Raw genomic sequence first — 69,796 nt, 5'->3', positions numbered from 1 at the left:
TGCGTGTGTTTGTGTGTGTGTGTCTTTGTGTGTGTGCGTTTGGGGATTTCTTTCCCTCTAAAACATCTGGAGAAACAATCTGCTGTAAATAAGCAGCACCGATTCGCTGCCACCCGATAAATAAAAAGAGAAGAAGAAGAGGCAGCAGCCAGTTTGTGCTGAATCTACAAACACACACACACACACACACACACACACACACACAGGCATACATTGTTTTCCTCATGTGCTGACAGACATGATGGATACAGACCAACACACACACATGCAGTGCTGCTGTTAGTCATGTAGTGTGTGTGCAGGCAGCAGTTTATCCACACAGAAAACACATTTCTGCCTCAGTGTTTTCCAGACGATTCTCTGTACGAACACGACATCATGTTCGTGTCTGTGTGCGTGAAGCTGAATTAAACTCGCTGGTGTGGATCCATTTCACACTGAAGCGGTGTGTGAGAGGGATGCAGGGAAAAACACCAGCAGAAACATGGAGCTGTGTCTGCTTTCAGTCACGATTCAAACATGTAGTATTTTGTCCCAGCTGTATATGAGTGCTGATCATATTAGATTTTTTTTTTAAAGATAAAATATATGAAAATCTTTGAATTCACAATATAAAGCACCACCAAAAAATCTGATTGAGGAACGTTTGTTAATATTTTGATTTCAGAATATTCTGGTTAACATAGTGGTCTGTGTAAATTATAAGCTTCGTATAAAAGATGGAGGTATCCACTAGAGATGGACCGATCCGATATTACGTATCGGTATCGGTCCGATACTGACCTAAATTACTGGATCGGATATCGGAGAAAAATAAAAAGTGTAATCCGATCCATTAAATATCACGAAAGCACCTCACAAAACTTGCAACACGCCGTAACTCACCTCAGAACGTTAGCACGTCGGAGCAGTATGCATCACGTGATAGAGCGGCTGTGGCATGCGGGACCTGTCGGTGGTCTGGATAGCATTTGGAGCTTCGCTAGCAACCCGGCATTTCATCTCCGACAAAGTTATCCCCGAGAGAAGTAAAGCAAGTGTGTAAGTCCACCTCTGAATGTTTGTAAAGCATTCCTGCGTTAAGCTTAACAAGCGACTGCCTCTCGCTCTCCTGCTGCTACTTCAATCGTGAAACTGCTTAACGATCAGCTGATCGGCTTTTCTGTCGTGAGTCCGTGTCTCTAGTTTGCTTTTGGCCCACTTTGCACCAGAAAGAGGAAACCAGCGGCTGAACAACAGCAGCACGTTTAAGCTTGATAAGCTGTTGTTAGAATGTATTTAATATTACTTTCTACTCCAGGATCTTTTTCTACGTAGCTGACGCTGGTAACTGTGCAGGGGTGGATCTAGCAAAGTTTAGCCAGGGGGGCCGATAGGGCATGAACAGGGAAAAGGGGGCACAAAGACATACTTTTCTTTCTTATTCTCATTTAAAATGTCGAGCTTTTAATAAATAATTATCTGACACCCAAAGTTTTAATTTGATGTAAAATGAATAGAAGTCAATTACTGTATATAGTCACTATTAAGTCTAATATATATACCCTAGTAAGCTATAGTACTTTTTACTTTGGGAAGGTACCATCTGTGCAGTCTGCAATTTTGTTGAAGAAAGATGTTGAATCTATTTAATATTTCTTGAAAAATAATTGATTTCTGTGCATTTTTTTCACACTTCATCAAATTAAGGTTGATTACGTCGATTAAGCATCATGAGGTGGAGCGTGAGGGGTGGTTCCCTATTTTTTATTTATTTATTTTTGTTGTTGCTGGGAGTTGGAACCCTATTAGTTAGGTTGCTTAATATTTACGCTAAGTACTCTTTAAAATACCAGAATAGTGAGGATGGTGTAGGTTTAAGTTTATTAGATTGATCAGTATTGCTGAACTATGAAATATTTTTTTTGTATACAGGTATAACAGAATAGCTTTAGTGTAGTTGTTGTTTTAAACTTGAGTATGAACTTGCAGACTTGCAAAATGCAGCAAGATATTTTAAAAAACAGTTTTGTTGATTAAAAAACACTATATCGGATTCATATCGGTATCGGCAGATGTCCAAATTTATGATATCGGTATCGGTATCGGACATAAAAAAGTGGTATCGTGCCATCTCTAGTATCCACCATCATGTCCCCTGTAGATTTGTGAAGCCTAGTTTTGAACCCTCCCCCTTTGCTTTAAGGCTGCTGTAATCTTGGTTTTCAGGAGCAGGAAGACAGTTTGATTAGCAAGCTCCATCCATAAACTGTGTGCTGATACATGCTAATTAATGCAAAGTAACATCCAAAAACAGTGCTCAGACTTGGACTTTGTGTTAGTACGATTAAAAGGACATGTTATTGATCAGATAACTGCATTAAAAATGCTCCAACAGCACAAACACAATCCAGAGGTCCAGTTCAGGGACTCCAGTGATGTTAGGATAAGCCTAGCAAACAGCTAGCAGCTACAGCCGCCAGTCAGTCAAAGAGGCCACACCCCTAATAATGCAAACTTTAAGCCTTAATAAATTGAAACAGTTATAAACACGTTTTCCACCTGTACAGGTGTTATGAAGGAGGAAGTTATCTAGACCAAAATCAGGCTGCAAACGTGTAGTTCTACTGTGACATTTTAACATGGGAATCTCTGGGGGCTGACTCACTGCTGGCGCCTCTTCTGGACATTAGAGGAACTGCAGCTTTTGGACCTGGATGTAAACTTTTCCAACATTAGCACATTTGGAGCACAACTTTAAATTCTTTATTGCAAATAAAGAAGTAAAAGCTCATGTGCTGTCATGTTTTAAATTCTTGTGACTTATTTTTGTTGTACTTTTTTGGAACCTTTTTTATATTGTATTGTTCTCAGATCTTCCTTTATTAAAACAGATGTGCATTTCATGCAGGTTTTGTGTAGTCGTTGTAATTTGAGGCTTTTTTGCTTTTTATAGCAGATCTTTTTCTATTTATGCATCTCTTTTGTCCAAATGTAGAAAACTAACCTTGTGGTTATTAAAGTTATACAGAAACTTTGAATATTACTTTATTTTTTTGTTTCACACGAACTCGCCTTCTTTCTAATAAGGTGATGGAGTTAGTATGTGGAAATGGTTCCAATGAGAACTGCTCAGTTCATGATGTGAGGCTGGACATCACACTTGCACATGTATGAAAGCACGCGTGTTCACGTCCACACTCAGTCTCTTAATTCACTCCAACAGCCAGCGTGCACATTTGTGTTTCTGATTCACTGATAATCTTCAGTGTTTTTTTAAAGAGGCTGAATTAACAACACACACACACATCCATCCTCCCCCCCTCGGGCCTTTCTTGGCGCGCTTTCCCATAATTCCTCTTGTCCACACCACAAAGCGCCATCCCTCAGCAGCCTGCAGTCCATCAGAGAGAAGAGCGCCGAGCCGCCGCCGCCACCATTATGGTGAATGGTGGTTTTCTCGCGGGACGCTGAGCCGGCGCTCTGAACCCGAAAACACGGAGCTGCTTGTGTTGTTGTTGTTGCGTTTGCTTTGCTGCGTTCAGATCGACGATGCGCTGCACACACAGCGTGTTGGCTGCTTAGTTTGGCAGAGACGCAGGTTGTTAATTATGTTTTCCATGCCAAGCATACAATCACACGTTAATTGGAGTTGGAGCAGAGGATTGTGGGAGTGAAGTGAATGATAATGACTGCGTGGTCATCTGCATCATCATCATCATCATTGGTATGATCAGCACCCGAAAGAGCTGCCGCTGAACACTGAGAGAGGAAAGAACAACCAGACTCAGACGCTTTATTCAAGACCCTGAACATACAACATACTCACACTACACTAAATACACAACACGCTGAATCTACAATACACAACATAAAACACACTGAGGGCCAGCTTAGGACCACATCTGTGTGATACCACCATTGTGAAAATGTGCCTATTAGAGCAGAAAGTTCTGCTAACCATGAGCTCATTTATAAACAAAGTATATACGAGTATCACTGAGGACCTGAAATACACGGCGTTCAACTCTAACATGCAAAGTGAGAACTCACTGAACAGCTACAGGACAAAGTTTTGGCATCACGCTCACAGCTTTGAGCCATCCACCCGTGCCAATTACGCAACCAAACTAATAACATCTCCCCCGTCGTTCCAAATAGATCGGCACCCCAGCCACATCGGGTACAAAGCAAGGCAAGCCTTCTGTCTATAATAAATTGAGCACAATTTGCAGTAAATTTAATGCTGCAAAACTCATAAATTCATGTCTCTGTGATTCTTTTAAAGAGGCTTCTCCAAAATATCACACACTGAAAGGGAAACTTGTACAAATACATACATTGTAAATAAGAGCTAGCCAGATAAATACTCATGTCCACTCTTTTCAGCTGTAAAGTCGACAAAGTAAATCCCAACAGTAGCTTTTAACGCCTAAATAGGCTTTCTGGGTTAGTACACACTATTAGTAAATATGTCACAATACATCTGTAACTGTGTTTCTGCTCTTTAGCGTCTCTTAGCTTAGAAAACTATTTTTTACGATCTTCCCAGTGGGCCCTGAATGCAGCAGCAGGTCTTCCTCCCATCATCACCTCGGTGTGGCGTCTGCATCAAGAGTCACCGGGCTCTGTGGCGGCGGCTGCGGTGAGGTGTGTGGCGGCAGATGGCCGACGGCCCCACAGGGAACCAAACGGCCACTTCGAGTGCCAGCCCCCGCTGAGAGGTGAGGGGTTTCCGGCACTGAGCAACAGGGGCGAGAATGAGGGTGAGCCCGGCCTCGCCTCGACATCCGTCAGGGCTCGCCGTTAATGAGGAGATGAGGGCGAGTGAGGGAGTGAGGTGAGGCTCAAGGGGGCGTCGAGGGGGAGCAAGGTGAGAGATAATAGTGATGGTGATAAATAAGAAAACAACAGGAGGCAGAGAGAAGGGATGATGCAGCAAGACGAGCAAGAGAAGAAAGTAAGAAGACGAGAGAGACTGAACCATGCAGACCTCCACCAGGCTGCACAATCCTCCCAACATGTATTTAATAAAAACCAATAAAACCTTCAAATTTTTATGATCTGTATTTCTCACCAAACCCCCAGGAACATTTTTATTTTCTCCTCCTGGACATCTCTCCTGCTTTGTTTTGTTCAGTTTGTTTGCATGTGCACCCAAACTTCCTCATTAAACACCACCTGTACACGAACAATTATAAGAGAGTGCTAGTGCTTAATTATCATACTCTCACCTTCCTTTTCATTTATTGGTATTTCTCTTCTGTGGATTTTATTGCCCCCAAAGTTCTGCTAATCTGCCCATAAAAAGCCAAAACCTAACGAATTCTCATCCCATAATGCCGTTTTGTCAGACTCTGCATTAAACACAAGGTGTCTTTGCTGTATCTGTGGGAGTATCATGCTCTTGTCCAACATAATCAATGCTAGTAGGCAGGTTAAAGGGGTGGTGGAAGTTACCGAATTATTGCGGCTTCCATGGCCTTTGGACCTTCATGTTTTTCCTTTGTTTGGCTTCATTACACCTAATTTAGCCATTTAGGTTTTTTTCTTTTTCGTTTTCACACTAACAAACCCACAAAATCAGGTTTAGGAATTAGAAATTACTTGGTTATTTTTACACAATGAAATCAAATATTGGTTATGTTTGGACTCCACATAGTACACAGTTGGGTTTTATCACGAAAAACTGCTCAGATTTAGGTACTAAAAACTAGCGTTCTTTTGGTTGAGGCTATCAATGCTACTCGATTAGCTGTAGGCACTGAAAGCCAATGTTAGGTTTAGGTGCTAAAAACAAATTGGTTAATTTTAGGCACTAACAAATATTTAATTAGGTTTTGGTGCTAAAAACTTCCAAGTTAGGTCTGTGTTCTAAAAAATGCTCAAAAGGTTTACATGGTAAAACTTGCTTGGTTAGCTTTACACGCTAAAAACAGTTGTTAACTTGACGTACTGATATCTAGCCTACTTTGTTACTACACAGCTTTAGGTGCTTAAAACTTCTCCATTAAGTTTACATATTAAGGCATGGATGGTTTTAAACTTCCTTAACCTAACCTTTACTCTGGTGTTAGTCTGTCATCAGTTAGCCGCCTGCAGCCGGTCCAAAATACTGCAGCACGGTTACTAACTGGCACACGCAGGCAAGACCACATATCCCCCATACTGGCATCATTACACTGGCTGCCAGTTAGTTTTAGAATTAATTTTAAGATTTTATTATTTGTTTTTAAGGCATTGCACGGGTTAGCACCCTCATACCTTTCTGATCTTTTAAATTGGTAGACTCCTGCAAGATCACTGAGGTCTACAGATCAAATGCTCCTGGCTGTCCCGAGGTCCAGAGGAGATCGGGCCTTTGATGTAACTGCTCCTAAAGTGTGGAATGAACTTCCCCTTCACATCAGGACCTCCCCAACATTGGACACTTTTAAAACCTGTCTGAAAACCCACTTTTATTCCTTGGCTTTAAATCAAAATGAGTTTGAATTACTTTTATTTGTCTTATATCTCACTCAAATCTTCTAATTTTATGATTCTTTTTGTTAACTCTTGTCATATCTCCCTATGTTTTCATTTCTTTCAATTATCTTAATTGTACAGCACCTTGGTCAACGGTTGTTGTTTTAAATGTGCTATATAAATAAATTTGGCTAAAAACTACTTGTGGAAATTTACATGCAACGATCTACGAGTTAGCTTTAGTTGATATAAACTACTTGGAAAGGTTTTGGTGTTTAAAATCTACTCGGTTAGCTTTGGGCGCTAAAAACGTATCAGTTAGGATTATGTTCAGATTAAGATTATGTACTTAAAGCTACACAGAATTAGATGCTATAAACTATTCTGAAAGTTTTAGGCAATAAATACTACTTGATTAGTTTAGGTCCTGAAAAGAGCACCTAAACCACTCATGTTTAGGTGCTAACAACTACTCATTATGGTTTTGGTGCTAAAGATTCATTAGTTGAACTAATACATTTGGAATTGCGAAAAACACAAAACAGGATTTGTTCCTGATTAAAATTCTGACTGGGAATTCAGAATTTCCAAGTATGAAGTGCCAACATTTAATTTCAGCGTGAACATGTTTCCAAACAAATCATTACCAACCTTTCCTCATCTGGTCACAGTTAGGTTTCCTCCCATTGGTGGTTCTGAGAGATGACAGCAGATGAAAAATGTTTTTTGTTTTTTGTTTTTTTTTTCAGAAAGCCCAAGCTGGAGAGGCAGAAAGAAAGAGTGAGACGGCGATTAAAACCAGAGACAGAGAAATGGAGATAAAAGAATAAAAAGAAGCTCAGAGTTCCTCTGGGTTCAACATCGAGCTCCTCAAACTTCTGCAATTTTAAACTGAGAGAAGAAAAGACAGAAAAAACTGCCTGTGATCAGGAATTAGCCTCCTCCATCCCTCCAGGATCTCTGCTCCATCATCCTTTCTCCCATCATGCCTCACCTGACAGAACATTACAGATGCATTATGGGGTCTGAGGGAGGAGGGCGAGGGGACGCAGAGCTTCATGAATATTTGATAAAACATGAGACGACCAAACAGAGGTCGTCAGGAGAGGAGGAGGGTCATCAATATTACATCAGAGCGCCACATTGACTGCCTCGCTTCACTCTTTTATTTCTGCTCTTTGTTTCATGGAAATTTAGGAAAGTTTGAAGAGAAGAAAGAGTTTATCCTCAGTACACCTCTCCGCTGCTGGAAAAAGAAAAAAAAAGACAAAACTTTCCTCTGCAGGACTTCAGACTCCAGTACAGTTTTCCTGCATGGCTGTTTTTGCATGCAGGGTTTTGTGTTGTAGCTCCAAAAGTCATCAAATTAGAGTCAATTGTTTACTATAGTGTATAAAATTATCCTTTATTTGATCTATCATTTTTTTTAATTTTCCATGATGGTGGATTTTTTTTCTCTGTAAATGCAGATGGACTCAGCAGACAACACTGAAGTTATGAGCTGCAAAGATAATCAATAAGCAGAAGATGAGGGATGAAGCCTGTAGGGTTCAGATCTGTCACATAATTAAAGCTAACTAAGAATCAAAAGTGGGTTGCTATGGAAGCCCGTTTCCGCCACTAAAAAAAAAAAAAGGATCCATAACTCGAAATTTCGAGTTATTATCTCGAAATTTCGAGTTATTATCTCGAAATTTCGACATATTAACTCGAAATTTTGAGAAAAGCAACTCAAAATTTCGAGTTAGCGCTGCCAATCAGTAATCTACGTGAATGACATAATTTCCATGTTACCCGGAAGCTGAAGCCCTCAGCTACAAATGCTACAGCTAAGCTACCGGTATTACATCCAGTCGTGAATGCACAGATTGCTGAGTGTTTTCAGCCTGGCTTCACAAATGATGAAATCCCTGTGTTATTAGCTGAATCGCATGGTGTTACTATCAGCAAACATACTTTAATTTGTTGGGATCCGTTTTTGAGTGCGCGGTCCTGCGCCATATGCTTCCGGGTAACAAGAAAGCGACCTCATTCACGTATATTTTTGATTGGCAGAGCTAACTCGAAATTTCGAGAAAATAACTCGAAATTTCGAGTTATGGATACTAGCTTTTTTTTTTTTTTTAGTGGCGGAAACGGGCTTCCATAGGTTTCACTCATACAACCATGAATGTTTAGAAGACCTGCTATGAAGACTGAGATGGAGGTGGAAGAGTTGAAGATCATCCGTCAGAGAGAGCTCAGAGTCAAAGAAAGTGGAGATGGTTTGGATATGTGCAGAGGAGGAAGAGTGGATATACCGGAGCTGCCAGGCAGGAGGAGAGGAGGAAGACCTTAGAGGAGGTTCATGGATGTAGTGAAGGAGGTGTGACAAAGGAGGATGCCGGGATAAGAGGAGATGGCAGAAGATGACCCTGAAGGGAGCAGCTGAAAGAAGAAGAAAGATTTCCTGTTTGACGTGTAGAAGCTCAGCTCCTTAACTTTTAATACTCCATGTAAAAGTTCTGTTCTGTATGAAGATATATTTATTTTTTAAATCTGTGTGTTTTTATGTGCACTCGTTTCCCCTGATAAAATCCAACTGAAGATAAAGAAACCACTGCACTTCACAGTTGCTACAGTTCATTTTGTACCTGTTTGCAGTGTCGCTACCTTATTAAAAAGGTAAAAACCCACGACAGACTGACTATAAGAGTTGGACAGAGTACTGTGCTGTCAGCTATGTGTTTTTAAACAGGATGTGATGAACAGTTTCTCTGACTGAGAAACTGAGCATGGCAGTGACCTTTTATTGACACTGTAGCTCGTCCCCGGCTTTATCGTCTTTTTTTACTCTAGTGATGTCAAAATTTACAAAATGAAAACTATTTTTTATTTAATAAGAGTTAAAAACAGCAACTGAGACCATAAAGTCATCACTAAAACATTCACTGAAAACATTAATCAAGTGAGCAGTAGGGTCATTTTCTCATAGACTTCTATAGAATCAGACTTCTTTGATCAGCGGGTGTGTCGCCCCCTGCTGGCCATTAAAAAAGTGCAGGTTCAGGACATTTTATTAATTTTGTGCTCGTTTTGTTGGTTACGTCTCGCTTTGACATGTTCTCCAGGCCTTTAAAATCAGCTGTAGTCTGAAGTATGTTTATACCTGTATTTTCCTTTGTAAATATTATGAGTTAAATGACACTGATATAAGAGCAGGTGGCATTTTTTGATGCCTCTCATTATAAAATTATTAATAACCTTCCTGTCAGGTCAGCGCTGGCTCACCCTTGAGACTCACTGTGATTACAGTCGTCTTTGTGTTCGGAGCGTCTGTGGTCCTGCGGGACGAGCGGTGACGCTGGCGGATCTGCCGCCGTCCCGCAGAGTGTCACACTGCAAAGGGGATGATGCTGAGCTTGTTTCACGCCGGCTCAAAGTGATGAAGACGTGACTTTGATCGCGGCCCTGTTGATGAAGATCAGACTAAATAATCAGGTTGTCGAACATGGAGGAAACATGAAGCCGTGAAGGAGATCGGAGAACGCAACTTTGAACCGTGAAAGCATAGAACTCACATCATTCATGAGGTGCAGCGACCTTCGACCTCCACCCAAGTGCAGCGTCTTTAACTTTTTGAGTATGAGATGTACATTTTTTTGAGAGTTTAAAAAATTTGTTATTGGGTTTGTTATAAGAAGCTCATGACAAACACTTTAAATCCAGAAAGTCCACCTTAATCCGTGTTAAGGTGGACTGATTGTTAAAAGTTGAAGCTTTTTTATGATGCAAGTTTTCATAGGGCTCATTCATTCTGTTATCTGGTATTAAAATAAAACTAACTACACTTATCAAACAGAGGGATAAGGAAACAGCTCCATCAGTCCTTTGTGACCTCCTGGAGGGCTGCAGACCTCAGTTTGGACCCCTTTGGCCTGATGGGTCCCAGAGGATGGATTCAGTGTAATAGTCCTCCTGAATGTAGCAGGGTTATTTAAATTGCTAATTATGATGGAACAAATAAATAAAACATGACCTTAGCGTGTTTTTATGTCGCACTGTAAAAACTTTGGGCGACAGTAAATCTGTTCGCTGATGACTCGCCTGTTGTCGGGTAGAAGCTGCTGCTGCTGGGTAAATGTCACAGTGTTTAAACAGCAGAGAATCCACTTACATTTGTATTTAATTCTGCTTTTATGTTTTGATGCAATATCATTTTTGTCATGTTACACTTTACATATCAGCACTGTTGTTCAGTATAGCGCCTCAGTGCTTAATAGCTGACATTTCAACTATGATTTTCAGTTCTTTCTTTGCCTTACATCAGGTTTTGGTTCATTATCTATATGAAAAATGCTGTTTTAGCTCCTCCCTCCTCTCAGTCAACTTCCTTCTGATTGGTTGCCCTTCTGAAACAGATTGTTTAAACATCAGGTGGGTGGGGCTTCTGTGCCTGACATCACTGATGGCATCATACAGATCCAACAGTTGAAAGCTCAGCCTTCAGACTTCACTGTTTCACTGTTTGTTTATTTTGGCTCTGTGTGACGTCATAGAGGGATTGTTTACTAAATATTGAGCTAGAAACGAGCCCTGTTCTGACTCCATTAACTGCTTGTGAACAGCTTCTTTAGTGGTTTTGCTGAACACAGTGGGATTGGAGATTCTTCTGTAGCAGCTAATAAGAGACCTCTCTAAGAGGGCCTCCTTCGATGGTGGTTTAAAGCTAGCAGATTAAAGTGAGGTATGACATTTAACAAAGTGTAGAGAGGCAGTTACAATCGTTAAAATCTTCTTAGATTAACAGTTAGAAGTGCTTTTAAAAAAGGATGGAAAGGTGGGGTCAAGGGAGGTGTGGGAGGAGCATGACTTTGCCTTGATAGTCATATTTTTGTTGCAAAATCATCGCACCTGCCAAGTTGAAATAAAATCACCTGGTCCTGCATTTACAAACTTTCAGAGAACTTGTAGCTTACCCTAAAAATATCAACAAGCACTCCCAGCTCAAAGCTCTGCCCACATGGGAAGCATTCAGCAGACATGTCAGTGACTCTCTGTGGTCTCTGGTCATCACCTCGCTGCTGGTTGCTTCTTGTGTGGACGCCCCTTCACAGTGGTTTAAAAAGACTAGAATCCAGTGTGGCTGAACCTGTCATTGAGTATGATATGACATTAAAATCAGCGGAGACCTGCATGCACAATCCGACTCCTTTCTACAGTAATGGAATCAATGAAAACAGAAAACAATCAAAGTTAGGCTGCAAATGTAGTTACTGCAGTCAAGAAACAGTCGCCATCTCTCCATTGTTTCTTAACCCACCTTGAATATCTCCGCCTTGTTCAGTCAGTTTGTTTTTATTGGTTCTCTTGGATGTCATGATTGGATCCCCTGGAGCTTAAAGGTGAAGATTAACAGGATGTTATGTCATGTAATTTCAGGTCTCTGCTCCTTACGAAGCTCATAAACGACCTTTAAGCGATAAGAACTCCTCAGATGACTTCTGATTAACATTTATTTTTACCGTGATTTAACTTTCAGGGTGAGTTCTTAGAGCACAAGGGTTGTTTGTAAGTTTGTCTAAAGTCTATTATGGTTAATTAAATTTCTTAAATCAGCTTTCTGAGGAAACCCGGTTGAACTAGCAGCGTAATCTCGTGCGGTATAACAGCGCAAACTACACTGGACAGATGCTGATGTTTTAACATGTAGTAGAGGTCCAAACATTAACGAGATTATTGCAAAAACGAGATGAATGCATGTGTCTTTGTTTTAACACGGGTCACAGTGCAGCATGATTTTTAAATTAGTTTCAGGCCATTTATTTTTATTTATTGTGAATTCTGACTCATGTGTTGCATGGTGAACCTAAATATGGGCCTGAAAGTTGTAGGTTGGGGGGGGGGGGGGGGGGGGGGGGGGTTTCTTCCAATTAGTTAGAAGCTCGTATAAAACAATTCTTAAACTCTTAACAAGGATGTCCAGGCAAAGTTATTGAAGTAGCACTTTCATTTTGTTTGCTGGCTTGCTTTTGTAATAGCTAAACTAAACTAATTTATTTTTATAAAATATGGATCATTGAACAGTGTTTTATGGTTTTCGGAGCAGTTTAAAAACTCGCCTCGATGTTCAGGAGCCACTTTAGCTCGAGCTGTTGTTACACAAATGCAGATTAACTTCACTGATGAATATTTTACTTTAATTTCACTTAGCAGGATTGTGTTTGAGAGAAGTGATGTGAGCTGCTCCTCCATTTTAATGACAAAACACTTGATTTAAACATTAATGCCGCTGCAGATGTATATCCAGAGGAGGGAAATGGGGCAGAAACCTGAAGGAGAGGATCTCATCAGGTTTGGACAGTAAGTGCTCCGACGAACAAAACAGCCATGCATAATGTAGAAACATCCATTTGTCATCTCTGAGTGTGACAGGGAGCAGAAACAAAGATCACCTCATTACTGTCATATCACAGAATAAAAATCTAAAGGGAGGTTTGGAGAGGGCACAACATGGTCCCACAGTCAGCTTTAATTTTGGAGGGATTGTTCCTTTAAAAGCACCTGCTGTCAGATATGACTCCCACTAACAGAGAAGCAGGATCTTAATTATCCCCTCAGGACCAAATGTTGGACCCCATCAGCTGATTAAAGACACAAACTTCTTGTAATCAGTCAATGGACGAGTGTCTACTGGATATTTTTATCTCTTTCCATGCATGAGGCTGACTGTGGAGATTTTTCAGCTTCTTTTCTTTTACATTATAAATAAATTAAACTTCAAGTAAGCGTAAGCCTTCACTGTGGGCTCCAACATTTTCCCCTTGAATAACAGCTGAATACATCATTACACACCAAAAATAACATAAAACACTTAGAAAAGCTAAACGCTGTAATAATCACTTTATTTCAGTCGGAAAAAACAGCTTCAAGCTTTAATTAAAACACATTAGGCTGGCAAACACCAAGCAGATGTAGCTTTAGCTCGGTAAGCTGCCTACACTGGCTAACAGCTCATTTAAGCACAACTGTTTACCTCCAGTTAGCGTTCAGTTGAAGAGAAGGACAAATATATACTTAGCTGCTGTATAATTAGAAAAAAAAAAGTTTTATCCCTGTTTACTTTATTTAAAGAATGCAAGAATATTACATAAAAAACTACTAACTATTATATTATATTATATTATATTATATTATATTATATTATATTATATTATATTATATTATATTATATTATATTATATTATATTATATTATATTCTTTAAAAAAATACTTTCATTTGCTGAAACCGATAATGACTTAAGAAGACGAGGCTCCTGTAGAAAGGTACCTCAGAGTACTTTGCTATCAAAATTGGAATTAAAGTTCATTACAGTGTGTACTTAATTAAAGCTCTTTGTATAAATTTCCAGCAGCTGAAGGATGGCTGTTTGTCATGCTTCCACCTGGTGACAATAAACAGTTACAACATGTAACTGATGGGCTGACGGCTCTGCATGGAACCAACACACAACTAAACTACACCCGCAGCACTGCTGCACAGTGATATATATATACACAGGAAAGGATTTGTATCAAAGGAAGAATTTTTATAATAATAATAATAATAATCGTTGAAATTGTATGTGCTATCATTAAAATTATTACAGCTATTATGACTAGTATCAATACTGTTTATATCATCACCATTTCCATGAATGAAGAATTTCTTGATGTATCATTTATGTATAAATGCATATGTAGACTGGTATTAATTTAGCAGTAATGCATCCTGAAAACCTGAATATATTAAAGACAGATTTTTCCCTTTGTTTGAATGTTTGAATGCAAAGTTTTGTGACTGAAATGTTTTAAATACTGCATGTTTTATGTTACATTTACAAATTGTTACAAATTTTACAAATTACAAATTGTTCCGATTTTGTCGATTTTATCAGCAGCGCTGATAAATGAACTGATTGTGAAATTTATTGAGGTTGTGTATGAATTTATTGCGTAGTTCAGACACAAAAAGAAGAGTATTTTACTGAGTTATTTGAAACAGTACAAATACTTATGGTACTTGCAGTACACATTCTGCTGTACTCACAGCTCTGATAGCGGCCTCAGTGATGTACAACATGTGGTCTGTGGCTCCACCTGCTGTATGACTCCTACTAATAATAACAAGTTTACTTTTATTTCAGCAATTTTTCAGTGAGATGTTTTTGTTTTTATTGTGTTTCACATATGTTGCTGAATAAAGTGTCCTTATTCTTATGATATTTGTGTCTTTAACAGTAAATTTTCTATTTTTGATTTTAAGGCAACAAAAATGAGACAGGCTCAGTTTCTTCTTTCTTTCTCTCCTTTTTACGATTCTTCCTTTTTTTTGTAAGTGTTATAATTTTCATGTATTTCTTCTCCTGGTTTGAAATCTTGAAGTGAAAGTGAAGTGAAATCTAGATTTGTCTTGGATCATTACAATACACACACATATATATATTATTATATATTATATAGTTTATTAATTCAATGTATTTAAACCAGTTATGTTATTCTGCTGTTACTATATTTATTGTATTACGTTTTTGTTTATATTTTATTTTCATTTTGATTTTTTATCATGTTAACCTTTTATTAAAATATTTTACTGTTTTATCAAAAATGTATAGATCCTTGTTTTGTTCCTTTTTAACTTGTAAAACATGTAACGTGTTTTAATATTTAAATATTTATTTATATTAATTTACCCAGTGATCATTTTATTTTTAATTGCAGTATTTTGCAATTATTTATATTTTGTAACTGTCATATATTTACTGCATTAAAACAAATTTCCTTTATTATTATTATTATTATTTTATTATTTATTTATGGTTTATTTCTTGATTTCTTTTTTAATTTAGCTTTTAAAAATGATTTTAAATTTTTGGTGTGTTTCGTTAGAGACCGCCTGGTTATCAGTATATTAGTATACATTTATTAACATCACTTTGGTTTTTTTTAATCCTTTTTGTGAATAAATGTTTTTGTTATTAGTTAAATTTGTTATATTTAGTGCGAGCGTCATATGTAAAGTATATCGTGTTTTTATTTTTTTTACTGTCTGCTCTGAATCTGAATGTTGTCTTCTTCATCTGCCTCAGCTTTCCAATCCACACAGGGAGGAGGAGGAGAGGTAAACGTTTAACAAGCACACCGAAGTCTTAGATCGCCACCTTGTGGTTACACACAACAACACAACAAAAAAATTACTGCAAATGAACTTCTCTAACATAATTCCACAAATTTATCCCAAAACATTTCATTTATCTATCAGATGAGCACCAGTAGGAGAAAAAACAAGTTAAGATTTTAAGTTTGGAGGACAGAAATTGAAACTAAACAAATTAATTAAATAAACTAAAAAACAAAACAAAAACAAAGTACATTAAAAGTACTTAAAAGCAAAATGCTGAATCACTTTGGGTAGATTTGATAATATACATCATATATGATCATATACACTTTTACTGTATATAAACAGTAAACACAAGCCATAAGAATATAAAAGAATAAGTCCCTCTAACAAATAAAGTATCTCAACACATAAAATTACAACAAATTAAGCGTTCACTTTAGTAAAATATAGCAGGTCAGTAAAACACTGAGTGAAAAGGTCAGTAAAATACAATAAATATATTTCTATAGACCAGTGCTTCTCAAACAGAGGCCAAGTGGGGCAATCAAAACATGATTTGCGTCCACTAAAATTAGTTTTCTGATACAATTCAGCTTCCTTGTTTTTCATTATTTTTTAAAATAGTTAATTCAGACATTATGTGTGACGTGTGAAAATGTTGATAAGCTATAAAGTAACTTTAGTTATTTTGATTAATTAGCATTTATTTACATCCATATTCTCTAATATTTTTATTATATACATTTTATTTAATTTCCATTAATTTTATCTCAAATGATTGTTTTGTTATTTTTATTATTACTTTATTATTTTAGTACATACATTTTTGAATGGACTGTATTTTATTACTTACATTTTTTACATCATGTCATTTTACATTTAATCTATAAATATGTCTTAATTTTATTCATTATTTATAAATTTTAGTGTTTGTTACTTTTATCTCTGAAAATATTGTATTGTATTAATTTAGATTGTACTTTAAATTAATATAATATTCAATATATATATAATATATTACTAACCTAATATATTTTTTATGAATTTTAAATTTATGTATATATTATGCATTATTTTCATGTTTATTAATGTTTTCTTTAATAAATAATTTCAAGTGTAATATATTAATATATTAGCTTATTTTATATTTTAATAATAAATGTGTTTTCCTCCAAATTATTTTTATTTTGGTTTAATTTAATTTGACAAAATTTTTAATTGATCTATTTTGTTTCAACTTGTTTTTCCCCACCAGCAGACGGCGAGAATGCGTCGATGTACAGACCCCTGTAAACCGAAGAAGAAGAAGAAGAAGAAGAAGAAGAAGAAGAAGAAGAAGACGAAACAGCTAGGTTGCTTGCGGCTTTCAATCGTCGACTTTCTGCATCTGTTTTCGTGGAAAACGAAGCCAGCGGCAGGTCCAAGGTCCACGAGTTGTTTTTTTTGCCTGGAGCTGCGTGAATCACCTGAGAGGGTGCAGCGGTGATTTGAGGTGAGCCGCTGATTTTATTTCCTCCTCTATGTTTAGCCGCTAGCTAACTGTTAGCGGAGTTGTTTTCTACACAGGTTAGAAATTAGACGGGTTTTTTGGTTCGGTTTTGTTCGACGATGTTTCTGATTGAAACTCGGCATTTTCTTAGATCACACTTTCAGTTCGACCACAATGAAACCACTGCGCGCTGAATTTCCTAGAAGCCTCTTTCTCTGAACGTTCAACACATCTCTGATCAGAGAGGATTAATTCGGGTTACACCAATCCTGCACAAACCCTGCTCTACATTAATGAAAATTACATGCATTTTTCCCGCTCTATGGCCAACATTTTCTGTTTCTGTGTCGCGTTATAGTTCCACCTGTAAAACACAGTCTACCTGCGTCAGTGTCTCTATATTTAAACAGCTGGTTAAACTGATACTCCCCCCCCAAAAAAATAAAAAATAAAAATAAATAAATAACAAAACAAAAACAAAACACTGATAATAAAAAATGGTCAAAAGAATATGGTAGGCAGAGGAGAAACTGATGCTGCATGAGGAAGTCAGGAGTGGTTGAGAAGTGAAGGTATAAGGGCAGGATATAAATGAGGACAGCGAGATGGTTTCAAGGTGGGATTGCATCAGGGATCTGCTCTGAGCTCCTTCGTGTTTGGACAGGCTGACAGATGAGTTCAGGGAGGAGTCTCTGTTTACTTTAATGTTTACTGACGACACTGTGATCTCTAGCAAAAGTGTGGAGAGGTGAATATATGCTCTGGTGAGGAGAGCAATGAAAGTCAGTAGAAGCAAGACAGAATATATGTGTGAATGGGAGGTGGACATGTGAAGAGCAGAGAGAGTAAACGTTTAGATAGGTTTGAATATCTGGTATCATGGACATTTGCAGAGGACGGAGAGTGGATGTATCGGAGCTGCGAGGCAGGAAGAAAAGAGGAAGACGTCAGAAGATGTTCATGGATTTAATGAAGGAGGACATGGTCTGGTGTGACAGAGGAGGGTGCTGGGATAGGAGAAGATGATGGCAGATAATCTGTTGTACAGACCTCTAAAGCTAGCAGTTTAAAGAAGAACTGTGTTTATTTTTTATTAATTTCTTCTTTATTTTATTGAAGCTTAAACTAACAGCATTTAGGGATCAGCAGGATATTCTTATCACTTTTCTGGTTTTCTATAATGTTACGTAGGGCTGTGCGATATGACCAAAATCTCATAACCTGATATAAGACATCTATCATCCCGATAACGATACAAATCACAAAATTTAAAATTTTCTGTAAATTCTGTGAATCTCGGGCAGCTCGACCTGCGTGAAGCGTTTCTAGTACCTGGAGTCGAGTGTTTTAACTGATGCATGAAACGATGCATTTTTAGACATAAGTTGTAACAGCCGCCGTTTGCTCTGTGAGTATTTATTACACCACGTTCTGCGGGGAAAAGCCTGTTCTAACGTTTGAGTCCAAGGTTTATTTTTTAGCACCTGGCGGCTCTTTTTGGCTTCTCATCCGTAAATACTCTGCATACTCTTTCACGTGATTCGGTTTATTTTGAAAAGTCTCAACAGGATCTTGAGCTTTATTGTGAAAGGTTTATGTGCAAAGTAAACCAGCGGACACGCGATGGTTTTACCGTCGTTAACAACGCATAAAGCAGGCGCTTGTCCGTCTGTAGTGTGGTTATATTAAATATAAGAGAAAGAGAGAACTTTAAGAAATTAATATAGCCACTACGGTGACCATCAAAACGATGAAAAAAATATTGCCGAAACAAACAATAGCATAAAATGAAAGAGAGACGTTTTTATATCGTCATCCGATATATATCGTTATATGAACAGCCGTAATTTTACGTTAACTGTGTACAACTATGGTTAAAAAGAAAAGTACACCTGCTTCAAATTCAAAGGTTTTCAGTATCAGGATGTAATGAAAATCATCTGATTCTTAGCAGGCCTTAAAATCATTTAAATACAACCTCAGATGAACAGCAACAGATGACATATTACATGTGTCATTATTTATTTCACAAAAACCTAGACAGAAGCAGAGTGTGAAAAACAAAGTTCATCCTTACGGCTTACATGGGAATGAAGAGGGTAAGTAGCAGCCGGGTGCTGGTAATCAAACGCATTGATTAGTTGATCTTCATCGAAGCGGAATTATGGTGGTCTGGATTACTCAGGTGTGTTAACAGAACAATCTTCCCAGGAGGGGACATCCCAGCAAATTCACCCGAGCTCAGCCCGTGCAATGATCAACTACAAGAAAACCCAAGAGCTCCGTGTCAGACTACAGGCCTCAGTTAGCATGTTAAAGTTCATGACAGCACAATTAGAATAACAGGTGTGGCTTGTTTGGAAGGTTTTCCAGGAGAAAGCCTCTTCTCTCTGAGAAGAACATGGCAGCACAACATAGGTTTGCAAAGCACAATCGCCTCAAACGAGCTGTCGGCACGGTGGTGGAAGGTTCATGTTTTGGGTACCTTGCAGTCCCTGAGTGAACAGTGAACTCTTTTCTCTACTAAAGTATTCTTGAGTCAAACGTGAGACCACCTGTCCCACAGCTAAAGCTCAGCTGATGTTCAGTTGTCCAGCAGGACGGTGATCCAAAGCACAGAAGCAAATCTCCACCAGTGGCTGAAAAAGAAAATAATCCCAATGCTGCAATGGTCCACACCTCAGCCTGACTGAGATGCTGTGGGTGGGACATTCACAGAGCTGTGCATGAGTGATTGCTGCAAACCTCAATGAACTGAAGCAAGAAGAGTTTGACCAGAACTCCTCCACTGCGATAACTCAGTTATTGCTGCTGGGTTTGTCGTTTTTCACACGCTGCTTCTGCATGTCCTCATACTTAAAACCTTACATCTGACAGAGGGTGTACTTCATCTTTCACCAAAACTGTATCAGGATGAACACTTTTTATGTTTTTGTTTACATTATCAGCAATTTCCTATCATAAAGTAGCCGAGGCAGACGTGACACAATCTAGAAAATAATGGTTTTTTTCCTTCTTCACTTCCTGAGCACGTGGTGTTCACTCTTAAGTGTTTTCTCTCAGGGCAACTCGTCCTCCACCTTCACATCACCTTTTACGTCTTCTGTCTTCCCTGACACCTTCTGTCTGCAGGAAACGCCCAGAGCGTTTCTCCACAGCTCGCCATCATGTCTCAGAATTACCCGTACAGAAAGCCGCCGCCTGACACCGACCTCAGAACTGATCCCGGGCCTTACAGATCTGTGGACTACCGCCACTCCTCAGCGGACCGTGACTTTTACAGGCAGCCACAAGACTCCTTCTCTGTCTCCTCCTCCTGCCCGTCCTCGTCCAGGGGCTCTGGAGTGCTGCAGTCATCGCAGGACAATGTTCTGAGCATCCTGAGCAGCTGCGGTCTGGAGCCCAGTGATCTGGCGCTGCTAGCTGAGCTGCCCGAAGACGTCCTCACTATTGAGTCTCTGCCACACATCCTCAGACAGATCAAATGCAAGAAAGGGACCGTCAAACCTTTCCCTCCCCGGGCTCCGTCTCCCTCCTCCTCTTCCTCCTACCCTCCCAGCTCCTCCTCCTCTAGAGACTGGGACCAGCTCCATCGCACGTCGGTCCAGTACCCGCTGGACCACCTGCCACCACCACCTCCTCCCTCGGAGCAGCTCATGGATCGCTGGAATAATCCGATTACCGTGAGCTCCGGCCGAGCAGAGCTGCCACCATCGTCATCCTTATCATCGTCGTCGTTGGGGTACACGGTGGACTTCCACCGCAGGCAGGGCCCCTCTGATTATGGTAAGGCTGGTCCAGTTCCTTCTTACAGCCCAGCGAGGCGAGGAGATAGAGCGCCGTCATCTCGATTCTCTGAGGCTGGACCAGCTGATTACAGGTCATCAGCGCTGGTGACGGCTTCTCCTCTTCCTAGCGAGCACCAGTCCAAACCTCTGGCAAGCCGCCGTGACACGTCCTCCACGAGGAGCAGTCAGTCCTCGCCCTCAATGCCTACACGGAAAGAAGCTCTGGATTTCCACGGGAAGGTCCCGCCGTCGTTCCCGTACTCGTGCTCGCTGTGTGATATCACTGTACTGTCGCAGAAGGTAAGTGCACCTGTCCTCGAATCTCTCTCTGCAGTCTGTGTGGGTGGTGTGAGGGTCTACATTCAGCAACAAAGGATGATGGGAGCTGCACGTGTCCTATGAGACCGGAGTGCCACAAAGAGAGATGGTAACGGGTTTACTTCCTGTTGTTTTTAGGTTTGGATTCAGCACGTGACCGGCAGGCACCATGCAGATGGACAGCTCAGCCTCCTGCAGCAGTGAGTTTACTTCACATCAACGCCAAGTTTCTCCATCTACTGCTTGCAGGGTTTAATAACACTCTCCCATCTCCTCCACAGGTTTCCTAACTGGGACTGCCGCATGCAGACGGTCCGAAGGTCAGTGACCGAAACCACATCATCGTTCTCACGCCTCTGAACAGAGATCTGAATTTTATCAAAGTGGAAAACTTTGGCATGTCTCAAAGATGAAATGTTGTTTTTTTGATGTGAATAAATAATCAGCGAGCCAAAAAAACATGGATCAACTGAACAACGTGGATGTTAATGAACCCTGAAAAACGTTGACCAATTTACAAGGATATGACATTTAACCAAAGCGCCACATTTCAACAAACGACTGTAAAAATATTTTTTAGTAAGTTTCCCATTTTAAATTGCTCGATCTTTTAAAACTACTTCAGCCTGAAATATAAATGTCAAGTATCAATGATATAGTTCTTTAAAGAATAGGGACCCCAGCTGAGGTGGAGCAGAGGCTGCAAATGGACAGACTGGTTATTGCGTGTAAGCTTCCCACGTGGCACTGCTGGCTCTTCTTCTGTTCGTGCAAAACTCACACCGCCCTTACGCATGCTGAGGAGAGGGGCTTGCAGCAGCAGCAGCCAGCAGATTTGAATTGATTAACTTTTTGACTCGTGACCACTGAAAATGACCACCGAATTACTGTGTCCATGCTTTGAATAGTAAAAAGTAGTGCCATCTGGCGGACAAATAAAATAAAAATTTCAAATTGAAGGCGAGTGATCCAACATTAAAGAAATGCTTTGGTTGATGTCAAGATAAATGTGGGATCAGTGATTTTCAATTGAGCATTTTTTGGCTCCAGGATGAAATGTGGCCATTTTTGTGTAGCTTAGCTATTTTAAACTAATTTAAGGAACTGAGAGAACAATTCTAAAATTAAAAAAAAGAAAGACTGGCAAATATGAGCGATGTTCATTCAGCACAGCCAACTAAGTCTGGGAAAAAAATTAATAAAAAGCTGTGACCCTGCCAAAAATCAATCAATTTTTTATTTTTCTAATAATTGAAGGACGGGTTTTTGGTCCAGATGTTAGCGGTCCTGATATTGATCCAAAGCTGCTGTGATCAGCTTTTTTTTTTTTTTTTTTTTATTGATAAGATGTTTGTTTTTCATTCAGTGGCTCTGTTTTTAATTTGTTTGATCGTCCTCTTTTTGTCATTTTTAGGGACGATAAATCTGAGAAGAAGAAAGATGGAGGAAAAGGCGCCCCGGCAGCTAGTCAAAGTAAGTCTGCCTCACTCGGCTGTGCCTTTGTGTTTACACGTTTAGGTTTTTCTGCTTAAACTTGTTCTTTCTGTTCGGCAGCATCGCAGTCGAATAGCAAGTGGAAGCAGAAGAAGGTAAAGAAGGTAGAGACACGTGTCTAAGATCTCGATGAGGTTCGCTTTAGCCCCTCCTGAATCAGCTGAAAGTCTTTGTGTTTGTTTCCTGTCAGAATTTGGAGAAAGGGAAGGTAGTGTGCATCAAGTTTCCGTCTCAGTCTGTCGATGAGAAATACCTCAGGAAGCTTGCAGAACCGTTCGGGAAGATCATCAAGGTCATCATGTTTCCGTCTCTGGTGAGTCTGCGAGGTTCTTCATCATCACACCGATGATATTTGCATGTTCGTTCATTTAAAGACGAGCAGCAGCTTTCTTTCTCTTTTTTGCACATGAGCATTATTAAAGTGGGTTTAAACCCTGCAGGGCTTCGTGGAGATGGGCTCGGTTGATCAGGCCAAAGACTTGGTGAAGTTTCACAGCAATTATCCTCCAACTGTGAACGGAGAGCAGCTCGTGTTCAGCGTCTCCAGCGCCTTCAACTTTCTCCAGGTAGAAGAGAAACACTTCCAGTGTCCAGTTTTTCCTGCATACGAAAAGTACAGAAAGTCCCAGTGTCAAACGTTTGATTGTTACTGAGAAAAATATCTCAGTCTGGAAAAGCTCCCGTCTCACAAACACAGCGAGAGGTGTCAACATTTATTTTATTTATTTTTTACATGCAGGGAAATCCCTGCTTGCAGGCAGGTGGGGCTTCTGTGTTACAGCCGGGCCATATGAGAGTATTCCCTCTTTGTGACGTTGTACAGTTCAGTATTTAGAAAAACGTCTGTTTTCATTGTTGATAAAGTCTCTTCACACTTTGATGTCTCCTCAGAGCTCCCGGGTGGTGAGTTTCACGCCCGCTCCATCGGGAGAAGACGGAAAATCCGACCTGATCAATATCATCAAACGCTTCGGCCCGCCGCTCTACACCCTGTTCCTGCCATCAATGGTAAGGCTCAGCCCATTTAAAAAACTATACCGGAGAGGAAGACAGTTTCTTTGTTTTTCTTAAATAATCACTTTAAAAGACTTTAGAAAACACATACAAGGTGTTGTTTTCAGGTGTTCGTTGAGATGAAGAACGCCCCTGATGCTCAGAAGCTGGTGGATTATTATCTGTCCAACACTCTGAGGATCAACAGTGACTTGATTTGTGTCTCCTTCTCTGGAGAGTACAAGACTCTCATGTGAGTACGACCGACCCGATAGGAAGGTAACTGGCGGATTATCATCCAGGGGTGATCAGTGATAATGGTCCTGCTTTTGTCTGGTCTGTCCTGTAGGCGGGTTTCAAAAGCCAAGAGGTACGAAGAAGAAAACGAAAGTACAAAGAAGAGTACCACCAAGAGGACAAGGAGCTCAAGCCGAGACAGAACGACAGAAAATAAGAAAAGAAGGTCCAGATCCAGAGACAAGGCCAGCAAAGAGGAACGGACCAGAACAAGGTCCAGGTCCAGGGATAAATCTAAAGAAAAATCCAGCAGAGATGCCAAAACTAGATCTAGGTCCCAAGACAAGTTGGATAGAAAAAGGAAGAGCAGAACCCGGTCCAGGTCCAGAGATAAGTCCACTAGTGAGAAGCGGACCAGGACCAGGTCTAAGTCAGGGTCCAGAGAAAAAACAAAAGAAAAATCCAACAAGGAAAGCAAGAAAGGGTCCCAAGCGAAGAAGCCAGACGAATCGAGAGAAAAATCCAACAGAGACCAGAAGACCAGGTCCGCATCCAGAGACAAGTCCAGCAGAGAGACAAAAGCCAAGTCTACAACCCAAGAAAAGTCAAGCAAAGAAAGAAAAAGCAGGAGCAAATCTAGATCCGTGGAAAAATCCAGCAGAGATAAGAAATCCAGGTCTAGAGAGAGATCCAGCAACAAGTCCTCCAGACGGGACGGAGAAAAGACGGCAGAACCAGAGAAACCAGGTAAGAAAACGCAACACGATGCCAGGACCAGTCGCTCCAGACAGGCTGGTGTGAAATCTTCTTTTCTACACAGATGCAGAGTCCACATCCAAAGGACAACCGTCTCCTCTCGAAGACTCCAAACCTGAAGTTTCAAACACAGAAGAAGTGGAGGGGGAGGCAGCGTGAGTTCCTCATGTTGCTGTTTTTTGTTTTAGGTTTTTTTTTGTTTGCAGAAAAGCCTCTGCAAGTGAAACTAGAACAGTCTTAACTAAAGATGCCACTTCAGGTTGCCTGGAGAGGAGAGCGACATCGAGGGGATGGAGGTGATTGCTGAGGATGGAGAGAATCTGGCAGATGACGATGAGGAGGCTCTGCAAGAGGAAGAGAAAAAAGAGAGTCCTAAAGAGAGAGCACCTGAAAAAGGTAGAAAATGAGAGCTGAGCTTTCACAGCAAAGCTGGCTTTAAAGGAAAACAAAGGAAATGCTTGACTTTGTTAAAAAAAAAAAAAACTCCCTTACAGATGAAGTAAAGGAGGTGATAGGTGGAGAGCCTGGCAATGAGGAGAAACCTGCGTCGGAGAAGGAGATAAAGAAGGAAGAGAAGGAGGAAGTAGAGGAGTCAAAGGAAGCAACAGAGACTCCTCTACAGGAGGATTTGGTAAAGACTTTTAGATGAACATGTTAGTGTGGACATATTTTAAGCTTTAAAGTGGAAAAAAGGGATTCAGTTGGAGCGATGTGCTTTTTCAGGAGGACTTCCCCGTAGACCTGGAAAACTGCATCACTCTGGATGAACTGGAAGAAGATGACTCTGACGACCAAGGTATACCTGGAAGTCTTGTGATGCTGAACACAAAACATATTGTTGTACCAGCACGTTTGGTTGACTTTTAAAGCTCACTGTTCAGTTTCTGATATTCTTCCTGTTTGATTTTGTTGCAGGTGGAGAATCAGCAGATGAGCCCAAGGTAAGTGTTACCTTTAATATAACGGCTGAGTTTTTGTCTGATATGTTGCTGATTTAACAGTTTGTTCTTTCTTTGCTTGTAGTCAACATCGAAATCCAGCAGGGTTTTTTACTTCGGCCACCTGCCACCTAATTACGCCCTCTTTGACTTCTTCCAACTGCTGCGAAATTTTGGGAAGGTGGTGCGCTATTACCTGATTGGCAATCGACGAGAGGTCAGTAAGAAAATGAGATGAGATTAAAAAAATTTTTTTTTTTTAGCTTTTTAAAATTTAAATACCGATTATAAATACATGATACAAAGGAAATATCTTTTTAAATGAAAATCAAATTTGATACAGTTATTAGCCTGAATACAAACTGCATAAAGGATACATTGATCATATACATCATTCATCACAGTCATTTTCATGACCTCTGTCAGCTGATAGAGGAATCCAAACTGTGTTGATTCAGCCCAGCAATAGGAATGATGATTATAATCCCTGTGCATCATCAGGCTCCTCCATCCTATTGGATAAAAAAAATAATAATATGGAAATTGATTGGCCAGCCAAGTTGGCTTGAGGCTATCTTACATTGCTGTGTTTGTGTATGTTGGCTTTGGTATTTGCTACTAGCAGTAAGAGTTATAGTAATTGCGTTGATCCTGTTTATGTTGTGACCCTTAGAGTTCAGAGTTGAGTGGATTCTTTACCTTTGGGACCATTTTCAGACTCTTTTTGTGTTTCAGGGTTTCATTGAGATGTCGAGTTCTTCAGCGGCCCTGAAAGCTGTTGAAGAGCTCGTCAGCAAACCAGCCATCCACAACTGCCCCAAACTCAAAGCCCGCATCTCCACCAAATACTACAGACTTGACAACGGGTCCGAAACCGCCTCTTCACTCTTCCTAATTTCTTTTCTGTGAACTTTTAATCATGAAATTCATACTTTACCCCTTTCTTGCAGATGGGTTGTTCACTCGGACGGCAGCAATGACAAGGACAGTCGAGGCAGGAAGCGCGAGAAACGAAGCAAATCCAAGACCTCAGACCAGGACGAGACCGACAGGAGGTCTAAAGGGAGGAAGGAGTCCCCGAAGAAGACATCAGAGAAATCAGGCAAAAAGACTCCAGAAAAAGATTCTGGGTCAAAAAAGCCTCCAGAGAAAGACTCATCAGGGAAAAAGACCCCAAAGAAAGAGTCCACATCCAAAACGTCTCCAGAAAAGGATGCCAAAAACATCTTGGAAACGAAATCCACTGGGAAAAAGACTCCAGCGAAAGATTTGCCATCTAAAAAAACTTCAGGTAAGGATTCTACAACAAAAAAGACTCCAGCGAAAAAGTCCGCATCCAGAAAGACTCTGGAAACCAAGTCTACATTCAGAGAAACTTCAGCAGAAGAGTCCAAAAAGTCTCCAAAGAGGGAATCGTTGGACAAAGAGCCTCCAGAAAAGGTCCTTAAAAACGGCCCGGAGAAGGAATCCGCAGGGAGAAAGACTCCTGAGAAAGGGTCATCGTGTGCAGAGATTCCAGACAGCGAGACGCTGGAACCAAAAGGAGCTCCTGACAATAATTCAGTGCCTCAGACAACTGTGAAGAAAGAACTAAAGAAAGAAAATACTCAACAAAATGAGGAACCAGCAGCTGATAAAGCGCCATCTGAAAAAGATTATATCAAAAAGGAAACACCATGCACATTCAAGCAGGAGGAGGAGGAAACACCAATAGACGTTTGTATGGAAGCAGGACCAAATGTGAAAGATGCAGAGAGTCCAGATCCACCAGTCTCCTCTACAGAGCCCTCAAAACCACTACCTGAACAGGTATAACTGAAAGCGAAGGTGCTGTGATCCCAGCTCAACAGAAATATTAATTTCCCCAGGATAACATCAAAGTCTTAAATGCCATTTCACATAGTTTCAAAACGCCAAAACAAAACGGCCTTTTTAGAAACAAAATTTCTAAAAAGGCATTCCCATTGTGTTTGACAGATCTCAAATGTTGAATCAGCTGTTAAAATAGCTCCATTCATTTTATCTGCAGTTCAGTCTTAAATATGTAGTTTTGTTCAAATTGCCTCAGCCATGAAATATTTCTTATTAAAATTACCTGTGCGATGAATAGACTTTAAATGTAAATATATTGCACAGCAGTTAAAAACACAGTTAATGATGGAAAAAGATTTTTGGCCATAAATAAATGAAAATCTGCCCTGAAGTGCAGGATTAAAGCTCATGACTGATTTGTTACTTTCAGGACGCGAAGCCCCAGTTTGAACCTGCAGAGGGCGCTGCTGAATCTCAGAAACCCACCAAACCTGTTGGTAAGAAAGCCTCTGAGCTTATTTGAAATCCCATTTAGTTACAGTTTAGTTTGTTGCTTCCTGTTGCATAATAAGGAAGTTTAAACACGTGCAGCGGTGCATTCACTGTCGCTTGTTTGTTTTGTAGGGACGGAGTTCGTGCGACCGGTCGTCGGTTATTTCTGTAACCTGTGTCAGCAGATCTTCGCTGAAGAGGATGAAGCCAAACAGCAGCACTGCAGCAGCCTGTCGCATTACAGCAAATACCAGGTGGAGGGAAAAAAGGTTTTAATGTTAAGTTTTTATTTTTCAGCTGAATTTAAATTAAGTCCTTGTTTTGTTTGGTTTTTCAGGAGAAGACTGGGAGGGATCCGTGGACGAGCTGAACATCTGCAGAGAAATTGGTTACCTTCAGATTTTATTAATTGACTTTATCAGAGCTGAAACGGGACTGAGATCCTAAACATGATTTGATTTCTGTCTGTTCTCCACTGGACTTTGAGTTTCTGTACAAAGATTTTGTTTTTTAAAAAGCTTCTGCTGAAAAATCCAAAAATGTATAAATATTTAAGTTTTATGTCATGCAGAACAGCAACTGTATGTTTGAGAAAGGGTGAGATGTGACTGTAAAAAGCCACTTGCCTACATTTCTGTTAAGCTCCAGGCTCTCTCCTACTCGAGTGCTCTAGTCCTAAAAGGTGTTGATTGGTCAACCCAGAAAATTTAGAAACAAATACCAGGTTCTAGTGCTGTCAGAATATTAACTGCTCCCTGGGCTCTAATCAGTTTTTGTCTAATTGTACTCATGCCGCACCTTCACAGAAGCTATGTAATTTAAGAATCTGTGGTGTTGTCAAATAAATAATCTCACATGAACAACAGTGGTTTTATTATTTTATTTTTCTAAAACATCAACAGAAAACTCCAAAAAAAGTGAGACTTACAGTTCAACATGTCAACCCAGGAAGTCGTGACGCCGTCATAGATCAAAGACTAGTTCACGATCACAGCCATTGATCTGTCGCTTCATTGTTTACAAACATAACACTGATGTAGCGGTGAGACTGCGGTAAAGAGATGAAAATCGAGCCGTGACTAAATGGCACGAGACCAATGGTGACAGCACAAAACACTGGGTCTTTTATTTTGAAAATAACCAGATTATTTTAAGATCACGGAGGTAATCTGGAGTAAAATCACATTTTTATGTGACCTGCGTGAACTCAGGTGACGTGTAAGGAGAGTCCATCTTCAGGACGCTGTAGCTTAATCATGGGAAAGATCTGAGCAGAGGGGGAGTTGGGGTCGCCTGATGATTCTGTTGATCCGATGTTTTTAGATGAATAAAGAAAGTGATTGACAGCTGTGTAAACACCTGTACGGTATCAATTTTTTGTTTAGTTTTAAAATTGGGATCTTAAACACAGTATTCCTTTTGCTGACCGTTTAGACAGAAGAAGAACCAATAAAAGAGCTAATCAATACCTGCAGAAATGAAGCAAAAAAAAAAAAAAAAAGGAGGCGTGGCTACAAACAGAGTCCTTCAGGGTTCAATGCCACAGAGCGGCAGCAGAAAGTCGCTCCGATGTGTGCTTCAAACGTTGCTATAGAAACAAAGATTTTTAAAAAAGTCCATCCACACTTCTTCCTCAGTTTCAGATGTTCTCACGGCGTTGTCGTCTTCACCTTCTTCTCCGCTTTGCTTTGCTCCTTCTCCAGGTATTTCTGAAAAACAAAAACTTCAGTTTGTTTGGTGGAGCCGTGTGTCAGATGTGTGGAGCTGATTCAGGCTCAAAGGTCATGTGTGGGTGGAGCTATGAGTGGGGCGGGTTCTCACCTGGAGCTTGTCGTAGTGCGCCTGGCTGCTGCAGTGCGTCTTCTTCGCTGTGTCTTCGTTGGAGTAAAACAGGAAACAGATGCGGCAGTAAAAACCTGCTTTCACATGTTCGACACCTGCAGGAAAACAACAATCGTATTGATGATGACGCCTTTTTTTTTTTTTTTTTTTTTTTTTTTTAACATAAACCAGCCAACTGCCTGGTGATCAGAAAGTGTCCTCACCAATGGGCGTGTTGGGGTCGTACGGTGGAAGCGGCATAGACGCCACGCTGGGTTTGTTCTCAGCAGGAGGAGGAGCCTCGGTCTCCCCGCTCTGATTGGTCGATGTCTCCATCTGCTCCACCAGCTCCTCCTGTTTCTCCTGAGAGGAGAGAATTTGTTTAATCCAACTGTATTTTAAGTAATCAATAATCACGCCGTTATCGGTCATTAAAGATCTTCAGAAACGACTCACGTCCTCGCTGCTCCTCTCAGCAGAAACTTCAGGAACTTTCTCCGCGGCCGACTTTTCTTCCACCGCTGTCTCTTCGCTCACATCAGGGGTCTCCATTTCCTCCTCCTGCTGCTTCTCCTCCTTCTGATTCTCCACATCCTCCTTTTTCTCCTCCTCCACCTCTGGTTGGGCCTCCTCTTTAGGTTTCTTGGCCGGTGGTTCCTCGGCATCTTTCGAGAACTTTTGTGGCGAGTCGTCACTCGCTCTCTTCACGGTGTTCGGCGTTCGATGGCTGAGTGAACACAGTGAGATGAGACAGAGCGTTTAATGTGACACAAACACAAACTCCCAGCATGCACCTCAGTATGCTCTTCACCACAGCCTCAAAAACAGGACTGCAGATAAAACTGAACAGAACCTTTGGACTAACAAGGTGTGACCCTTGGTCAAAGCTTTAAAATGTGATGTTTCATCAACACTACAGAATAGTCGTCTGACCCGACAGTCAGCTGGTCCCAAGGCTTTCATAGAACCTCAACAAAGCTTATAAAACATCAGAAAGAGTTGTTTGACTTTTCACCATCGAATGTTTTTCTCAAAATTAGCAAACCAAAGAGTGAAAATCCCTGGCCGACATTAGAGGGCAGGCTCTCGGGACACTTCAACATAAAAACAGTATTTAAAGTTTAAACAAGTCGAAGTTTTCATGACTGAATTGTTTTTTAAGTTTTGTGATAATTTTTTTTGTTTCCTGCACAGTGATGACATCATGCACTCAGATGTCAGCCTGGAGATCATTCTGGAAATACAGGATTTTCCAGCAGTTAATGGCAGAAACATGTTCCAGCGACAGTTCCTGCTGCTTGTGGTAAAAGAGTGTTTCTAGATTGGTTGTAGTTTTTATTTGGTCGCCAGTCGAACAGCCGTTAGTGGTGACTCATGCACCCAGGGGCCACAGAAGACGACGATGACGCTCACCCGTGTTTCAGTTGCTTGTACTTCCTGCTCACGTAGATGGTCAGGCGCTTCCCGTTTAACTTTGGCGACTTCGCTTTATAATCGGCAGCCATCTTCTCGGCATCCTCGGCATTGTACATCTCGAGGAAACACTGAGGAAAAATGTTGGACAGTTTTAAAGCAGCAGTAATTAAACGGATTCAGTTCAGGCGTGCGGTTGCCCTGGTTCTGTACCTCTCTCCGGATCCTGTTCAGGAAGTACTTTTTGACCTTGCCAAATGGCTCGGCGAACTTCAGGATTTCCTCGTCTGTGTATTTGCTGTTGGGGAGCTGACCGATGTACACCACCTTGCTGGAACCGGACTGAACAGCAAGCAGAAAAGAAAACGTGATCAAATCAAAGAAAGGAGTGGGGGAAATTCAAAAGGTCTCAAAATTAATTCATTATAATCCTAAAGGCTGCCGTAAAACAGACGTTACTGATGCAAACTGAGCTTTATAGAACCTTAAATACACTCTGAATCAGTTAATCTAGCTCATAATCTGGATTAAGAGTATTTATATAAATCTCTTAATCCAGAGTGACCGTAGATTTATTGAGGAAGCATTGAAGCTATTTTTTTGATATGTGGAGAATTTAACTTCAGACACTTCCTAAGCAAAACTGACTATTCATCCACTGCCCTGTTGTCCATCGTTACCAACATGAAGCATACTGGGAGTAATCCTTGAAGCCCTTTTCTAAACTGGAGTAGTTGCTGTCATGTTTCAAATGTTATGAGGGAAAGAGTGTGAAATATACAGACTCTCGTGCAGAAGGTCAAACATCTCGCTTCGATGTTCACAATGTTTCAGACCTCGTCTGTATTTACAGGGATCAGAAATGACCTTAAAACTAAAGATGAGGAGTTCAGTTCCCTTAAATACTTTCTCACTCCATACTAAAAGTCTAACATGTTACAGTCAGATCATCAGCCTGCTTTTGTAGTTTAAAACTGGTTAAAAGAGACTCTGAGCAAATGAGTCTTCCGCTGCTTCTTTAAACAATCAACAAAATCAAGACAGTGCAAAGATGGAGGTAAGGCATTCCACAATCTGGGGTTAAAAGGAGATTGTGGGACCATTAACAGCCTTTGTCTTCTGTGGGGATATGAGATTTTGGCCATATCGCACAGCCCTACGAGAAGCTCAGAAATATACGCTGGAGATTAAAACTGGGGGCTGCCTTTATCTTCACCAGTTTTTTGGATTTTAGATGGCCGATGTTTCACGTGGTGCATTTCATTTGTTCGTGGCTCAGTTCTGTGACAGAGCAGACTCAGACACATGAATAGAGGTTTCAAACATGTCTGACAAAGTCAAACAAAGTCGCGTGGTGTAATGAAATAAAACCAGCCGAATGCTCACCTGGATGGTGGGGTAGCTCATGGAGTGACTGATCCTCACCGGCCGCCCGCACACCGACGCCGTGATGTTCCCGTTGTAGAAGTTGGCCATCGCCCGTGCTTCTTCTTCTGTGGCGAACTGAAGGAACGCCTTACAAGGGAGAGGAGACAAACAAAGAGGTGTTTAAACGGCACAGAACAAATGTCTGTAACGCGTACGCCTTAACCTTAAAAGATGCTTCACAAGTGACTGAAAGGAGCTCTCAGTTTTACTGATTTTCAAAATTAATCTCTAATTTTAAATATTTTAAATACTGTGAGTGAGTTCTGGAGTACCTCGGGTCTCAGGTCCAGCACCAGGTGTTTGACCACCTTCCCGAAAGGCTGGGCGAGTTTCAGCAGCTCGTTGAGGTACTGGTACCCTCGCCTGAAGCCGACGATGTTCACCACCCTCATACCCTGATGGGAGGAGCAAGAATTGAGGAATTCCAGTGAAACAGAGTGAATGAAAACAGGTTTCTGAACACAGATTATGTTGGAAATCTCATAAAATGTCGAAAGTAGTGCAATTTCATATAAAACTAAAGTTATTGTGAATCAAAAGTTCAATTGCAGTTGAACTTTGTCAATCTCCCCTCACTCACAAACTATTTGAACTATTCAACTTGAGGGAGTCATTAATTCACCAATGAGCTCTCCACCCTTCAGTTGTAAAACAATAGACCACAGAAAAGGTCAAAATATTTCAAATGTATTAATAAAGTGAAAAACTGAGATTCTTGAGATGCAGTGATCCACAGAAACATGAAGTCAAATATTAAAGGTATCAGAGCGACGGCGCTCAGGTACGTACCCCTCGCCTCGTGTTGTCTGCAGAGAAGAGGAGACACAAACAGAGAGGAAGATGTGCGTTAATTTCAAACACCTTTTTGTTGATTGAAGACATCGTCCCCACATCCATGAAGGAAAATGACTTTTTTAAGGAAAAGCTGGTGCTGCAGCACATTACAGGTACAAGTGTTAACTTTGATCTCTAAATATTGATCTGATCAGGTACCGATATTGTCCGACTCTCCATGGGCTTCGTCGTTGTCTTCCTCCAGCTCGTCCAGCGTCACAAAGTCCTCCATGTTCTCTGGGAAGTCCTGCTGGAAGAGACATCATTAACACACCTGTGCCACTCCTGGATTACAGACTGAAGGACAGAGCAGGTGCATCACCTCTTCTTCGGGTAGATCTCCCTCCGCTGCCTCCGGCGCCTCTGAGCTCTCTGCCGCCTCCATGTTCGCCTCCTCTTTGCTCTCGTGCTCCTCGGCCGAAGTTTCTGTTTCTGCCGCTTCCGTTTGTGGCTCTGACTCCGCCTCCTGCTTGACCTCACTCGTGTCTCCAGGTGTGTCATCAGTGACATCATCAGTAACCTGTGTGCAGTTCGGTTTAATTCCAGGAATCACTTTTGGCTTTAATATATTTTTCTTCATCTTTTTTGTTTTCTCACCTTCTCCTCCTCTTTCTTCTCCTCCTCCTCCTCCTGTCGAGCATCCTCAGACTCCTCTACCGTCAAATTCACAGACTCTGCTCCCTCTGACTCCTCCCCCTCTCCATCAGTTGCTGCCTGCTCCTCCCCCTCCCCATCCTCCCCTCCTTCCATCACACCTGAGACTTCCTTCTCCTCCTCCTCTTCCTCCTCCTCCTCTGGCTCTGCCTTCACTTTCTTCTCCTCTTTCTCTTCCTCCTCCTTCTTCTCCTCCTCCTTCTCCTCCCTCTTCTTGTCTTCTTTGGACCTGGAGGTGGATGATTTGGATAAGGTGGTTTTGGAGGAGGTCCTGGTTCCAGTGCCGGAGGAGGTGGAGTTGGCTTTGCCACTCTTCCTGTTCGAAGCGTCTCCTCCGCCCTTCCTTGCGTTCACACTGCGTGAAGCACAGAAGCATTAATGCATTACTGACTTAACTTTTCTTACTCAAGTTAGCTTTATTACTTATTTACTTTCTATAATTACTTTTTTTTGGTCAAATTTACTTTATTTTCTTTACTTGCTTTTTGTTAACTTAATCCAAGTTACAAAATTCTGTTAGTGTTTCCTACTGCACAGAAGAGGAAAGAGTCCTGCACCAGGTCACAGACAATGTCACGGCCATCACGCGTCTGAGGTACTCACTTGAGGGTTTTGTACTTGGTGCAGACATTGAGGCGGATCCGTCTTCCTCGGATGGTGAGGGGGTTCACAGTGTAATACTTCACCAGCATCTCTGCATCCTCTGCAGTTCCCAGCTGGATAAATGCCTGCACACATGGAAAGTCAGACTCATTTTAGCTCATGGAGGGCGTACAGGCCAATTTTGTGACCAATAAAAAAAAAAAAAAAAACAACAAAAAAAAACACACTTTCCACACTATCCACAATCACGAAAAGCAGCATTAAAAAAACATTAATGAATAACTGAATGTTAGTTAGAACTACCAGACCACATGGCTGACATGCCAGGTTTAAGCAACACTGGTGTCTGAAAAATTTTGGGGTGGTGGTCGAGGGATGAGAAGTTTGGATCCAGACAGATCCCTGCTCGACTTTTAAGGCTTCAAACTTTCCTTTTTGCTAAAGCTTAAAGTCAGCGATGGCACCAGTACCTGGTCTGTTAAGAAGAGGTGTTTCTCCACAACACCAAAGCGCTCAGCAATGGTCAGCAGCTCCTTCTTCTTCTCATCCTCGCGGGGCAGGTTGGAGAAAAAAACTACCTTGCTGGCTTGACCTTTGACCTCCCTCACAGGTCTGTCCATCAGTCGATCCATCGGTCGGTCCATCGATCGCTCGTCTTTCTGAGGGTCAAAAACGGAAACCTGTGAGGGTCTGAGTGTGTCAGAAAGCAGTGAGTTTTATTTAACCGGCGAGGGCAACATTACCTCGATGAACATGAGGGTCTGGGACAGGTAGAAGGAGATGGATTTGCCGTACAGAGATGCCGGGTGCTGTTTGTAGTAGTTCACCACATCCAGAGCTTCTTCATGAGTGCTCATCTCCAGAAAAGCCTGATGGACACAGATATTAGACTTCAGGTCTTACTGTGAAACAGGAAACAGGTCAGATCCTGTGGTTTGTGATCTTTAGGACGACGATACTGAAGCTTGACTCGTTTCTGTAAAGTGTGAGGGCTTGGACTGAGCGATGGTCAAAGTTTTTCCTCTATACAGACTTTCTGGGGAAGTTTTTCCTTAAGTTCAAGTCACCCTTCTCTTTTTTGGTTTATTTGGTGCGCTTGTTTAAAAATCCTTCTGAAAAATCAACCCTTATTTGACCCGTTTAACTTTATGAGTTATGTGACATATTCAGCTTAATTTAAATAAAATTTGTAGTTAACATTTTGTTCTTTTTTAAACTTTGATTATATTTGATCCAGACATCATTTTTTGCCATTTATGTAGATTTTAACTTGCTGCAGTCAGTACGTTATTAACTTATACTGAATTTTAGTTTGATTTTTATTAAGCTCACTTTGTTTTATTGAAGCATATATTATTATTATTATTATTATATTACACCATTTTATTTAAGATGCGCTAACGTGATATTTCTTTTTCTCTCCTTTTTAAAAAACATTTTGAAAATTGTTCTTCTGAGTCAGAGCAAAACACAAATACTTCAAACAACACATCAAAAAAATTATTTGTATTTTCTTAAAAAGAAGAAGAAAAAAGAAAAAGTCCAGACATCTGACACATCTTCGACTGACTGACCTTCCTATGACTCATTAGTCTTCCCTTTCTGATTTATATTAAATTACATGAGTCGTCACATTTAAAATCAATCGCTACCTCCGACCCAATCCCGACAGAATCAGCTAACCTCGCAAAGCCCAGCAAAATCTTACCTTCACACAATGAATATTTCCAGTTACAGCCCTCAGAGTTCATAGGGGTGCTCAGAATTTTTGCACTTTTAATTTGTGTTATTATTTTTACTTTAATTTCATGAGTACAGCTGGTTTCCACATCAAATTCATGTGAGTGTCCCAATCTAAAGCCAAAATCTGTTTGTTTTTTTGTTCCCTATGATTTTTAAAAATTATTAAAAGGTATTTTTTCCCTTCCTCAGATTTGAAATGAATGAAGTGGAAACAGCGAGGTGAGCTGTCCTACCTTGTTCTTGAGGATGAGGTGCTCCCTCAGGCAGCCGAAGCGCTCAGCGAAGGCGAACAGGGTCTTGTTGCTGAGAGGCTTCCTGTCGTATTTCACCACCACCACCCTGCTCCTCAGCTGAGGACACGACATTTAACACTGCTGCACCGTCACTGAAGCACCACAAAGCTTTTCAAAGATATTCTGGATGACGTGAACTTTTAAACAATGTGTTTGGCACAGAGGGAGGAAATATGTTTACTGAAACCCTCTGAAATCCACAGGGTCAGAGACACAGCAGGTGACACAAGCGTTCAGACTGACCTTATTCAGACCCAGCTGTCCAGGACCTCCACCTCCACCTGACACAGAAAAACACAATGTTTAGGCCACCAATTTAGGATCTTTTAAGTGACCAAAATGACCATGCAGGGTTTTTATTTTATACAGAAATAAACTTTTTAAAGGCTCTGATTACATTAAATTAGGGTTGTGCGATATGACCAAAATATCGCAAAAACATTTCCCATCCTGATAACACTTTATATCACAAAATAGCGCATTTTCTGTAAATGCTGTGAATCTCGGGCAACTCGATTTGCGTGAAGTGTACCTGGAGCACACGACGCCTGAATCTATACATTTTTAGATAGAAGCTGTAATGCCTGCCATTTTCATTGTGAGTATTTATTACATGGCGTGCTGCTGGGAAAAGCCTGTTCTAATGTTTGAGTCTAAAGATTATTTTGAGCACCTGACTTCTCTTTTTTATCTGTGATGGTTTTTGTGCCCGAACATTTTCAGAGCAATTATTTAATAAGTAATGTAAGTCAGCAAGTAAATAAAGTAAGATAAGTAAGTACAGTAACAAAAGTATAGTAAGTACACTAACCAAATTAATAAGGTAAGTATAACAAGTAAAGTAAGAAAGCTGAGTAAAGTAAGCCAAGTAGAGCAACTATAGTTTATTTATTTTACTCACTAAAGTGATCACAGTAAGTAAAGTACACTAAATACAGTGAGTACAATAAACAGTAAATGAAGTGAGAAGAGTAAAGAAAATATGGTAAAGTAAGTACAGCTAATAAAGTGAGTAAAGTCTGACAAGGAAGAAAACAAATTACAGGAAGAAAAGCAAAAGTAAAACATGTTTAGTTTTGCTACTTATCTTACTTAAATAGAGTAAGTATGTACAGTCAGTAAATAAACAGAAATAGTAAAAGTAAAGTTAAATAATGAAGTCATTAAGTAAGACAAGTAAACTAAATAAACAAAGGAGTACACTGAGTACATTGAAAAAAGTAAGCAAAGAAAGTAAAGTTAACAAAGTACAGAGAGTTAAATAAGTCAGTAAGTAAAGGACGGTAAGAGTAAAACTACATTAAAGAAAATACTGGCGGCAGCCTCTGCCACCTCTCAGCCTCCTAGTAGATGCACCTATGGTATGAATTTCAAAATCCTGCATCACCTTGTTCTCAAATTGTTCAAACCTAAGTCAAGTCCATGAGAAAAATAAGAAAGCTCTGGCTGATTCATTCAGATAAGTAAAGTAGGTAACAAAACTAGGTGTAGTAGGAAAAGAATGTGCGTAAGTAAAGAAGGTAAAGTAAGATATGTAAAACAAGTACCGCTAGTAAATGAGGGAAAATAGGAACTAGGTAAGTAAGTAAAGTAAGTACAGTATGTACAGTAAGATAAGTAAAGTAAATAAGACAGACAACTAAGTATTGAAACAAAATTAAAGATAATTTACTTAATTCCTTTAATTACATAAGTATAGTAATTAAATGAGTATATTATAATAAGCTAAAGTAACTAAATTAAATTGAGTAAAAAGACTAAGCTAAGGATGCAAGTGAAGTCAGTACATTAAATGAACAAATAAATGTTCATTATATTAAAAAAAATGATGGATTTAAAATATCACGATCGGCCCTTTAGAATTTTAAAAAATACATAAGGACAAGTTAAGACGATTTATGTCCTGGAGTGGACTAAAACCTCCAGCAATAATGATAACAGTAATAATTAGAAGAAGAAAAAGGCATCTGCATGTATCTTACCCCAGCTCGAGGACATCCCTCCCATTGGTCCTGAAGACATGGGGGCGGGACCCAGCAGCCCTGCAGACAGGTTGGGGGTCTCTGACAGACCTCCACTGGAAATAAATGAACTAGGGTGTGAGTCAGTTATCAAACATCTGGATTATTAGAACAAAATATAATATGATGTAATACAATATAAAAATTACTCAATTAGCACAAACAAGCTATAGAAGCTGCAAAGAGTCTGTGAACCCCAGAATTTGATTTTTTATGATATGATGTCTGATTCTCAACTGCAGTCTATCACAGATTTTACTTTAATTTGAAGTATTAAAGTATTTTTACTTCCAGTGTGTGAACAGACTGAAGTGTAATGTCCCCCTCAGTTGCCTGTAGCAGCATGTGGGCCGACTCTGCTAGTCCATGTCATGATTTCACTTCTGAGTGCTTCAATGACAGCACAAGCTAACTTAGAAATGCTAGTGCTATCATTGCTATCACTTAGCTTAGAAATGGAGTCCACAATTCAGTCATGATTACAGAGAGCAGCAGATGAATTATTTTCTACACTATAATTACTGTTTTGCTAACAGTATCAGTGTCTCTTACCCTCTGCCTGAGCCCATACCGGGATCCCACTCAGGATACCTAAAAGAAAAAACAAACAAACAAAAAAACATTCACACAATATTAAACATCTATTAAAGAGGGAAAGACCTCCGAGTTCAATCCAGCATAAACCAAGTAGGTGACACATCTTGACTGACTGCAGATGGTTTCAATGTTTTGGCTCACTGTTGTGTATTAAGAGCGACTCACATGTCAAGAAGCTGCCGTCTGTTTTCAGCATGGCGGAGTCCATTAATGTGTTGATTCCACTCCTACAAACACATCTAGAGAATGAGTGACGCTCAAACACTTTCATTTCCTAACATGGAACCTCTATATTAAAGGTCCAGTTCAAACAGTTATTAACCTTAAGTGGTTCATTCAGAAAAGCACCCAGGGAATTGTTTTTGTTTTGTTTTTTAAACTAAGTAAAAAATATATATATATTATCACCTGTTACTTAAAGGGTATGATAAAATGGTTCCTGTACCGTTTTAAAAATTAAAGGAGTGCTTTTTAAGATCTTTTAGAAATGACTTAAAAAAAGAAATGAAAAACAGCATTTGATGCCTTTTTTCCAAGAAAAGAAAAGGGTAATGTGGATCTTTTTGGATTCTAAACTGGCTAGACAAAACAGTAACAGTCACTGATTTTAAGAAGGTTATAAAATACCATGTGTATATTTCTCAAATCTTTAGCAAAGGCTTGGGAAATAGAACATTTTAAGACCATTTTAATTCCTTTTTTAAAAGTTCATACTTAATGCCCCAGAAGAAACCCTGACACCACAAACTAAAGAAAAACAAACACAAGACCCCAGCTGCCAAAAGTCTCACAGGTTTAAAAGCTGCCAATTCGATAAGTCCATGAATGTGTGAGGAGCTTTAAATGTTTCATGTTGGAGACACAAGGAGCAAATCAAGATCCTCCCAGGACTTTGTTAAAGCTAATGAAGTGAAAAGATCAAGTATATCAGACTGAATGTGTAACATGAACAGCTTTACCAGCTCATGTGAACAGATACTAATTATAAAAAGAGATTTTTGGTTTAATTGGATGACCGCTGGAAAGATCCAAATCTAACTGGTCAATGCTGGAGAGCTTCAGCTGAGAAAATGGAGACAGGGAACATGTTGTGAGGAGATACAACAAGGAAATTATATGAAGTAAACCGGACCTGAATCAGCGCCTGTCACTGACTGAAGGAAGACTGGAGCTCAAACAATTACAGTTAGTCCGAGAAGAAAAGAGGAAGCAGGTTGGACGTACTCACCATGGTGGAATGAACGTCAAAGTCACAAAGAGAGCACACGTGGGGGAACATGGGGGGCATGACTCCCAAGAAGTCTTGGACTTTTCCGTTTGACGGGGAGCCCATCCTCCTCTGCATAAAGACGGGCTCAGACGGGCCCATGCCGAGCCCACTGCGGTGGGAAAGCTCAGAGTATGGCCTCTCTCTGCTCCCACCTCCACCGCTGTAATTTAAGCCATAGCCCCGGCCGGAGGAGACGTCCTGCAGGGAGCTGTACCCAAAGTCTGTGGAGGACTTGGCTGAACCTTGTCCCAGAGAAGAACCGCCCATCCTCCCCACGTGTCCCTCTTCCCAGCTTCCTCCTCGATACGCAGCATCAGAGGACATGGCCGCCCGCCGCTCTCCTGCTTCCCCCTTGCGACTCTTCAGCTGTCTGAGGATGTGTGGCAGCGTCTCCACACTGATCTCCTCCTCAGGGATTTCAGCCAGAGCGTCCAGGTCAGAGGGCGACAGCCCCAAACTGGCAAACAGCTTCATGGTGCTGCCAAGATTGCTGGTGCTGCCGCCACCGCCGCTGCCACGTCGGGACATCTGCCCGCTGCCGTCCTGGCCCTCCATGCCCATGCCCATGCCCACACCCATTGGTCTGTTGGGACGCTGCTCGTTCATGTTGAAGTTCAAGGTTTCTGCAGCGGCCAGGAGCCCCCGACCCACAGCGAAGTGTTTCTGAGCACCGTCAGCCTGCGTCTTCTGAGACATGATATCAAAAAGTCTGTCCCGCTCTCTGGATTCAGCACAGAGAGCCAAGATAAAGAAGGAAACGGGCGCTGGAAAGGTCTTCAAAGATGACAGGAACTTAATGTGGTCAAAGAGAGCAGGAGCTCCTTTTCTTCTGTGGTGGCAAGTCTTATTTCTGCTGAGACACAATGAGGTAGAAAAAGCTTCAAACAAAGCCTCTCCTAAGAAAACAGGAGCCAGTGGAGGCCCTGAGCAACAGACGGAGGAGCACGACTCTGATCTTTACTGCAAAGGGAACATAGGAGGCGGTTAAAGGAGGAGAGAGAGAAAGATTCACCTCAGCCCAGCAGGAGGAACATGACCTGATGCAAACAGAGTGATGGAGACCGCCTCACTGAGGAAGAGAAACTCTGAGTCCACGAAAACATCGACAAGAGGCGAGATTACAACGAGCCTCTGAGTGAATCACAGCCTGACACAGACCAGGAGTAACATCTGTGCAGGTACAGTGAGAGGAGAAGGAAAGCTGCAGCAAACACGCCTACGGGGGAGGGGCTAACAGCTAAACTAAGCTAAATGCGCTAATATCATCCATAAACACTACTCTGTTTAGCCTGACATGTTTTAACTAAAAGCATAGATAATTAAAACTAGGCGTCCAAAAGTGAGTAAAAGCAGACCGACAATGACTCAGACAAGCTGTGTAGCTAAGGTAGCTAACATTGCTAACACACGTCGCCTGCTACATGCTAACACTAGAATAGGTAAAACCCTTCAATTATCTGATATTTAACGTGCAAACTGTACATGAAGCTGTTGATATATAACGTGTATAATGAGGATTAATCTGTAGACACAGACGCTCTTACCCTTTCTCCAAAACCTTTTAGATCAGTTATTTATGAGCCTGCGTGAGAGACAACCGCACACTACGAAGTATCGCGATATTTCGTCTCAACTCACAGCGGGTTTTACTGAGGTTTCTCCGCTCTTCGCGGTTCTTTTTCTTCTTTCTAGTGCAAATAGAGGGCTCGGCAAGTTCTTCTGTCTTTATTACTAGTTAATTAAACTACTCTTATCATCAGCAAGACCGAAGAGCTGGAAGGACAGTTAGGGCTTGTGAATAAAGTTTAAACAATGGACTCTCCCCCCGTGCTCCGTTTAATGGTACGTCTCAGTACGATCACGTGTCTGAATGTAACGATCAAACAAAAGGTGTCTGTTCAGTTTGTATGAAAGCTCAAAAATCTGCAGCCAGTTTTAAATACATCATTTAAATACATCATCTTGAATGTCATCTTTTTGTAATTTTAGGATAATAAAAAATAAGAGAAAGGAAATAAATCTCCTTCGTTCACATTTATTTTAGCTTCACAGGTTTACTTATTTCTGCTTAAACATCTTGTTTTTCTGAACAGCAGCATCAGTCAAACTAGAGGAAGGTAGTGAGGAAAACTGTTGAGAGAATGAGGTTGATTACCTGGCAGAAAATAATCCAGGTAGATGGATCACCTGATCAACCGGGTAAATTACAGTGGAAGCCCAGCCAACCACATGCTGCCTCATGCAGAAGTAAAATTTTTTGCCCTTTATGTGGTACTGAAACTGAAAATTATCAAAGAAAAACTGATGTCTTTGAAAAAAAAAAAAAATCTTTTTATTATTTTTGGAACAAAAAACTACAAAAAAGCTAACCCTAAATAAATAAAAATACAAGATAAAAATGTCTATTTTAACAAAATTCTAACACATTTTATTGAGAAACCAAGAACAAAATCAAGTCCGTTTCAGACGTTAAACAAATATTCACATCTATGAGTCTTAAAAAAATAATTTATTGTTCAGATGTTAGTTTGAAAAACCAGATGTTTCAAAAATCAAAGGAAAAACCTGCACAGGCAAAATGTTTTTATACTGTTTGGTCAACATTTTGTTTTGTCTAATCAATAACATAACTAATCAATAACAGAGTCTTTGAGGCTTTAAGCCCACAGAGCAGCAGCAGGAAGTCACTCAGATGTGTGTTTCACACATGGCTAAAGAAACAAAATTAAAACCTTAAAAAAAAAATCTGACATTCACGTCTCTTCCTCAGCTTCAGGTGTTCTCAGGTCGGCAGCGCCTTCTTCTCTGCTTTGCTCTGCTCCTTCTCCAGGTGTTTCTGAAAACAAACATATGCTGTAATGTGGGCGGGGCAGTGTCGCATATGTACTTCAGGTATGTTATAATGTGGCTAGGTCTAAGGTGTATCATTATGTGGGCACCTGCAGCTTGTTGTAGTGAGCTTGGCTGCTGCAGTGCATCTTCTTCGCCGTGTCTTCGTTGGAGTAAAACAGGAAACAGATGCGGCAGTAAAACCCCGCCTTCACGTGTTCGATACCTGAAATAGTAACAATGACGATGATGACGGCGAGTTTTTTTTTACGTGAACCTGACGATGACCTGGCGAAGCTTTCTCACCGATGGGTGTGGAGGGATCGTACAGCGGCAGGGGCAGAGACGCTGTGCTGGATTTGTTCGCAGCGACAGGAACAGCCTCTGTCTGCTCATTCTGATTAGTCGATGTCTCCATCTGCGAAAATAAAAGAGAAAAACAAAAGATTCGTCTTGTTTACCTGTTTTATTTCAAATCAAAATTTAAAAACAAAGTTTCCCCATTGTTAGCATGTTAGCAATTAGCTCAAATCTCTGGTCAGTTGATGGAAAGATGTTTAAATGAATTCGATGTCACCGAAGTCGTCTTTGATTGAACGTTTCAATAACGAGCTGTACAAACGACTCACGTCCTCGCTGTCCTTCAGCTTCTCAGCACCCAAATTTTCATCCATCACCGTCTCTTCACCACTGACTTCACAGCTCTGCACTTCCTCCTTTTTCTCCTCTTCCTCTTGTTTGACCTCCTCTTTGGGCTTCTTCCCTGGAGGCTCCTCGCTGTCATGGGAGGATTTTAGTGGCGGGCTCTCGCTCGCTCTCTTCTTGGTGTTCGGCACTCTATGGCTTAATGGACAGACGTGATTGAGGGGTTCAGAGGCTTCAGCTTAAAGCAAAGTACATCCACAAGCTGTAAAAGACAGGTGTCATCTCCAGGTTTACATTTAGATAAAAGGCCTGAAGACGACTGCTGCTGTGAAGAGAAACTAATAAATCAGACTCGTGCAGCGAGCACACAAGAAGTAAAAGAAGAAACTCACCCGTGTTTGAGCTGCTTGTACTTCCTGCTCACGTAGAGGGTCAGGCGCTTCCCGCTGAATCTCAGTGGCTTCGCTTTATAATCGGCAGCCATCTTCTCTGCGTCCTCGGCATTACACATCTCGAGGAAACACTGAGGACAAGCATCAGACGGCTTTAAAGCAGCAGGAGTTATGTGGATTCAGGTCGGACGTGCATTTGTCCCAGTTCCGTACCTCTCTCCGGATCCTGTTCAGGAAGTACTTCTTGACCATCCCATATGGTTCGGCGAGCTTCAGGACCTCCTCGTCCGTGTATTTGCTGTTGGGGATCTGCCCGATGTACACCACCTTGCTGGAACCGGACTGAACAGCAAACACAGAGAAAATGAGCCCACAAAGAAGAAAACAAACACCGACTGTCCTCATACGGTCGTGTTTCTTTTATCTGACAAATGTCACAAATATCACATTTTTACTGGCCCACAATAATCTGGAACACTAATAACATCCACATCTTCTCTGATCCTGCTTCCTGTCACCGATTTCCAGTGTAAGTCACAATTCATTTTAGTTTTACTATAAACATAAAGCCCAACACAGCCAGGCATCTGCTTATGTAGCAGACCTGCTGAAACCTTAAAACAGCAGTTTGATCATCTGATCAGAATCTTTTAATTGATCCATGATCTTATTGTAAATCCAGAGCCGATCACACTTCGAGGTTGTAGCTCGTAAACATTGGAACAGCTGAATCTGGGGTTTGTTTTAAATGACTGCTCAAAGATAATTTTACTTATTTATTTTTTATATTTTAGCTTTAACCAATGACCACTGCAGTCTGGCTAAGGTGTATGTATTTAGAACATTTTAGACACAAACCTTATTCTCAGGTTTCAAATTTTGTAGAAATTAATAAATCAGATGAAAACATAACATGGAGGTTAAAAAAATTTAAATAAATCACCTGGATGGTGGGGTAGCTCATGGAGTGACTGATCTTCACCGTCCGCCCGCACACTGACGCCGTGATGTTCCCGTTGTAGAAGTTGGCCATCGCCCGTGCTTCTTCTTCTGTGGCAAACTGAAGGAACGCCTGACGAGGGAGAGGAGACAATGCGATATTCAAAAATACTTTTCAGGAAATATCCAACTACTTCAATTGGATGCAGGTTCGTTTACCACTTCTATATTTACCACTTCTCCAAATTTGCATTTGGAACATTTTTCAACTGATGTTTGAAAAAGTTGCTTTACTGGTGTGATACAAATGTCCAGGATTAAACTTTCACTTAACACTGAACAGAGTACCTCGGGTCTCAGGTCCAGCACCAGGTGTTTGACCACCTTCCCGAAAGGCTGGGCGAGTTTCAGCAGCTCGTTGAGGTACTGGTACCCTCGCCTGAAGCCGACGATGTTCACCACCCTCATACCCTGATGGGAGGAGCAAGAATTGAGGAATTCCAGTGAAACAGAGTGAATGAAAACAGGTTTCTGAACACAGATTATGTTGGAAATCTCATAAAATGTCGAAAGTAGTGCAATTTCATATAAAACTAAAGTTATTGTGAATCAAAAGTTCAATTGCAGTTGAACTTTGTCAATCTCCCCTCACTCACAAACTATTTGAACTATTCAACTTGAGGGAGTCATTAATTCACCAATGAGCTCTCCACCCTTCAGTTGTAAAACAATAGACCACAGAAAAGGTCAAAATATTTCAAATGTATTAATAAAGTGAAAAACTGAGATTCTTGAGATGCAGTGATCCACAGAAACATGAAGTCAAATATTAAAGGTATCAGAGCGACGGCGCTCGGGTACGTACCCCTCGCCTCGTGTTGTCTGCAGAGAAGAGGAGACACAAACAGAGAGGAAGATGTGCGTTAATTTCAAACACCTTTTTGTTGATTGAAGACATCGTCCCCACATCCATGAAGGAAAATGACTTTAAGGAAAAGCTGGTGCTGCAGCACATTACAGGTACAAGTGTTAACTTTGATCTCTAAATATTGATCTGATCAGGTACCGATATTGTCCGACTCTCCATGGGCTTCGTCGTTGTCTTCCTCCAGCTCGTCCAGCGTCACAAAGTCCTCCATGTTCTCTGGGAAGTCCTGCTGGAAGAGACATCATTAACACACCTGTGCCACTCCTGGATTACAGACTGAAGGACAGAGCAGGTGCATCACCTCTTCTTCGGGTAGATCTCCCTCCGCTGCCTCTGGAGCCTCCGAGCTCTCTGCCGCCTCCATGTTCATCTCCCCTTTGCCCTTGTGCTCCTCGGCCAAGGTTTCTGCTTGTGGCTCTGACTCGGCCTCCTGCTTTACCTCACCCGTGTCTCCAGGTGTGTCATTAGTGACATCATCGGTAACCTGTGTGCAGTTCGGTTTAATTCCAGGAATCACTTTTGGCTTTAATATTTGTTTCAACTTTTTTGTTTTCTCACCTTCTCCTCCTCCTGTCGAGCATCCTCAGACTCCTCTACCGTCTCCTTCACAGACTCTTCTCCCTTAGGCTCGTCCTCCTTCTCCTTGCCATCAGGTACCTGCTCCTGCTTCTCCTTGCCATCAGGTACCTGCTCCTGCTTCTCCTTGCCATCAGGTACCTGCTCCTGCTTCTCCTTGCCATCAGGTACCTGCTCCTGCTTCTCCTTGCCATCAGGTACCTGCTCCTCCTTGCCATCAGGTACCTGCTCCTCCTTCTCCTTGCCATCAGGTACCTGCTCCTCCTTCTCCTCGCCATCAGGTACCTGCTCCTCCTTCTCCTCGCCATCAGGTACCTGATCCTCCTTCTCCTCGCCATCAGGTACCTGCTCCTGCTTCTCCTCGCCATCAGGTGCCTGCTCCTGCTCCTCCTCGCCATCAGGTGCCTGCTCCTGCTCCTCCTCGCCATCAGGTGCCTGCTCCTGCTCCTCCTCGCCATCAGGTACCTGCTCCTCCTCCTCCTCGCCATCAGGTGCCTGCTCCTCCTCCTCCTCGCCATCAGGTGCCTGCTGCTCTTCTCCGTCCTCCCTTCCTTCCATCACTCCTGACACTTCCTCGTCCTCCTCCTCTGTTACCATCTTCACTTTGTCCTTCTCTTCCTTATTTTCCTGTCTGCTCCTGGAGCTGGATGAGGAGGTTTTGGAGTTGGAGGACTCGGCTCTGCCATTCTTCTGGCTCGAACTGTCTCCTCCGCCCTGTTTGTGCTTCACACTGTATGAACGAGTGTGTATGAGTTTAAGCTTCCATGTGTATCCTGACATATATACACTGTGTTAGCAGTTAGCCAGCTAACACCACCTCTCATAACGAGGTCAGAGATGATGTTCAATTTCTAACTTTTAATAAAGAGTCGGGTTTGCTCACTGGCTAATCTGGAGCTACTTCTGCTGACACCCTGCTGTTTTCAACATGACGTCTGCTATGATCTACGAAAGCTGAAATATCATGGATCAGCTGTGCTGCACCAGTTTAAAGTCTGTGACACAGAGGAACAGGAACAACCATTGGTACCCTGCATGTTTTCTTATAATTGACTTGACAGAACTTGAAAAAATGCATTCTGGGTACATTTTCACAGCTCGTATCACCACAATTTAGAGCAGGGGTGTCAAACATATGGCCTGGGGGCCAGAATCAGCCTGGCAAACACTCCAATCTGGCCCACTGGATGGCTTTGGAACATCTGGAGGAAGATCTTTAAGTGTCTTTTCATAAGTTTTGCAGCTTTAACTACTGATACAGATGCTCCCCATACCCGTCCATTTTTCTTATATTAAAATATCTCATGGATTAGATACATAGTTATGGTTCTGCACATCGGCAGAAAGGAGAGTTCTGGTCAGGTAACTGTCTTTTATGTCATTTATTTCCCACAACCTCCAGTCAAAGGGTGTATCTGTCCCTTTCACTGCATTTCATTCATGTATGTGTTTACAGTTCCTACACCATGTCATGGTAGCAGTGTCTGAAGCCGGGCACTCACTTGAGGGTTTTGTATTTGGTGCAGATGTTGAGACGAACTATTCTCCCATTGAAGACGAGGGGGTTCTCGGTGTAATGATTCACCAGCATCTCTGCGTCCTCCACAGTTGCCAGCTGAATAAACGCCTGGACACACAGACGAACACAAAAGCAGCCATCATTCAAACTTATTCACCTTATCACAGACTATACTCAGCCAAATCTGATCTCCACACTTTCTGTAGTAATGCTGGCATCACATGAGCACTCAAAGAGTAGCAGTGTTTCTTGCTCTGTCTTGATGATGGTCAATCATCCAGGTAAGTAAATCTCCAAAAGTTGATTCTGTTCATCTGGACGTAGCGTTTTGTGGGAGAAACGTTTCGTCACTCATCCAAGTGACTTCTTCAGTCTCAGCTGACTGCAGGTTTCCCCAGTCTTATAAACAGTACATTTGCATAATGACTGAAACCAGGCCACTTAAGGAACAATGGGCTGGGAGGTCAGTTCCTTAATCTTAATTATGCAAATTCTCATGACCATTGATCTACAACCACTGACCAAAGCTCACTGATCAAAACCCACTGATCAATGGCCATGAGTACCATTCACAGAGAGTTGGGGAATGGCTGCAATCACAGCATTGTAAGATGGTGAAAGATGTACCCTTAGGCCCCCTCCTCGATTCAGAGATGGTTTTTCCCTTTTCACGTAAATGGCCTCCTTGACTCCGCACTCAAACCAGCGTTCCTCCCTGTCCAGGATGTGCACATCCTCATCATTGAAAGAGTGTCCAATGGCCTGTAGGTGTAAATAGACTGCAGAGTCCTGACCTGACGAGGTAGCTCTTCTGTGATGTGCCATCCACTTCGCCAGAGGTTGTTTGGTTCCCCTGATGTATAAGGCTGTTTATAAGGCTGGGGAAACCTGCAGTCAGCTGAGACTGAAGAAGTCACTTGGATGAGTGACGAAATGTTTCTCCCTCAAAACGCTACGTCCAGATGAACAAAATCAACTTTTGGAGTTTCCTGCTCTGGTTTATTTACCCGGTCGGTTAAGAAGAGGTGTTTCTCAACCACACCGAAGCGTTCGGCGAGGGTCAGCAGCTCCTGTTTCTTCTCGTCCTCTCGGGGCAGATGGTAGAAGAAGACCACCTTGCTGCCTTGACTTTTGACCTCTTTCTCAGGTTTGTCTATCGGCCGCTCCACCCGCCGGGTCATCGGTTGGTCCCCTGGTCGGTCTACCGGCCGCTTTGTCAGTCGGTCCATCAGTCGATCCATTGGTCGCTCGTCCTTCTGCAGGTTAGAAACAGAAACTTCTGAGGATCTGAGTCTGTGGGGAAGCGGTGAGTTTTATTTAGCAAGCGAGGGGATGTTACCTCAATGAACATGAGGGTCTGGGACAGGTACAGGGTGACGGGTTTGCCGTACGACAACGGTGGATGCTGCTGGTAGTAGTTTACCACGTCCAGAGCTTCTTCATGTGTGCTCATCTCCAGAAAAGCCTGATGGTCACAAAGATTAGACTTCAATGCTGAAATTCAGTTTTCCTCAGAGAGGTTTGCTTTAAGTTTCACAACCACGTATTTAATGTTGTTATTACTGGATTATATTTAGACTTCTTTAATCCCCAGCTATCTATAGTCTCTTATCACAAGCTCAGTCTGACTCCATTTCTACCATCTTGGACTGCAGCTGGTGCCAGCAGTCCTCCTCCTGGTGTGGAGATCCTCTGTGAGTGGGTTCAGCTCAGCGAGGCTGCGAAGGAGAATGAGTACTACCAGCTGCAGTTTCAGATTGAGGAGATGAAGTTCATGTGCAGGATGAAAGAGTGTGAGGCAGCTGATTGTATTGTTCAGTTACATTTATGAAGAAGAAAGTTTAACTAATGTCTACATCTAAGTTAGAAGTAACTGAGGTGGAAACAGCGAGGTGAGTTTTCCTACCTTGTTCTTGAGGATGAGGTGCTCCCTCAGGCAGCCGAAGCGCTCAACGAGGGCGAACAGGGTCTTGTCGCTGAGAGGCTTCTTTTCATATTTCACCACCACCACCCTGCTCCTCAGCTGAGGACACGACACAGTCTTTACTGAAACGAGCTGAGCTCTGCAGAAATGAGCTGATCCACAGGAAGACACAGCAGAGAGACAGAGGAGGTCAGACTCACCTTATTCTGTCCCAATGAACCGGAACCACGTCCTCCACCTACTCCTGACACACAAACACACCGATGTTCGCACATGACCAAAGACAGATTTCAAAAGGTGTCTGCAGCTTTCTGAGGGCACTAAACAGCTGGGTCTCTTAACCCTCACCCACTCTTTCTAATGGCTCTCTGTATTTACTGTACCTGAGCTTTTTAACCATTTTTATCCCAAAGTCAGCAAGCGTGGCACATAAATGTAACACTGAGCTCACAGGAGAACCAGACTTGATCAGTTGGAAGTTAAAGACTTGACGTCAGCTGTCTGAAACCATCTTTATGAATAAAATAGTGACTCCCCGCACAGAGAGAAAGTGACAAATGACTTAAAATAATACTAATAGTATTAATAGTGATAAAATAAGACATCTGTGGGTCCCTCACCTCCACCCCAGCTTGAGGACATCCCTGCCATTGGTCCTGAAGACATGGGGGCTGGTCCCAGCAGTCCTGCAGACAGGTTGGGGGTCTCCCAAGGACGACCACTGGAATTAAAAACATGAGATCGTCAGTTATCAGACACCTGGATTATTAACACACAACACAAAGCTTTGTTAACACCAGGCCACAGAGACAGTGTGTGAACCCTCTGGAGGCAGGAGAGTTTCTGAATCTTTATCTAATCTAATGAAGCCCATCTGACCAAACAGGAAGTTGCCTGTCAGGTGTACAGTATGCTTGCTGCTCTCTCTGCTGCTGTGGCCCATACATGACATACAATGCAAACAACAGAAAGACAAATCAGTGCAGGACAATCTGTTTGGGCACAGCTGTCAGTAATAACACTTTTCCGAGGTTAGGTCGAGGTCCTTTAGGACTCTAAATCTAACATCTCAAACACTAAATGAGGAGCTTAATGTTAGCATCTCTTACCCTCTGCCTGGGCCCATACCAGGGTCCCACTCTGGATACCTGAAAAACAACATTCAGTGTTACACATCTGATAAAGAGGAACAGACCTCAAAGGAACATTTAGTCAACAACGATGAGCTGAATGATTACAACCTCCTGCTGAGGTCAAAGAGAGATCGGTACTACGGAACAGGATTTCATCTCATTCGTGTAACTTCAGGGTTAACCTTAAATTTTCTGTACTACAAAGGTCGGTTTACTTCTTACCAGGTACGTCATAAACTAATCTGACTAACGCCAGAGTCATCCCCGTCCAGCGCTGGGATTTTGGAGGGCTGCACAGGAGCACGTTTGCGTTGGTTTGGGTACTGAAACTCTAAAAACCAACCTAATTTCTTCTGATGTGAACATGCTGTTAACAGATTTATAACTTAATCTGTTTTGGCTCACTGTTGTGTATTAAGAGCAACTCACATGTCCAGAAGGTGCCGTCTGTTTTCAGCATGGCGGAGTCCATTAACGTGTTGGTTCCACTCCTACAAACACAAACAGAGCATTACTGACACTCAACAGGCCGTTTCTCCTAAAATACAACCTGTATATTAAAGGAACAGTTCACACAGTTATTAACCTTCATAGCGTCACCCAGACAATCACTTAGGACCAGATTTACTAAGAATTTAAATGAACTTCATCAGGTTTCCATTTTAAAACCAAAAATTCATGATTAAGATCTTTTTAAGACCTACAAAAACGAATAATTCATTATATTTTGTGTGCAATAATCACTATAACAGACAGTATTTGATGCTTTCTTAAGCCATCAGTGACAGTCATACAGGCAAGAAGAGCTCACCCGCATATCTTCAAACCTGCTCACTGTGTGACTTTGGTCAGTAGATTACGAACTTCCTGTTGATTTTTGGTAAATTATGTTTTTGTCAGCATTGAAAAGAACCATGTTAAAAATTTTTGCTTTAAAGCCAAAAAGTGTACATTTCTTCTCAGAGAGAATTTAAATTTCCAAATTCGAGTGATAATCGATTAAATCCTTCTTTCTCACTCCTGACACCACAAACTAAAGAAAAACAAACACAAGACCCCAGCTGCCAAAAGTCTCACAGGTTTAAAAGCCGCCAATTCGATAAGTCCATGAATGTGTGAGTGTGAAAAGTGAAAAGATCAAGTATATCAGACTGAATGTGTAACATGAACAGCTTTACCAGCTCATGTGAACAGATACTAATTATAAAAAGAGATTTTTGGTTTAATTGGATGACCGCTGGAAAGATCCAAATCTAACTGGTCAATGCTGGAGAGCTTCAGCTGAGAAAATGGAGACAGGGAACATGCTGTGAGGAGATACAACAAGGAAATTATATGAAGTAAACCGGACCTGAATCAGCGCCTGTCACTGACTGAAGGAAGACTGGAGCTCAAACAATTACAGTTAGTCCGAGAAGAAAAGAGGAAGCAGGTTGGACGTACTCACCATGGTGGAATGAACGTCAAAGTCACAAAGAGAGCACACGTGGGGGAACATGGGGGGCATGACTCCCAAGAAGTCTTGGACTTTTCCGTTTGACGGGGAGCCCATCCTCCTCTGCATAAAGACGGGCTCAGACGGGCCCATGCCGAGCCCACTGCGGTGGGAAAGCTCAGAGTATGGCCTCTCTCTGCTCCCACCTCCACCTCCACCGCTGTAATTTAAGCCGTAGCCCCGGCCGGAGGAGACGTCCTGCAGGGAGCTGTACCCAAAGTCTGTGGAGGACTTGGCTGAACCTTGTCCCAGAGAAGAACCGCCCATCCTCCCCACGTGTCCCTCTTCCCAGCTTCCTCCTCGATACGCAGCATCAGAGGACATGGCCGCCCGCCGCTCTCCTGCTTCCCCCTTGCGACTCTTCAGCTGTCTGAGGATGTGTGGCAGCGTCTCCACACTGATCTCCTCCTCAGGGATTTCAGCCAGAGCGTCCAGGTCAGAGGGCGACAGCCCCAAACTGGCAAACAGCTTCATGGTGCTGCCAAGATTGCTGGTGCTGCCGCCACCGCCACCGCCACGTCGGGGCATCTGCCCGCTGCCGTCCTGGCCCTCCATGCCCATGCCCACACCCACACCCATTGGTCTGTTGGGACGCTGCTCGTTCATGTTGAAGTTCAAGGTTTCTGCAGCGGCCAGGAGCCCCCGACCCACAGCGAAGTGTTTCTGAGCGCCGTCAGCCTGCGTCTTCTGAGACATGATATCAAAAAGTCTGTCCCGCTCTCTGGATTCAGCACAGAGAGCCAAGATAAAGAAGGAAACAGGCGCTGGAAAGGTCTTCAAAGATGACAGGAACTTAATGTGGTCAAAGAGAGCAGGAGCTCCTTTTCTTCTGTGGTGGCAAGTCTTATTTCTGCTGAGACACAATGAGGTAGAAAAAGCTTCAAACAAAGCCTCTCCTAAGAAAACAGGAGCCAGTGGAGGCCCTGAGCAACAGACGGAGGAGCACGACTCTGATCTTTACTGCAAAGGGAACATAGGAGGCGGTTAAAGGAGGAGAGAGAGAAAGATTCACCTCAGCCCAGCAGGAGGAACATGACCTGATGCAAACAGAGTGATGGAGACCGCCTCACTGAGGAAGAGAAACTCTGAGTCCACGAAAACATCGACAAGAGGCGAGATTACAACGAGCCTCTGAGTGAATCACAGCCTGACACAGACCAGGAGTAACATCTTTGCAGGTACAGTGAGAGGAGAAGGAAAGCTGCAGCAAACACGCTTTACGGGTCGAGCTAACAGCGCTATGATGTCTACGTTGTTTAACCTGACATGTTAACTAAAAGATTAAGTACGCTGTCATTAATGAGAAAAATGAAACCAAAAACGACTCAGATAAGCTGCGCAGCTAACTTTGCTAACATACATGTCCTCCTACCTGCCAACACTGGCATAGCTAACAGCCTTAAGTTATCTGATATTTAACGTGCAAACTGTGGATGAAGCTGTTAACTGTGCATTTACGTGTATAATATGATTTATCTGTAATTACGGACACTCTTACCCTTTCTCCAACACCCGATCGCAGCTGATTAGTAAATAGCACGAGACGGGTGACCAAACTACAGCATGTGAAGTATCGCGATGTTTCCTCTCCTCCTGCATCAGGCGGTGTTTTTGTTTCTGTTCGCTGCTTAAACGTTTTCTATGAAAATAGCTATTAACACAACATACACTTAGCTCCTCTATATTAATAATTTCTCTCAGGTTCTCTTATCACTATAGAGGATATGTATTTGGTTTAAAAAATGGGTTTAGGCTTGTTAAATCAGTGGATTTTATAAACTTTCGGAGGAAGGCGGGCTTTCAGAGTTTGGACTACAGTTTGGACTACAGTGCTGCATTCAAGGTCAGAAAAGGTGCCAGCACCTAACGTGATGAAAGCCCTTCTCAAATTGAAAGAATTAGATCAATTTACAAAACAAACAAATATGCTGGGTGTGAGTGGATTTCCAGATAAAAAACAACTACACAAGGACTGCTCAAACATGGACTTTCTTATCCTAGGCAGATTATAGTTGTGTAAAAGATCTACAAACATTTTACTCTACTTGTAAACCCACACAAAATAGTTATCTCACTGTTTGCTTTTTAATCCAGACAACACTGAAACCGTTCTACATAAAAGAATCACAACACCTACACCTACTGAACCTTTATACTTTGGCTGCTCCCCTTATGGGTCACCGCAACACTCGTCTCCAACCACTCCACTTCACCCAGTGTGCATGCTCTTCTTCCCCTTGTGCAATGTTTATTGCTTTAGATTGTTGACTCCAATTAATTAAACTCATCAACCTTCAACCTGAGCTCTTTTCATGTACACCTTTTCACCTGTTTCCTTCTCATTTACATGCATGTATTCTGTCTTGCTTCTACTGACTTTTACTTCTCTTCTCTCCAGAGACTACCTCTCCTCCACCTGCTCTCTGCTCTCACTGCAGTTCACAATGTCATCTGTAAACATAATAATCAACAGAGACCCATGACTGTTCTCTCGAATGGAAACTGTAGCTACATCAATTTAGAGAAATACCTAAGCTGATATTTATTCATGATGTCCAGTGATCTACTTACATTGATGACTAAATATAAAAAAAAATAACAAGCTAAAGTGTAGCGTCAATTATAATGTGTATCCAGACATAAGGTTCTGTACCCAACTGTGATATTTAGTGAATGAATAAAAAAATGAAACAGAGACCCAGAGGAGATTCTTAACCTCTGGTATAAATAACGTTTACCTTATGTGGTCCTCTTGTCAGATTCCTATTTTCCGATGTTAAACCACGAGGCCCGTGAAGGCAACACGTCAACGACCAATGAGGAGCGAGCGCACGGTGACGGTTACGGTGGAGATGTAAACAAACAGAAGCAGCGCGGCCATTACAGCAACAACCGAGTTCCAGCGAGTTGACTGTTTGTCTTCTCTGTCGTCGAATAAATCACCCCCGAAGGTATTGTGCTTCATAAGAACACAGATGCCCGTCCCCCCGTGCTCCTCTAACGCGGCTGGGTGCTCGCGGTGGTGTTTTCGCGGTGATATTTTTCTGTTTCTGTTGTGTTCTCGCCAAAAATTATTCGCTAGCTGCTTGCTATTGTTGTCCGTCAGACAGCGGCCATGACAGCGAGCATTATAACGGCCGAAGCTACGTGTTTGTTCCCGCTGACCCCTGTCCCTCTCCCTCACTGTGTCCTCTGGTTCTCCTTGTAGACATGAAAGACCCGAGCATCAGCAGCGGGGGCCCGAACATGACCACCGGCACCGAGTTGATCCTCACCAGCCAGTTCAACGCCGAGGACGACCCGTTCGCCGAGTATATGTGGATGGAGAACGAGGAGGAGTTCAACAGGCAGGTGAGGAGCTGGGACGAGGATGACCTGGACTGCAAGTGAAAAAATCTGCGTTTAGGGCGGAAAAATGGTTAAAGAGTCTGAAATTAAGTTTATTATGGAGGAGGAAAAGTCATCCAAAACAAAGCAGGTTGATCTTTTCAGGTAGAACACATTTAAAGAGAAGTTATACCTCAAATCAGTAGCTACAGAAAGACTCAGTTGACTATTAAGGTGGAAATCTAATGTTTGAATAATATGTTGAAAGAGTAATTATTGCCTGAGATTACAGACTAATTATCTTTTTATTAACTATTGTTTTATAGATACATTATGTCCAATGTAAGGTGGACTCAGATAACTTTTAAGGTGGAAATCTGTTTTTCACCTTACACCCAGAAATTGTTCTCTAAAACTTGTGTATGCAGACAAATATAGCTTTCTCCTTTAAGATTGAAATCTGTCATTTTCCAGACAGATTACACCTCAAGTCTGTATTTGTCTACTTAAAATGAAAGATCAGCATCTGCACATCTCCTCTGACTGCTTTAAGGTTTGACTTGAGGGTGATTTATTTTGGGAGTCAGACAAGGCATCTGAAAAACACTCCAAGATTAATTTTTAAGGTGGGAATAAACACATGAAGTTGCAGATTTGTTCATTTTTATATGAGCTCAGTGAGCTCTGTTTCTAAGGTGGAAATCTGCAGATTAAGATAAGTTGTACCTAAACGGATGTTTTTAGTTGTAAGCAAAGATCAGTATTTTCAAACAGACTCAGTCAACTTCTAAGGAGGAAATCTGTTCTTTTTTTTATAGATTACACTCACGTTGCTCTAATGTGAAGCTCCCATATGCGGATAAAGCAGTATGTTATGGTGTAGATTTCTGCAGACAGACTTTCCTGGTTGGAATTGGAGGTTTAAGGGAAACTACATGTCAGAATTTTGTTGTTTTAGTCATAGTGTTGCAGTATAATTCCAATCTGCTTTGCTTGGAAGATCAGTTTCCATAGATAGACTTTTAAAGTGCAAATCTGGGGTTTATGTTACAAGAAAAAATAGCCTTAACTTGGACTTGTTTATTTGAGAAGTATCTAGAAACATATTTTTAAGGTGGTAATGTGAATTTTAAATTGTAGTTTATTGAGATTAAGAGAGATAAAGTGAAATTAGGTTGATTTGATTTGAAGGCAGGGAAAGTATCCAAAAGCATGATGGGTGACTTTTTAAAGTGGATATCTGTAATTATCTTTACAGGCTAAATCCAGAAATTGTGCTGTTGTACATCTTGTATATACAGATGACAAATCTTAAGGTAAAAATCTGGACTTCTAAGTTGAAGATAAAAAGAAACTTTGTATGTTTACGTACAAACTCAGCTGATTTTGGTTTTTAAGGTGGAAATCTGTTTGTCAAAAATTGTGATTTTTACAGCAAAAAATGTGCACTTTAAGGTGAAAGTATGATTAAATAGAATATTTCCAACACCTGTGTTGTTCAACTGAAAACAAAGGTCATTGCCTACAGATTCACGTTTTTAAGGTGGAAATCTAGGGGTTTGTTTACAGGTTAAAGGAAGGTTAACATTTGGAAATTGTGCATTCTTAAAAGTAGCTGTGATTTTAAGGTGGAAATTTACAGTTTGAAGGAAAATTACACTGAGCAGCTGAAACCTGTGTGCACCACAAAGCAGTGGCTCCTTGAGCTGGAATTCAGGTCAGGCAGTGGCCTGATTATGCAATCAGCTGACAGCGTGTGGAGTCGGTTAACAGAGGAGTAGGTGGGAGGCGTCCGGTTGGAAATTTCCATAAGGATGTTTTGTTTGGAAAAAGGAAACAGTCTGTGGAGCTGTGTTTTAGAGAGCGTTACGTTTCACAAAGGAAGGAGGACTGCAGCTGCTGTGTTACTTTAACTCTGTTCTGTGTTAAACTCTTTTCAATGTTTCCGATTTATATTTGTAAAATCAGCCGCTCTGTTTCGAGTAGTCGTCTCGTTGTGATTGGTCAGGTGCTGCAAACCCCGCCTCTGACATGTGAACACGCTCATTGCTAGATTAGGAAAGCCTGGGCTTACTTATTGAGCTGCTAACCAGCATCATCTTAGGCAGAGAAGGAAACAAGGATAACTGGATTAGTAGAAGGGGGTGCAGAGCAGATTCACCCGAAGAACATTGTAGCATCTCTCCTTAAAGTGTTATCTGTGTGATGTTCGCTCTCAGGTTGGACGACATGTTAAAAGTTTTGGTTCTTCGTTGGTCCAACAAAAGTGTGACTGCTGCTTCTCTGCCTGTGTTTTCGGCAGGTGGAGGAGGAGCTGTGGGAGGAGGAGTTCATCGAGCGCTGTTTCCAGGAGATGCTGGATGAGGAGGAGGAGTGGGAGTGGTTCATCCCGTCCAGAGATCTCCCTTCTCAAAGCGTCAGCCAGCTGCAAGAGCAGATCAGCCTCCTGGTCCTCGATGGCGACAAAGACCTGGATGTGGTGGTGAGTTTATCACCTTTACCATTGGTTACAGAGAAAACTCGTGTTTTGGCCATAAGAATAAAAGGACACCAGAAGTATGGAACGCCAGGACTGCCATAATGAATTAATTAAATACACCATTAAATAATTAATTAAATGTGTCAATAATTAATTAAAATTGGAATTAATTAATTAAATAAATAGTTATGACACATGTAATTAATTAATTATTGACACATTTAATTAATTATTTATGTATTTCACATTTTAATTAATTATTGACACATTTAATTAATTAATTATTGACACATTTAATTAATTATTTATGTATTTCACATTTTAATTAATTATTGACACATTTAATTAATTTTTGACACATTTAATTAATTATTTAATGATATATTTATTTATTTCATTTTGGCAGTCCTGGCGCCTGGCTCTCATCATGAAATAATTTTATCTGTCAGCCTCACCCATCAAACTCAGGGGGCGGGGTTAACGCTGATCGAGTCAAAACCATTGCTTTGGCCTGGTGGCCATTGTTTCTAGCACACAACAACCGGCATGTGGAAGCTAACAGAACTGAGCTTTGAAAAACCCTGTTTGTGTGTCACCAAATACCGTTTTAATATTTTTTTAGCCGAGAATGTAGTGGTTTAATCTTCATGTGTCTGGTTGTTTTGTCAAGATACAGCCTCTTTGCAAAAGTGTTTCGATGATTTCGGAGATGTCTGCCCAGTCTCACGGCAAAGCGTGGGATAGACCCGCTCGCCTCGCAAGCAATCCCACCGACAAAGCGCAGACCCCGGTACACAGCTGTAGTAACCCCCGCTGAGTTCTTTTACTGAGGTTATATTTATCGGTGTTTTATTTCCTGATGTTCTTATGTGTCCTACGTGTTTCAGTCGCCAATTCTGAATTCTAACTAACATTAAAAACATGTTTAAGGAGGAGAGAGAGAGCAAATAAATCTGTTTAACATCTGATCTTTGGGTTTTTGTTCAGTATCAGCGTGACCTGTGTATAAACACATAAAAGAGATAACGTTGGTGTTTCTGTCATGTAGTAACTGCTGGCTTTAACTGTACAAAGGTTGTTCGACACTATGAAACACATACAGACTTCATGATGTTCGGCTAATATTTTTATTGTGAATATTAATCATGAGGGTAAACGGCCCTGTACACCACGGAGCGAGGTCAGCATAGCCACGATATCCACGATATCCTCAGCTCCATGAGTTAACACAAAGTTTCCCAGCTGACTATCTAACTTCCAACTATTCCAGAGACGTGAAAATATATCAAATCAAATCACTTTTATTGTCACATCACATGTGCAGGCACACTGGCACAGCACATGCGAGTGAAATTCTTGTGTGCGAGCCCCACAAGCAACAGAGATGTGCAAACACAACAACACAAACGAGCAAAATACAAGAATGGCCAACCTGAAACTAATAAATATATGTACAATATATAATAGTGTATGCATTTCTGGATGTGTATACTAAATATTTTCCTGTGTGTGTGTGTGTGTGTGTGTGTGTGTGTGTGTGTGTGTGTGTGTGTGTGTGTGTGTGTGTGTGTGTGTGTGTGTGTGTACACATTTTTACAAATTAAATAGTAAAAAAAAATAAAATAAAATAATAATAATAATAATAATAAAATATATAAAATATACAGAGTTGAATATGTGCAAAACAAGTGGCATTTATATACAGTGTGGAGTGCATAATGTTAAAGTTCCAGTAGTGAAGCTGAGGTGTCTATGACGTGTTCAGCAGTCTGATGGCCTGATGGAAAAAGCTGCCTCTCAGTCTGCTGGTACGGGACCGGATGCTGCAGAACCTCCTTCCTGATGGAAGCAGTCTGAACAGTTTATGGCTGGGGTGACTGGAGTCCTTGATGATCCTCCCCGCTTTCCTCAGGCAGCGCTTCCTGTAGATGTCTTGGAGGGAGGGAAGCTCACCTCCAATTATCCGTTCAGAGCACCGCACTACTCGCTGGAGAGCTTTGCAGTTGTAGGCGGTGCTGTTGCCATACCAGGTGGTGATGCATCCAGTGAGGATGCTCTCAATGGCACAGTGATAGAAGGTCCTGAGGATGCGGGGGCTCATGCCGAATCTTTTCAGTCTCCTGAGAAAGAAGAGGCGCTGCTGCGCCTTCTTCACTGTTTTGTTTGTGTGTACTGACCACGTAAGATCCTCAGCCAGATGTACTCCAAGGAACCGGAAGCTGCTCACTCTCTCCACAGCAGCGGCATTGATGGTGATGGGGGTGTGTACTTCTCTGCACCTCCGGAAGTCCACTATCAACTCCTTTGTCTTTGCGACGTTGAGGGTGAGATGGTTGTCTTGACACCAGTGGGTCAGGGCGCTGACCTCCTCCCTGTAAGCTGTCTCATCACTGTTGGTGATAAGACCCACCACTGTAGTGTCGTCCGCAAACTTCACAATGATGTTGGAGTTGTTAGTGGCCGTGCAGTCGTAGGTGTAGAGTGAGTACAGGAGAGGGCTCAGTACACACCCCTGTGGAGCACCAGTGTTCAGTGTGATGGGGGATGAGGTGATGCTGCCCAGTCTGACCACCTGGCGTCTGTCAGACAGGAAGCTAAGGATCCAGCTGCAGAGGGAGCTGCTCAGTCCTAGATCCTGCAGTTTCCTGTCCAGCTTCGAGGGAACGATGGTATTGAATGCTGAGCTGTAATCTGCAAACAGCATTCTCACATACGTGTCTCTCTTCTCCAGGTGTGACAGGGCAGTGTGTAGTGTCAGGGCTATGGCATCATCAGTGGACCTGTTGTGGCAGTATGCGAACTGTAGAGGGTCCAGTGAGTCGGGTAGTGCAGAGCAGATGAAGTCCCTGACCAGCTTCTCGAAGCATTTGCTTACGATGGGGGTCAGGGCTACAGGTCGCCAGTCGTTCAATGAGGAGATGGTGGAGGATTTGGGTACAGGGACGACGGTGGCCATTTTGAAGCAGGCTGGGACTACAGACAGAGAGAGGGAAAGGTTGAAGATGTGCGTGAACACTCCAGCCAGCTGAGCCGCGCATGACTTGAGGACGCGGCCGGGAATCCCGTCCAGACCAGTAGCTTTGCGCGCGTTCACCTTCCTGAAGCACTTCCGCACATCCTCCTCAGACACAGTGTGCGCACTGACGTCATCCGCGGTGCGCACACTGTCCGGTCTCATGGTGTTCGCTGCGTTGAATCTAGCGTAGAATACGTTTAGATCCTCACACAGAGAGGCCGTGGTCTGCGGTGATCGTGTTTAGTCCCTGCCACATACTCCGAGGGTTGTCAAACTGTTGCTCCACCCTGTCCCTGTACTCACGTTTGGCTGCTTTGATCGTCTTCCGGAGTTGGTAATGTGTGTGTGTTTGTAGTCCGATGTGTTCGCGGAGGCAAAGGCGGTGTTCCGTGCCGCGCGAACATCTCCGTTAATCCAGGGTTTTTGATTTGGGAAGGATTTGACTGTTCTGGATGGGACGACATCTTCCACGCATTTCCTGATAAATCCACAGACTGAGTCTGTGTACTCATCAATGTCTCTGGCGGCCACGTGAAACATTTCCCAGTCCGCGTGATCAAAACAGTCCCGCAGCGCAGACTCCGATTGGTCCGTCCAACAGTGCACCGCCCTCCGGGTTGGAGCTTCCTGTTTCAGCTTCTGCCTGTAGGCGGGCAGGAGCAGGATGGAGCAGTGATCTGATTGGCCGAATGGGGCGCGGGGGAGGGCTTTGTACGCATCCCGGAAAGAGGTGTAACAGTGGTCGAGTAGCCGGTTTCCACGTGTGTTAAAAAGGATGTGTTGATGGAGTTTTGGTGAGACTTTCTTCAGGTTTCCCTTATTAAAGTCTCCGGCTGTGATAAACGCTGCCTCTGGGTGTGCGGTTTCCTCACTGCTGATCGCGCTGTACAGTTCCCTGAGTGCACGGTCAGTGTCGGCTTGTGGGGGTATGTAAACAGCCGTAATAATCACTGCAACAGCCGTAATAATCACTGCAACAGCCGTAATAATCACTGCATAAAGAAAAGTGTAAGAGACTCAGCAGCAGATTAGAATAACAGTTATACATTTAATAAATCACCAAATGAATCCAAGAAACGAGCAAACCAGGGGCCCGTTCTTCGTACCTCGCTAAGTAGGTTAGCCGGATTAGATTGTTGACGATTTCGCGTGATCCTGGATCAGTCGGTTCCCCGAAGCTCATCCGGGACTTGCTGTCATAGCAACAGAGCCGTAAGCGTAAACCTGCTCGGGAGCAGGTTTACTTTATGTAAACAGGATTAGATCGCGGCCACGCAGGTATGTCCGCTTCATTTATACGAAAGCAACAGCGATATTTTTCCACTGTTTCACCATAAATAAATATTATCAATGTAACTAAAGATAATGCAGCACTTGATCCTTTTATTGATGTCACACAGATACATACAGGTCATTTCCTAAAAAAGGGAAATGAACTATTAACATTCTATTACATGTATGTGATTATTACAGATGTAATTCATATTTCAGAGTAGTAATTGTAAATTACTTCGTGTAATCAAGATGAGAGACCACGGCTATAAAAGCGAAGGTGGATTTGGGAAGCCTGTCGCAGCCATGTCCTGTCCGTATACGCGACCAACCCATTGCGGAAGGTGCAAGATTGATAAGGAGAGTCCTCAGAATTCAGCGTATATTGCGGGATAGACAGGATCCTTTAGCTCAGCGCGACAGTGTGCTCATAGAGAGATATCGATATTCCCGTGAGGGTATTATTTACTTAACCAACTTGTTGACGAGGGGGTGCAGGACCACCACCTGTCTTTTTTTCCTCTGCCCTTTTCTTGGTTGCTGTTATGAACAAACTAACAGAGTATTACAGGCCAGTATTACCTTGCCAAGAGACGCAAAGCAATCTAAGAGATAAATATTACCATTCTGTAGAATACTCCTGTATTCCACTTTTACTTGTTCCCATGTTCTTGTGGGTCCTGTTGTGGCTCTAATGTGAAAGGGGATATAATATAACATATTATAATATAATATAATGCCATATGATATTGGACAATATAGTGTCATATGATAGATCTACCCTACCGCCTACTGGTGTTGGCCAGAGGGGCCGATGGCGCGATATGGCAGCCTGGCTACAACCGTAGCTGCCTCCACCAGTGTGTGAATGTGGGAGTGAATGAATAGTGGTATCGTAAAGCGCTTTGGGTGCCTTGGAAAGCGCTATATAAATCCAATCCATTATTATTATTATTATTAAATTACCTACGAGTTTGATTTGTCAGCAACTTTCTGCCAGCCCTCTCTCCTTGCTTTTGCAGCCTTTGCAGTGTTCTCTTGCGTTTTAATTAAACTCTGAAACTCCTGTAATCCCTCACTCATGAGTTCTTGCTCTGCTGCCGGAAAATACCGAGCACGCCCCTTCGACATTTTCGCCGACCAATCAGCGGGTTGCCGATCAATGTTTCTACTATCGATGCGTAGCCCCTTTTACGACACCCAGTGATGTCACATTCCTGCGTCCAGCTGTAGTAATCGTCAACAGCAGGTGTGTTCGGGGAACCGGATTAGCGAGCTCACGGTTAGCGCGATGATTTGATCTTGGATGTGTCATTTGATCTTGGATGTAGTAAGCGACGTACGAAGAACGGGCCCCTGTTCCGACAATTTGAGTTTGTATTCCCTCAGCTGCAGACTCGCTGCTGTTTAAATGTTTGAAAAGGAAGATTAGATATAAACAAACGTCAAACATAGACTCAGTCTGCCTTCACATTTGATATGAGGCCAGCACGTATAGTGGCCTCAGCAGGCTATTACTGAAATACACGTGCTATATCATAAACTATGATATAAATAGGGAGGTCCTATTAACATGTTTAGTTTTAAAGGACACCTTCCTGCCTTTAGTCTCATTCATGAGCAGTATTAGTTTTCTTCTAACATCCAGAAGTCTGCACGATGTGTTTCATAGTTTGTAACAAGCCTTTGACAGGTAAACATAACATGACCGAAAAAGCAAAAAAAAAAAAAAAAGAGAGAGAGAGAGAGAGAGAGAGAGAGTTGACATAAGAAGAGAAAATGCTCTCAATTATGGAGACAGGCAAATGGTTCATTTATGTTTGATGTGTGTTTATTCCTCCCTAAATATCGTCGGTGAAGTTCGCCATGCACGTCAGATTTTCCTGCGCATTTTTATATGTCTGCCAACAGAGAGAGAAAAAAAATCACATTCTAACAGACAGCTGGTGCTTAGAATACAGTTGAATAACTATTAAAAACAGATGATATTTAGATGATAGTTCAGTCTAACACATGTGCCAGTGAACCATTAAACGTCTGTGAAACTATGCAGTTATGAAACGTAACTTTAACCTCAGCCAAACCGATTTGCTCAGTTGTAAATAAAACAGCGAAGTAAACGTGACCCGACAGACAGAACCTGAGTGAATGAAGTCCAGCGTTTAACCACTGAGAGCTAAAACTCAGCTGAGGTTTCAAAGCTGTGTGCCAGTGATTGGACATCAGCCGCTGATGAAGCTGTTCGCCTATAAAGTGCTCTGTAAGGAAACAAGCTCCAGCAGCTCTGCGCTCGGGGAAAACACTATATTTACTTATCTTGTGCAGAAAAATGCGCTGACATTTCTTTATATCGAGCACCGGCTGCCCAGTTAAACTGTGACTATCACCAGGTAACGTAGGCGTGTTTCTTGAATTAGCAGCAGGTGTTAAACAGCTGACAGATGAGGAGGAGGATGCATGCAGGTAAACTGAGGGTCTGCTGAGCTGATCGCTGGTTTCGTGAGAAAAATGTCAGCTCGTTCTTTATGTTACAGAAGCACAGAGACACAAGACCAGGCGGAAAGAGACGATCGTTCGGTGAAAATGAGAATCTGCGAATGCAACATGTGGAACACGGAGAGTGGAATATGTAAACAAACCGGTTAACGTAACCCCCTCGGTGCACTCTGCATGCTAACTGTTAGCAGAGCTAGTGAAATCTCTGAAAACATCTGAGCACTTTTGCAAACATGTTCTGTGTTGACAACCTGACCAGACATACGGCGCGACATTCGCGGCTAAAACACTGTTAAAAGTGTAGCTGGTGACAGAAAAACGGGGTATTTTAAAACTACACCACCACCATTGCCACCACCATTGCTGCTTGTGATTTGATCTGCATTCTGGGATACCTGGCTGCCCCAAGTCTACACAAGCAATCGATTATCTAGGATCGACCTGTTTTGACTTACTTTGCACGGCAACCAATCAAATGTTAGAGAAGCTGCATGGGCAGCGTTAACCCCGCCCCCTGAGTTTGATGGGTGAGGCTGACAGATAAAATTATTTCATGATGAGAGCCAGGCGCCAGGACTGCCAAAATGAAATAAATAAATATATCATTAAATAATTAATTAAATGTGTCAATAGTTAATTAAATGTGAAATACATAAATAATTAATTAAATGTGTCAATAATTAATTAATTACATGTGTCATAACTATTTAATTAATTAATTAATTCCAATTTTAATTAATTATTGCCACATTTAATTAATTATTTAATGGTGTATTTAATTAATTCATTATGGCAGTCCTGGCGTTCCATACAGAAGATGGCGTCCTGTCAGCTGACATTATTCCAACACATTATAAAAAAAATGTAGGATTACAGCAAATATACTCCAAAGCCAAAACATTAAAAACAACCACTAATAAAATAAAATAAAGTTTGAAAAATAGAATAAAAACTACACAAATAATTAGTATAGCCAAATGGAAAAAGACAAAGGACCTTTAATTCAGTAAAAATCTGAAACACTGAAACACGTTTAATCTGAATGTAAAGCTGAATATGATACAACAATGTGTAAAATAGTGCAATAAAAAAGGATGAAATCAATAATACAGAAAGAGCTGCTGAGTGAGACACAGCACAGTGCCTGAACGTGTCTGATAACATCTCCACACTGATTGGTTTCTCAGGTTTTTTTTCTTCCCAATTAGTTGATTATTAAATTAGTCTCTGACTGTTGACCCTCATCTGTCCAGCAGAGGTGGCTGTTTCTTTATTTTCTTCACAGAAATAACAATGACGGATTTTCTTCTTCTCTCCTTCAGGTGACCAGCAGCTTGAACCCCAATGCCAAGGAGTTCACCCCAGGCATCCAGAAACATGCCATGTGACCCGGCTAGGCTCCTCCCTCCCCCCAACCCTAGTCCGCACTGTGACATCATCACCAAGATGTCTGCTGTATTTTCCAGCTGCCACTCGACCTTCAGCCTGACGTGTTGCCAAAGTTCTGCGCTCGCATGTCTTCACAGTTACAGGTGTGTGTGTGTGTGTGTGTGTGTGTGTGTGTGTGTGTGTGTGTGTGTGTGTGTGTGTGTGTGTGTGTGTGTGTGAACTCTCTGAATGTACATCAGCTGAGAGGAGTGTTTGTATGACTCTAAATCAGAACAAACTGCTTCCTGTCTCCACTTTAATTATTATTTGGGGCACTTTTATAAAACCTGAAATCAAACTGTGTGCTTGTTTGTTTTTTTTTGTTGTTTTTTTTTGGTTTTTTTTGTTTTTTTTTAGGGTTTTTTTAAATTCGACTTCCTGTTCAGAGGGTCGCCTTCGCCGCCTCGTGGCGTCTAAAAGCACTTTTCCGGTCGTGGTTTGTTTAGCTGGCTGTTCTGCTGTTTCTTGCTCTTTTTCCCAGCATCCTTGGCGTTTCTGTCAGCTCTGACTTGTCTTCGCTCTGCTGCCTACATCAAATAACTCGTGTTGACCTTTTTTCTAAATGCACAGAAAGTACTGTATAAAAAGTCATATAAACAAAAACAATGTAAAAAAAATCTATTTTTTCTTATACTACTTGAAATAAATGTTTATGAAAGGAAAAAAAAAAGTGTTTGTCTGTTAATAAAAAGCATCCACACAGCTAGGAGAGCAAAAAGGACTGGGTAAAAGTCTTGAACCACCCCAAAAGTGCAGCGATCAAGCGAAACATAAACATACATGGAGATGCAGTATATGATTTATGTAAGTATGGTCATTTATAAAGTAAGAAATATATAATTTTTTACGTTTTTTAGAATGTTCTTTAAAATTGTTAAATACTAATTTTTAAAAATAAATATACATATTTTATTTATATGCTAGACACTTGACCTCAAATAGTTCACTGAAAGTTAAAAACTTGTGTTTTAAGGGAGTTTTGCAGCTCTACCTGCAGGGGGCGACACAGTCTGCCCAGCCTGTAGGCCCTCAGCAGGGTTTCTAACCTCCTGAGCTGCTTTCTGAGCAGGAATTTAGAGCGAGGACTAATTTATCTGACAGGAAGTTCCTCCTGCTTGCTCTGCTCTCTCTTCTTCTGTGACAGAGGCACAAAGCAGCGGCGGCCATAGATCAGCCGCAGCCCCCCATTGTTGCCCGACAGGTCAGATACAGACCAGGACTGCAGCCATGCATGCTGATGAGGGTGTGTGTATCAAAGGAGGCGTGGCCTCAGGGGTGGCAGGTCACACATTCTCGCCGAGTGCTGATTGGTCAGAGGGAGATGTTGGGGAATGTGCAACAGGCACAGATGTCTGCAAAGTGCTGCGAGGTCATGACCCCTGTGTTGGTGTCAGGACGCCCAATCCCCACCCATCCATCTGCATGTGATCACCTTCAGCATCATCTCCATCGGAGCGTCCGACTGGGAGTCCTCAACAGAGGCTCATTGTTCCTCTGGTAGAAGAGGAGGAGGAGTCTGAACATCATGCTGCTTGTTCTTCACCTCCGAGACGAAGGTTCAGGTTCAGGAACCGTGGCGGTTGGGTTTGGTCAAAGAAACACCCGATGAGACCTTTTCTTACATTCGTTGGACGTGATCCTTTTCGCCGCATGGAAGGAGTGGTTCTCATTCCAGATCTGGGCCACAAAAAAGCCAAAACACGAAACAGATCAAACTTTAGTGGACCAGACTGAAACATGGTTTAAGTTACTTTTTCATGTTACATGCTTTCCAATTACTCTTATAGCCTTCACACACCGGACGCCTAAAATTCCTGAGAATATTTAATGCGTTAAAAATATTTTTCACCTTTTTCGGACCAATCAGGTCACTGCATTTGACAACAAGTGCACTTGAAGTTTAAAATGAGCACGAGTACTGAATACACAGAGGTGACTTTTGAGAAGTTTCTTGAAAGACTCTAGTGACGGCACATTGCGATGCTCAGTGCTCATGTTAACTCCATTTATTATCGGTCATCCTCATTCACCTAAATCATCCAATGAGCAAAAGGAAGGAAAAACAAATCTCTTTTAGGGTAAATGGGCCTAAGAAAATCTGACAACTCCAGTATGGGAAGCTACCTGCTGTGGTTTTAAAAGACGTTATTTGAAAAAAAAATTGCACCTAAACCCAAAACGAAATCAAAGCTATGCCGGAAATAAAACTTTTGCAGAGAACAGCTGTGATTGGCTCATGCAGGCACACCATCAAGCATTGATTTGGGGAGCGGTTGATTTGCTTTTCTTTGCGTGTTAATTGGTAAAACACACACTTTAAACATTGCACAGTCATGCTAATTTAACTGTGTCAAGTGAAAATCATAATCAAGATTTAAATTTAATTAATTGTGCAGCAGAAATAATACGAAAAAGTTGTTCTATCCAGTGAAACCATCTGACCGTACATCGGGGTTCAACATCAGCAGGACACTGAAGTCGTGGAGGAATTATTCTGTTTTCAGGATCAAAGAAAGAATATTTCTTCTTGCTAAACTAAGCTAATGCTAGCCTGCCTGCTAACATGGTCAAACTGTAAGATTTTATTAGGTTTTATTAGTAAAATGTTATCTTGAGTGTATGAGGGTTGGCGTAAACATTCAGAACTCCGGAACTGTTTTAGTCACTTAGCTGTCCATTGTAAGATTACTTTATCAGCTATAGTTACAACTGGATTCATCCATTTTAACTTCACATGATAAATTCAAATTCAAATTTTATTTGTCACATACACAGTCATACACAGTACGATATGTAGTGAAATGCTTGGACAACTGC

The 69,796-nt window shown here is 41.8% G+C and overlaps 4 protein-coding genes across 20 annotated transcripts; 2 read left to right on the top strand and 2 right to left on the bottom strand.

Annotated features, from left to right (window-relative positions):
* Window positions 1–16,906: 16,906 nt before the first annotated feature.
* Window positions 16,907–28,767, top strand: LOC147337361 (uncharacterized). Of its 4 annotated transcripts, none has more exons than XM_086304094.1 (22): window positions 16,907–17,079; window positions 20,209–21,164; window positions 21,321–21,382; window positions 21,464–21,502; window positions 22,597–22,655; window positions 22,737–22,771; window positions 22,867–22,989; window positions 23,117–23,242; window positions 23,568–23,684; window positions 23,798–23,922; window positions 24,019–24,653; window positions 24,727–24,817; window positions 24,922–25,058; window positions 25,157–25,293; window positions 25,386–25,458; window positions 25,578–25,603; window positions 25,686–25,817; window positions 26,336–26,466; window positions 26,551–27,409; window positions 27,843–27,909; window positions 28,037–28,158; window positions 28,242–28,767. In XM_086304094.1, the coding sequence occupies exons 2-22, from the start codon at window positions 20,244–20,246 to the stop codon at window positions 28,272–28,274; spliced, it is 4,050 nt and encodes a 1,349-aa protein (XP_086160220.1). In that variant the 5' UTR covers window positions 16,907–17,079; window positions 20,209–20,243; the 3' UTR covers window positions 28,275–28,767. The 4 variants fall into 4 exon arrangements, with proteins under 4 accessions (XP_086160220.1, XP_086160203.1, XP_086160212.1 ...); XM_086304077.1 differs by having other exon boundaries at window positions 22,737–22,780; XM_086304086.1 differs by having other exon boundaries at window positions 20,140–21,164; window positions 22,737–22,780.
* Window positions 28,768–28,769: 2 nt separating this feature from the next.
* LOC147337360 (uncharacterized) lies at window positions 28,770–42,358 on the bottom strand. 5 transcript variants are annotated; one of them, XM_086304213.1, is made up of 22 exons: window positions 41,594–42,358; window positions 40,540–41,431; window positions 39,477–39,538; window positions 39,267–39,305; window positions 38,676–38,770; window positions 36,937–36,974; window positions 36,634–36,750; window positions 35,401–35,526; window positions 35,128–35,316; window positions 34,658–34,782; window positions 33,998–34,409; window positions 33,723–33,920; window positions 33,560–33,650; window positions 33,356–33,372; window positions 32,839–32,961; window positions 32,525–32,653; window positions 31,352–31,480; window positions 31,139–31,269; window positions 30,182–30,452; window positions 29,950–30,088; window positions 29,726–29,841; window positions 28,770–29,613 (listed from the first exon to the last, which is right to left on the bottom strand). In XM_086304213.1, the coding sequence occupies exons 2-22, from the start codon at window positions 41,275–41,277 to the stop codon at window positions 29,554–29,556; spliced, it is 3,345 nt and encodes a 1,114-aa protein (XP_086160339.1). In that variant the 5' UTR covers window positions 41,278–41,431; window positions 41,594–42,358; the 3' UTR covers window positions 28,770–29,553. The 5 variants fall into 5 exon arrangements, with proteins under 5 accessions (XP_086160339.1, XP_086160349.1, XP_086160329.1 ...); XM_086304223.1 differs by having other exon boundaries at window positions 40,540–41,434; window positions 42,126–42,358; XM_086304203.1 differs by having other exon boundaries at window positions 42,126–42,358.
* Window positions 42,359–43,069: 711 nt separating this feature from the next.
* LOC147337359 (uncharacterized) lies at window positions 43,070–54,575 on the bottom strand. Of its 10 annotated transcripts, none has more exons than XM_086304148.1 (23): window positions 54,460–54,575; window positions 52,914–53,814; window positions 51,896–51,957; window positions 51,443–51,481; window positions 50,954–51,054; window positions 50,534–50,577; window positions 50,316–50,432; window positions 49,749–49,874; window positions 49,417–49,665; window positions 48,393–48,517; window positions 47,092–47,620; window positions 46,873–47,031; window positions 46,616–46,798; window positions 46,453–46,543; window positions 46,252–46,268; window positions 45,735–45,857; window positions 45,391–45,519; window positions 44,661–44,789; window positions 44,448–44,578; window positions 44,040–44,253; window positions 43,717–43,828; window positions 43,521–43,636; window positions 43,070–43,417 (listed from the first exon to the last, which is right to left on the bottom strand). In XM_086304148.1, the coding sequence occupies exons 1-23, from the start codon at window positions 54,558–54,560 to the stop codon at window positions 43,364–43,366; spliced, it is 3,852 nt and encodes a 1,283-aa protein (XP_086160274.1). In that variant the 5' UTR covers window positions 54,561–54,575; the 3' UTR covers window positions 43,070–43,363. The 10 variants fall into 10 exon arrangements, with proteins under 10 accessions (XP_086160274.1, XP_086160316.1, XP_086160240.1 ...); XM_086304190.1 differs by having other exon boundaries at window positions 52,914–53,811; XM_086304114.1 differs by having other exon boundaries at window positions 46,873–47,620.
* A 1,180-nt stretch (window positions 54,576–55,755) lies between these two features.
* On the top strand, window positions 55,756–67,649 carry LOC147337358 (polyadenylate-binding protein-interacting protein 2-like). The gene is made up of 4 exons (XM_086304251.1): window positions 55,756–55,912; window positions 56,170–56,312; window positions 58,591–58,770; window positions 66,874–67,649. Exons 2-4 carry the CDS (start codon window positions 56,172–56,174, stop codon window positions 66,937–66,939), a joined length of 387 nt encoding a protein of 128 aa, XP_086160377.1. The 5' UTR covers window positions 55,756–55,912; window positions 56,170–56,171; the 3' UTR covers window positions 66,940–67,649.
* Window positions 67,650–69,796: the final 2,147 nt, after the last annotated feature.

This window comes from Aulonocara sp. 'chitande type north' Nkhata Bay, linkage group LG2, assembly GCF_057382095.1.
Source record: "Aulonocara sp. 'chitande type north' Nkhata Bay isolate Kocher_YH1m ecotype deep benthic linkage group LG2, A_spYH_male_GT1.1, whole genome shotgun sequence".
NCBI classification, from domain to species: Eukaryota; Metazoa; Chordata; class Actinopteri; order Cichliformes; family Cichlidae; genus Aulonocara; species Aulonocara sp. 'chitande type north' Nkhata Bay.
Note: the sequence above shows the minus strand (reverse complement) of the source record. Positions and strands in the feature narration are given on the sequence as shown.

Coding starts and splice junctions, on each gene's coding strand:
- LOC147337361 (XM_086304077.1), top strand. CDS start 20,244: ATGTCTCAGAATTACCCGTACAGAAAGCCGCCGCCTGACACCGACCTC. Junction 22,781..22,866: donor AGCAGAAGAAGGTAAAGAAG/GTAGAGACACGT, acceptor GTTTCCTGTCAG/AATTTGGAGAAAGGGAAGGT. Junction 25,459..25,577: donor AGATGACTCTGACGACCAAG/GTATACCTGGAA, acceptor ATTTTGTTGCAG/GTGGAGAATCAGCAGATGAG.
- LOC147337360 (XM_086304213.1), bottom strand. CDS start 41,277: ATGTCTCAGAAGACGCAGGCTGACGGTGCTCAGAAACACTTCGCTGTG. Junction 34,410..34,657: donor ACCAAGTACAAAACCCTCAA/GTGAGTACCTCA, acceptor TGCTTCACGCAG/TGTGAACGCAAGGAAGGGCG. Junction 30,089..30,181: donor CTGAGAGGAGCAGCGAGGAC/GTGAGTCGTTTC, acceptor CTCTCCTCTCAG/GAGAAACAGGAGGAGCTGGT.
- LOC147337359 (XM_086304114.1), bottom strand. CDS start 54,560: ATGCAGGAGGAGAGGAAACATCGCGATACTTCACATGCTGTAGTTTGG. Junction 50,578..50,953: donor GTCCTCAAGCTGGGGTGGAG/GTGAGGGACCCA, acceptor TTTGTGTGTCAG/GAGTAGGTGGAGGACGTGGT. Junction 43,829..44,039: donor AGCTGAAGGACAGCGAGGAC/GTGAGTCGTTTG, acceptor TTATTTTCGCAG/ATGGAGACATCGACTAATCA.
- LOC147337358 (XM_086304251.1), top strand. CDS start 56,172: ATGAAAGACCCGAGCATCAGCAGCGGGGGCCCGAACATGACCACCGGC. Junction 56,313..58,590: donor AGGAGGAGTTCAACAGGCAG/GTGAGGAGCTGG, acceptor TGTTTTCGGCAG/GTGGAGGAGGAGCTGTGGGA. Junction 58,771..66,873: donor ACAAAGACCTGGATGTGGTG/GTGAGTTTATCA, acceptor TCTCTCCTTCAG/GTGACCAGCAGCTTGAACCC.